This window comes from Parasteatoda tepidariorum, chromosome 6, assembly GCF_982258835.1.
Source record: "Parasteatoda tepidariorum strain Cologne lab strain chromosome 6, Ptep-v5.0, whole genome shotgun sequence".
Taxonomy (NCBI): Eukaryota; Metazoa; Arthropoda; class Arachnida; order Araneae; family Theridiidae; genus Parasteatoda; species Parasteatoda tepidariorum.
In genome coordinates, this window is record NC_141760.1 from 60812707 (window position 1) to 60868010 (window position 55304).

Consider the following 55304-nt stretch of genomic DNA (forward strand, 5'->3'; position numbering starts at 1 on the left):
CCTGCGTTCTTGCATGAAAGTGTATGTTTTGGCGATGGGGGATTGATGATCTATGCTGGCATCTCTATTGATAGGCACGTCGATCTCCATATCAATCGAAATGGAGCTCTGATCGGTCTCCGATAGAGGGATGAGATTCTGTTACCTATTGTAGTCTCTTACGCAGCAGCAATTGGAGATGACTTCATGTTAATGGACGACAATTGTAGGTCCCATCGTGCTTACTTGGTAAATAATTTCCTTTTGGAGGAAAAGCTCTTGCGAATGGATTGGCCAGCGAGCTCTCCAAACATGAATCCGATTGAGAATGTTTATGACATTCTAGGCAGATGAATTGCTGGGCGTCTACTGTCCCCAAACTCTCCAAGAATTGGAACTGTAACTGGACACCTCTACTGCAATGAAGGAATCCTACCCCATGTCGTTTGTTCCGAGGAGCCAATGAACCAGACTTCATTTTTATGGATGACAATGCCCGGCCACACCGTACTGCTAATGTTCAAGAGCTAGTGGAAAGTGAAGATATCACACGAATGGATTGGCCAGTTTACTCTCCAGATCTAAATCCCATAGAGCATGTGTGGGATGCATTGGGGAGACGTCTTGCGACGCGACAGTATCCTCCTGGTAACACCTATCAGCTGAAAGATGCGTTAAAGGAGGATTGGAGACGTTTACCCCAAGAACTCCTAGATAATCTGGTGCTAAGCATGGAGAGACTATGCCAAGTAACAATTACAGTAAGGGGAGGGCATATCCCATACTAGGGAACATCTGCCATTTGTACTTACGCTTCTTCAGGCAATCATGTGTAACGCCACTATATGTCAAATAAAGCCTTTTTTTGTTCCATACCCTACTTTAAGCTTTATATTCATTTCTGTGCCATTATTCTTTTACCATCGTTTAAGTACAAAATAATGTACATAATCAAATTTCATGATTTCTTGTAGAGTTATGACAAAAAGCGCACTTGTTGCTTAAGTTTTGCACACCAGTGTGTGTGTGCATATATATATATATATATATATATATATATATATATATATATATATATATATATATATATATATTACATATATATAAAATTTTGTGTCAATTTCATTAAAATCACTTATTGCGTGCTAGCATCATTCCATTACCTAAAAATAACAGTTTAGATTAACATTTTATTAAAATAATAACAGTTTATAAAAATAATATTTAATTCTAATTGTGTTTTAAGTAAACGATCTTGAATTTTGAAATTTTCAATCAGTTTTTCTCCGAAAAAAATTGCTCCTTTCTTCTTACATTTTTTAATGGATTGTAAATATTTTTAGTAACTAAATATAAATGGTAACAAAAGGACATTAAAACATTCCCGTATTTTTTAAAAGTAAAAGTGGAACGAGGCTTAAAAGTTAGAAATATAATTTTTTGTATCCTGTATTGTAAAATAAAAACAAATCTTTTTGAATCGACTTCTGTAAGTAAGAATTTTCAGTTAAAATTCATTTTAAGTTTGCAGTAGAAAATAAATCTCTCTGGAAAAAAATCAAGGTTTTATTTTAAGGAATAAGTAAAGCTTTTTTGTAAGCAGAAATTTCAACTTCAAAGTTTTTATTTTATTGACGATAGAACAGTAAACAATATAAAAGCTATTTCTTTTGCTTCAAAACAATAGTAGTTCATAAAGTCATTTTTATATTTACATTATTGAAGATAAATAAAACTATTCTATTTTTGTCGATAACTCTGGTTTATAAGCTTGAAATTTTATTTCTTTTTTTTTTCTCAAATATTTTAAATAATACCCTCTTTTATCAAAATGTATACTAAAATGAAAATATAAGTATAATGGTCTTTAAACTTCATTTTACTTCCACTGAACTGAAATAAATATACATTTTATTTATTTAATTAATTGTACCTTAATGATTGTTCAATTTTAGTTTTACGGTTCCAGTTCCGATCTTTGATTTGTACTTAAATGATTACTTAATTTGATTCTTTTTTTCCTTATTTCATTTATACTGTAATGATTCTTCGAGTTAGGTTTGAATCTGAATCGTAATGATTTTCCAATTCCGACTTTTTATTTGTACCCTAATGAATGACCAATTTGGATTGCTTATAAGAATCGTAACGATTGTCCAATTATGTTCTCTTATTCGTTTGTTTCAGTTGTTTAATTTCTGGTTTTTATTTATTTTATAATGATCGCTTGATTTAGATTTTTTTTAGATTCATAATTGTCCTACTTCGGGTTTTTTATTTGTACCGTAATGTCTGTCCAATTTAGGGATTTTCCCTACATTAAGTATCTCTGGTGTACTTATTGTCCTATTTGAGTCATTTGCATTGCAATATTCATCTGCTTAAACGAAATTGTGATTAATTGTAGAAATTGTGATCAATTCTAGATTTGTGATCAATTTTTTGGGATCAATTAAAGAGCAAAAATTTCATAATATCCTTTTTTAGCATTACAGTATGCAAATTAAGTCAATTTAAGAAATTAATGCAATATTTATGAATATTTCTCTTATATATTAATTAACAAAAAATGAAATAGCTATGGAATAGCTATTGTTTTTAATAACTGTTGAAACGATATTCAAAAAAATAAAATAACAAGCATGATCAATTAAAAGTTAAGAATTCTGCTCCCATTCAATATTTAATTACACACCATAAACAATTTACGTTTTGAATAAGTCAAATAAGCAATATAACAAATCTGATCCAAATTGTAAAAAACTGTTGGCATAATTATCGTTTTCAAAAATATCGTTTAAGTTAACTGCAGCCTTAGCACAATGAAGTTGAGTCAGATTATGGAGCAAATTAATTCTTGATCTTAGGTACAAGACACCAATTACCATGGTTCGATCCGAACGGAAAAATGGTTTAATTTTACAGCATAATTTGATTGCCGTGAATTTGATCAATAATATTGTTCAGGGTATTTAGATTGTTTTACATCGTTAAACCAATGATACCAAATTTGTACGAAACTTCCTAAAATCCAAAAATGAATAAATTAATTTAACGGTTAATTAGAGTAACTGAAGTATTTTATATACGTTTAACGTAGTAATTTAAAGCATCTTCAATAAGAAAAATTAAAATAGTAATACCGGATATATTGAAGAAAATTTTATCAAGTTAAATTTATTTTTATCTATCCTGGGCAAATTGATCAAATTGATTTCATAGTAAACTGTAAAAAAAATCTGCTAAATTTACAGAAAAAAAACTGTCAGCTTGTGTGCTAGGATGAAACTGTTTATTTCACACAAAAAATACTGTTATTTTAAATCCGGCTATTGTTTTTTAAGCAGATAAGTACTGTTTTTCTTTTTAAAAAAAAAAGAAAAAACTGGGTTATTTTAACGAAATGAAATCTAAAATTAACTGTGTCAGCATAGTTTATACGATGTTCAGAACCATAAAATAATTTCTAAAAAGTAAAAGCAAGTACAAAAAATAATTGTTAAACGATTTGAAAAAAGAGATAGTCATTTTACGGTTAACAAAACTGCTATTCAAAGCCTAGAATTTGAATTGAAAGTTTTAATCTGCTTATGATTATAAGGAAAAACAGAGAAAAACTGTCTTGTGAAAATTAGCTTTAAACCGTTAAATATACGGGGAAAATCTGTAAGAAAAACTGGACTTTTTTACACAGCTCGGGTAACGATTAAAACCAGAGTCCATATTAATTACCAATTGAACTTTTCAAATACATGAAAAAATTATTTTAACCTTTTAATGCAAGTACACATTTGCTTATTTTGGCTCTCTTTTAGTTCTAGAATAGCGCCATTAAGCTAAATTATTTTTTAATCTGAGCAAATAAGTGCATATTTTATTTTTTACAAAATTGCTAATTGGATTTATTTTTCAGCAAACGCGCAAATGAAATAATTAGCATATTTTTTTTTGTTTTTTGTTACCATATGTTGTATTAAACTTTTTAATAAAAAATTCCCCTCGATACCCAGAATATCTTACGAAAGAGACAAAGATTAAATCCCCCCCTCACTAAAGTAGTATGAGTTTATATTTTAATTATTCTTGATTTTTGGCAGTATGATTTTAAAACTCTAAATATATGAAGTTCTTCTTATTAAAAAAGGCAAAACAGCTGGTAGCAAAGACAGCTAGTATATGATAAAAGCTAATCTATGTTACTCTGTAGAACATCTAAGAGAAAAAAATAGCTTCACTTTTGACTTATTTTAGAAGTTATAAAGAAACAACTTCTCTCATAGAGCATGTGATAAACATGTTTTGAGTCCATGAAATGAGTTTATCATTTGCGAAAATAGAATGCTTGTAAATAAAAAGATTTACTCAAAAGAACGAAAATTCCAGCTTTCAATATAAAACAAAAATAAATAGAAACCTGGATGCAGAAAAAAAATATAAGTTCCTTATTCCTTGTTATTTATAAACAAGTCAAAACGAATTTCATACTTGATTTAAAATAGAAGGCATGTTTTATTTCCTTTTATGAAAGATGTGATTTTATATAGAAAGTAACACTTTTTATTATTTAAAAGTATTGTTAACCTAGATAATTCTTTATGCGTTTTATCAGCAAAAGTATTTTAAGAAGTTTATGACAAAATGCTTTTAGAAATGTTCATAATTTGATTTCAAGAATATTTTATATTATATTCCGTTATGTATAGATTGTGTGTGTGTGTAAATATATATATATATATATATATATATATATATATATATATATATATATATATATATATATATATATATATCTTTTGTATTCTTCCATATTATTTATATTCTATATTCGGAACGATATCTGACCAAGAGGGCTAACGTATCAATCTCAAGAAAGACAGAACAGGGGTTCGTATCCCACTTTCTTTCATTCCTCATGAAGAATTTCCAGTACCCTGCTCTTCCAATTCATTACCCTGGACTATTGGAATACGATACTGTCAATCACGCATAGATGGCAGAACCTTTAAGCTGCTAAACACAAAAAGTCTATCAGTTTCCCTTTCTTACGATAGGTGAAACAACCAGAAAAAGTAATTATACTTAAACAATATTCCATGGTTCATTTGATAAAACACAACTCAAACTCAACCTAATTCTAATGCCCATTACCTAACGAAAAGCCTAGCTTTTATGTCCAGTTGAATTTCTTTATTTATGGTTTTGAAATAGATGCTAATCGTAAATGGTTAAAAAAAAAAGTATAATTTTTTTATTTATGGTTTCTTAACCATACTGGTTGAAAATGGTTTCGAAACTGTAAAGGTAAAAAAATGTTCTTTACCGTAATCTTAGTTGGTTAGTTAGGTTGGACAGTCAGCTGCCGGCTGCTTTACCATAATTTTAGAATGAAAATTTTAGCAATTTATATAAACCAATTCTCGTTTAAAACTGGCTAACTTCAATTCATTTTTGCAAAAGATTGAAAAAAGCAATCTAGGAATTACTTTTTATGGAAGAGGAAAGATGTGAAATTCTTCTTGTCTTTTAAACATTTCGTCACAAGAGTCTTACTGTTAAAAATGGCGCTTTCTTCACAACCTATGATAAAAAAAAGTATATTTCTCTTTCTAAAGAAAACCATCTGCGATAAAAAGAAGAGAAATAAACAAGAAAAGTTCTATTCTACTAGAGAGTGGAAATCAAACAGAAAATCCCGATTAAGTAGCCTATCACCTAGACATCCTTTTACAAAAACCATTCTTCCCTTCGATTCCATTCTATTCTATTCTTCGTGAGGTTTCCCATTCTCCTAAAGAGAAATGGAAGTTGCTGAAACAACTAGTTTTTTTTTCTTCTTCTTTTATTTATTTTTCTACTCGTCGTATTGTCAAATCAAGTAATACTGCTGTGCTATTTACGGCACATCAGTATAAAGACTTAAAAGAAATTATGATTCGTGGTACAGTTGAACTTATTTATTACTAGCTCCGAATTGACGAGATTCTTGTTCTGACAAGGAAATTTACTTATTAGTTTACTTGATAATATAAAAAAAAAACATTAAGATAGTAAAAGTCGACTTGTTCCAAGCACTAAAAAATATGCATCCATTCTTAATATTCATCAGACGAGATTTGAGGAAATGCACGCTATTTTAAACATAGAACATAAACCTGCAAAAAAAAAAAAAAAAAATAGAAAATTAGTAATGAAGGGGGAAAAATCTAAAAAACCCACGGCTGCGGAAAGTTAAACAGAAAATTAAAAGTTGCCAACAAAAAAAATTTAAAGTTTAAATAAAGTTTAGAAAACAAAACTAGGAAAACCGCAGTAGCCGTAAGAAGCAAATCAGGGCAAAGTGCATTTCTACACGCTATGAAGAAATGGGGGTGAATTTATTACTAATTCCAAATTGACGAGATTCCTGTTTCGACAAGGAAATTTAATAATAATTTATTAGTTTACTTGATAATATAAAAATATCAAGATAGTACAAGTCGACTTGTTTCAAGCACTAAAAAATATGCATCCATTCTCAATATTCATCAGATGTGATTTGAGAAAATACAAGTTATTTTAAACATAAAGCATAAACCAGCCAAAAAAAAATTAGTATTGAAGGGGAAAAAATCTAGAAAACCCACGGCTGCGGAAAGTTAAACAGAAAATTAAAAATTGCCAACAAAAAAAAATTAAAGCTTAAATAAAGTTTGGAAAACAAAACTAGAAAAACCGCAGTGGCCTTAAGAAGCAAATCAAGGCAAAGTGCATTTCTACGCGCTATGAAGAAATGGGGATGAAATGTCATTAAATTGAGAATCGCATTCGTTTGCATGAAGAAAGATTCCGAGAAATTAAGATGAGCTGATATGACAGGGGCGAAAAAATATTGAAATAATCAAAATTTAATTAACCCAAGATTCCAAGACTGTGTGGCAACAGGTAGTTTATTGATTAATTTTTAAAAATATATAATAAAAATAAGCCTTTGAAAAACTGTGTTTTCACGAGCATAACTCGAAATTAACAAAAATATTTCCTTAACTCATTCTGTTTTGTTAACTTGTTCTGTTTTGTTAGCTCGACAGCTGTTTTGTCGAAACTGGCAAGAAAAAAATAAATAAGGAATAAATAAATTTTAAAAAAATGTTCGTTAGACTGTTCATCAAAATACCATTTCCTTTAAAAGCATTATTAAAAATACATTAAACGTTCAAATAGTTCAGAAATTATATACAGAATAGCAATAAAATATTACAATAAGGTTTAGTATCTGTCTTGCTGCAATATGTGAATAAAAAATTCTGATTGGTCATAGACATAACAGAAACTGTTGCGATATACAATTCTAACTCTTGTTGCCTCCTGTGCTCATATGCCTGCTTGTATTTTCTTGACCAAATGTGTGTGAAGCAAGTTTTCGAATTTCTCAATATTTTTACCATTACCTATATTTTTAGCGTTATTTTTAGCAATTTCGAAATTTTATAACCGCGTATCTTACTTGATGTATAAGAGCAAGCTTTTTCCATATAAGAAAACAAAAACGTTTTTTTTTTATTTTCAATGAGCTGCACAATCGGTCTTGCCGATAAGCAGACCTAGTGCGTTCTCCCAGAGGTGGTATCCACCCTTTCAGGACGACCACAATTGGTGAGATACCGTTGGTCATGTTAATATGGACGTCTAGTTTCTGCCACGCTAGATGGCAGCACCGAGAATCTATTTGGATGCTAAAGTGCACTAGGAATTTAATTTCGCCGGAAATGCAAAAAAAAATAAATAAATAAATAAATAATGTTTTCTGTTGTATTCAACTAAAACGAATATATTTAAAAATGGATAACAGAAATATTTTTTGCAAAAGAAAAAAAAAAGAAATTTCATGGCACTTAATAGAACATTGTAAATATGTTTACCTTTAGAGATTAATTTTTCGTTGAAATCTCGACTCTGATAAACAATAGAGAAATTTTTCAGATATTAGGGGTATTGATTACAAATATTTGAAATTGAGCTGGAAAAAAGACGTTGGAAGGACTGTAATGAAATGATTTCGTGTTGAAAGTGGTGTTGCTTTTGCCATCGAGCTGTGAATGATAAGGTATTTAGAGTCATGAGTATTTCGCATCGAAAAATTACCGGAAAAAGGCACAAAAGTAAATTAAAAAAAACAATGCTCACTTCCCCTACAATTTGAAAATAATAATAATAATTTATTTAACTTTAAAGTTTATTATTGAATACAAAAATTTGAGAGTATTATTTAATGAAGATTTTTTATTGAAGCTATCTAGACTATTTCAGTATCGCATGAAGTTTTTATTAACAAGATGTGATGCTCCTTTAAAAAAACATTCATTTTTCGTCGAATAATTAAATTAAACTAATTGTTGTTAGAAAATTTTTCTAACCATAGATTAAAATCTAATGTTGGCGTCGCAATTCCCCATATTGTCAACGCATTTTTATTAGCCGGAAAATCACATGGTAGGATTCAATTTTCCATATTATTTTCCTTTTTTTTTCTTCTTTTGGTGGCCATCATCAGCATTAAAATAATGAAAGTCATAAAGGCATTGTTTTGTCGTAAAATACTTCTGTATTCTAAATTTAAATATATTTAACTGTAATATTTGTTTTTCATGTTTTATTTTGCTACTCTTATGTTTTTTATTTAAATTGCTTCCCAAATTAAGATTTTAAAACTAAAAGAGATGCTTCTTTGTTATAACATAATTCTATGATATTTTCTTAATTCAAGATAAACTTATTTGAATCGGTGTCTAAACTTATTTACCGTTTATAATTATTATTTTTTGGTGTAAATTACAATATGCTAGGGTAAACCAGCCAGTGAAGGAACATTTCACATATATTGTTTAAAAATAAGAATTTGAAAGCTTTTCTTTAGATTGATTGGTAACAATAGCTTACTGCCAAACAATAGGAAGTCATCTAGCAACGTTTTGGATTAACTGGTCAAATAGACTTCTCTGGAAAAATTTTTGAATTTGTTATTATCTCTGCAACACCTTGTTTCTTTGAAAAATTATAAGGTGAGTGTTTGTATTTATATGTTTGAAGTGGAATTAATTGCATGTAATAGTTTTATTTTTCTCACTGTGAAAAAGATAATTCAAAATATAGCTATTGAAGTTACGTTTTATTTTTTTTAAGCATCATAGCATAATAAAGTACTGAGACAAGGGGATGTTTATTCACTGGATCACCAAACGATGAAAAACCAGTGAAGGAACAAGTGTCCCTTACCTTATCCAAGTGTTCTTTTCCTTAAGGAACAAGTGTTCCTTTACTGTTTTTTTTCTAAGTTAATGAAAATAAAAGATAAACTTTAATTTTCTTGTATCTTTAGTGATGCTCCGCATCAAAAGTTTGTTAAAAATACGAAAAATAACTTCTAACCAGTGAGGGAACAGGCATGTTCTTTTACTGGGCAGAGATTTCCCAGTGAAGGAACAATATGCGTTAATATGTTGACACTTAAATTCATGATTACAAAAAAAAAGTTAAAATTTTTCAAGTATTTATGTGTTATAATTTCAAGAATGGGCTTGATTTTAAGTATTTGTATGGTTTATAAATTCATAAAGAGCATTAAAAAATAACCAAAATTAAGTGTTCCTTTCCTGGGTGTTCATTCACTGGTAAGAGCTATTCCTTTACTTGGTCTTCTTACTACTTGTTATTTGAACCTCCAAAACTTTAAAACAATATTATGTAAGTTCTCTACAATTTTTTTACATAATTTGGAATTAGTAACAAATATGTTGACACTGTCATTTAACCAGAGGTCTGTCCAGACATTTTGTGAAAGATCCGTTTTTCGTGAAATTGTGAAAAAATTACTCACATTTTTTCAATCAGGGTCCGCTTTTATGAATTTGTGCAAATAGGGTCCGTTATTGCAAAAAAAAACTTTTTCAAGGAATTTTTAAATTGTAAAGACATACATGATAATGCTCAACACTGTAAATTTATAATTAAAAAAATTAAATTTTAAAAAATAAACAACAATTGCTGCTTCTAAATTAGAGATGCAACATACAAATATTTGGTATTTAACCTATACTGCTGAACGCAGAATATTCATTTCGGACGAATAATGGAAGAATCGTCTGCCGAAGACAAAACTTAATTCGTTTACATCCATCTTTCTTGTTTTCTGCCCTGGAAAGGGCTTATTCGATTGACAAAATAATAATGAAGATAAACAAATTTGTGAAGGGTCCGATTAAAAGAAAAATCATTTTGTGAAGGGTCCGTTTTTAAGTTAAAATATTTTGTGAAGGGTCCGTTTTTATGGAAAAATATTTTGTGAAGGGTCCGTTAACGGACCCAAATTTCTTCTAAACAGACCCCTGATTTAACTAAAATTGCGAATTTTGAAATTAATATGATTTTTTAGAAGGCAAAAGGCAAGCGAAGCTTACGTGTTCCTTCACTGGTTAGTTTACCCTATTATAAATTATTGATAAAAAGATCCGTTAAATGTTTTGCAACTTAACGATCACCTTTAGGCCCAATGTAATGCACGCACAATTTATATTTAATTTATTAGTCTGTTTAGTTAGTGAAAAATATTAAATTACGGTTGCGAACTCACCTAAATTTGTTGTAACAATACTTTTATATGTTCTGATTAAATGTAGTAAATGATTATCAACTAAATCATTAAATTGATGTTGGACTAAAAAAGAAAAATAATTTCTTGAGCTCACATATTTAAAAGTTTAGTTTCAAGATTATTGTTAAGAATATATTTTATTTTATAAGCGTCGTTGAACAGCCGACCCATTTTTTTGGGTTTACGACTACTAATGTTCAACTCCGTAGCCTTGTAATTTTGAACCCAATCCAGAAGACAAGGGAACTCCTGGATCAGGCATTTGGAGAAATTTGTTTTGCATGGAGGACTTGATCATAAGACTAACCAGCAATTTGCGTTAGAGGGAGAGGAAAACCATGAAAACTTTCCACAGTTAGCCTGATAGCAAAGGGGTCATACCCATAATCCGTCTACCAATGAGGATATTTTACGTCATGTTAAGATTATCGAATTATGTAATTACGATTAAAAATAACTCTTTCAATTATGATTCCTGGAAGCTAATTTGCAATCTAGTGGCCTTTAAAGACTCGTGCTCATTTTTGGAGACTTTCCTCTTGTCTGAAGGAGCTTCCAATCGGGTACTTTGCAACTCGAGAAAAAGACGATTACTGATACACAGACACGTGACTTATGACCTCAGCTGCAAATGATTGCTTGTAAACAAGATGACGTGTTAACATCGAGTTAAGTCTCTCCACATACTTTCTAATGCTAATTAACGTGAAGTTAATTAAATACAACTCCGTATTTCACATCGATTTTTTTTTCCTTTGTCGTATGCCAGTTTAGGCAATAGGGGGTGCGATTGTTCCTGTTTTTCAGTGGCGCCATCTATGGCCAGGAATTCGACTTCTGCCACGCCATTCACACAATCACAACCCGTTTATAGGGCGGGTCACATTCACACACAAAGGAGAAAGGACATAGAACACACGGAGAGAGAAAGAAACATCCTTGCCTTGCCCGGGATTCGAACCTAGGACCTTTCTGATGCAAGGACAGTTCCCTGCCCCCTACACAGGCCGGTCGGGTGTCGAATTTGTTAAAATATAATTATATCTCTTATACGTCTCTTACTTAACTTGTATTTATTATTTTTTTGTTTTTATATTTTATTGTAACCGTGATATGTTTTGTTTTGTGTACCTGGAAACTTCTATGCATAATTAGTTCGCTTATGTTTTACATTGCTTCGTGACTGCCTTTGGGTTAAGTAAGAAATGTATAATGAAAGAACGAAAATCTTTGTGAAAAAAATAGAATATTTCTCTTAAGAGAATTGATACTTGACGGGCTTTGCTTACTCGAAATAGAATGAAAAGAACAGTTGATAACGTAAATAAATTTCACTTTTCAACAATTAATCAGGATCGACATATCCACTCTCTATCACTTGCAGCACTTTGTAATTCAAGGGCTTTTTTTTTTCTTTTTTTTTTGTTTTTGTTTTCTAAACTTAATTTTGTTACCTAAACTGAAAAGAAAGTCAAGAATCGAGTTTTTTTACTTAAGTAAATGTCAATCCGAAGAGCTGGTCGTATAAAGCCCCTGGATTGGAAAATCGCTAGCGGGAAATCGTTTGTCACTGCCTTGGGCTGCGTATGGCTTAAGTACGGCTTCAGGGTATGGCTTAAATTTTTAAACTGTGCATTACCCTTCCTATTCCATGATCATCATCATATGCCGCAAGGGACGCTTCTTATGAACCGTTTGTTCATGCCCATATGAATATTTTATTTCTCTAATCAATATTTAATTATGTGCAAAAGAATTATTAGAAATTTTTGTAGGAAATTAAGTTCAAATGGGCGGATAAACAGCTTTTTCATCATGGAATAGTAAGCGCGTGAGTCCCCTAATCATTAAACTATGATAAAACAACTCTTTCTGATCTATATAAAAAAATTTCCAACAATAATTATAAGTAAATATTAAATTCGGATAATTTAGACACATAAATGTATTAATTCAACGACGCACAAACACAAAGTTTATAAATGAGGAATGTCCCTAATTGCGTACTACGACACATTACCGGTCATGGATTGCTGAGCATTTTTTAATCTTTATACCATGTCTTCCTCTACAAATTTGTAAACCTTGCATTCAAAAATCACCCTATAGTTATTACTGTTATAGTTAATATTACTATCACCCTAATTTCAGACAAATTGTTATCTCTTCCCCAGTTTTTTATAAGTGTTGCTGTTGCTAGACTGTCAAAAGCAATTTTGATCCAACGTCCATTCCTTTAAAATTTATTTATTTATTCATTATTTTATGCGTTTATTCATTATTTTATTTATTCATTCATAATTTTATTTATTTATTCATTATTTTATTTATTTTTCATTGCGTCTATGAGAAAAACTACTTTTGCAGTAGCCTTAGCTCTAGTCAGTGTCATTTCTTTTATTTTTTATTTTTCCACCATCCACCCTCTTAAAATCGTTTTATTTATTAATTATTTTTTTTAAATTTTCATTACGTTATTTACAAAAACTTCTTACGTAGTTGCTTCAGCCTCAGTCATAGTCATTTATTATATTTAATACATGTTCTTATATATTGAATCTACAAAAAAATATTATATTTTATCATCCATCTTAAGAAATAGTAACATAAAATCTTGACTTTTTTTTAAACTCAGTTGAACGTATCCTTTATAAAGTATAAAAATATCAAGAAATAGTGTAAGTATCGGGCGATATTAAACATTCGTTCCCCAGTGTTTTCAGATTTTTATGTATTTTGAAGAAAATGGTCTTTATTACAGATACTTCATATGAAAAGACAAACATTAACACAACGCAAAATTTACTTTATAAAAAGGTTTTCGTCTGTTTGAATTTGAGTAAATGATAAAAATAAACACGCAAAAAAGATGCATCAAAAAAGATTAGTATTTTATAAAATTTATGCCCCGAGAAAAATTCTGGAAACTTTTTAGTTACATTTAATATTTCTGCAAATTTTAGCATTTTACTTTTGCAGTAAATTATACGTAAAAAGTTTCGAATAAATAAATGACCATTATAGCTTATCATCATTCATTATGTTGACATTACCAGATTAATATTGATTAGAAGAGGGTTACTATTCATTAAAAGTGTTGAATTATAAAAATTGAAGAAAATTTTAAGGTCATTCAACTATTCCACAGTTGCATTAAGATTTTTGAGACTCGGTAAAAGGTGGTTAAATTATAATACTAAAAAATTATTAAATCTCACCTTATACGATTTCGGTTAGCTATATGAAATAAAAATCTCTCCTAAATTGAAATTCTTTGAAATGTACACTTCAAATTTGCATTTTTTCCCCCTACAAAGTTAAGAAATCAGCGTTAGCCTTAAAAACATCAGTCGCGTAGCGTGCAATCTCCTTAAAATATGAATAAAATAATGTTTTCTAATGAAAAAAATTTTATTAACTTTCAAAAAAATTGATAAAGGGTTGTAACATACAGTAAAAATAAAGTTACGTAACATTTTTTTTCTTCTAACGTTTCACTTAAGTGATAATCTATCATTTACTGCATTGATTTCCTGAATAAATGCATTTATCTTCATTAAAGATGCATTGATAAGCCATAAAATATTACTGACAAATAAAGAAATAAAGAAGAAAAGTAAGGTATATATTTTGGTTTTGTATAAATGATATATGACTATATGCCTTTTACTCATGAAGTTTTTACAAATACTGTATTTTTTTTAAGCTTTTTCACCTTTTTACTTTACTTTTCTATTTATTTTAATGTAGCACAGCGAATGCACATAATGGCGCTCAATGAGGATATGAGCGATAGATCTGTAAAGTATCTTTAATGCTTAGAAATGCTCATATATTTCATATACTTAGCATATTAATCCTTTCCACAACAATTTATAAAAATACCAGTTGAAACTAGTTTAAGCTTTCAAACGTAATTTTAAGTTGTTAAGGCTTTTTTATAGTAAAAAATATACACAAAATAAAAATATATAATTTTGCAGTTTAAAATTTTGAGTTATGAAATTTTCAACATAATTTTAATGAATTATGGTGCTTCTTGATATAATTTTAATTATATTGAGAAGCACACCAAAAACCCTAATTTTAAAGTTCTTTTAAAATGAAGTCAAATCACAACTAAGAAAAAGAAAAGGAATAAAGGGAGAACTAAAGAAAAGGAATGAACCTAAGCTTTATCAATATTTGACGAATCATGAATTTATGTAAATACTAATTAAATATAATATAATCTATATATATATATATATATATATATATATTTCTCTTACACGGCGACAAAAAAAGCCTCATTACAACTCCACGAATGGCAACGTTAGAAAATAGACCAATGATTGCCGCTAAAAATGTCACATGCCAAATCTAGCTGAGGTGGCTCAACATATAGCGCTTCTAAAAACGGAAACTGAAATAACCAGAGAGAGTATTCTCACTAAATGTGATCTCTTCTGAAATTCACCCTATCAGCTGCGGCAATCTCATACTATTAAGCTAGGCAGAAGTGAGTAGTCTTTGTCGATAGATTTCTATTTTAGTATTTTGTCGAAAGTGCTTTTTTTCACGAATTTATATATTACGAATTTATTTGGCGATTTTTGATTTATATCACGAATTTATTTGACGATTTTTGATTTATATCACGAATTTATTTGTTTGAATATTGTAATTAGTTATTCATTGAAAAATGAGTCTCAGTCGTGCAGTTACGCTTAAAGATTTTATACTATAGCACATTTCTAATAGGTTTAACGAATTACATGTCATTTATTTGAATTCAAATTTAATTTAATGGCTTAGTATTTACTAAAAAGATGCAATTTTCTTTTTAAAAAAAGTTGTTACATGGATTTGAATGATTGTTTTGAATTCTTAGAATTTTGTGCATTTGCAATGTACCTAAGTTAGTAGCGATCGAAGCGTGCTTGGTTTGCGAAGCAAACCATATCTGATTGCGTAGCAATTTTTGGGTGTTAGCGAGCATTAGCGAGCAGGGGGCGCATCCCACTAGCTTAATTAAAACGAAATAGTCAAAAGCATTTTCCAAAATTAAAACGTTTTTATTTTCTCATTCACTTAATTTACTCATTATATCATCACTCTAAGTGAATTTACAAGCACCCCTTATGAAAAGAAAAACAATATAAAATTATTTATATTTATCATCGAGTGTAGATTACTAAACCATAACTTTTAAAACATAAAGATTCCATACTAGGCTTAATCTATGTACATGTATAATAAAATAAAGAATTTGTGTGTTTGTATACCGTAAGCTACTGTAAACTAAATATAAGTCATTCAACATGAAATTAAATGAGTAAAACTGTCAACAAATTACAGGGCCCGATTTTTGAATTTTTTAATAGTATTTTTAATTCTGAGATACTTATAGAATGAAATTTTCTTATTGGCTCAGCGGAAGCCATTGCATTAAAATAAATTATAGACGATTCAGTTTTGGCAAATATTTTTTTAACACGTTTTTATTAACTTGCCTTCGTGCATGTCTGTCCGGGTGGAATTTCGTAATCGATTTTAAACTAACTTGCCGACTAGCTACAGACTTCAAATTTGGCACATAATTCAGAATTGGATGACATGACAATGAAGAGAAAGAAGACATACAAAGTAAAATAAAATTAAAAGTAAAGAAAAATTAATATTTTCGAGCTTGTCTTTTGTTGTCGATTCGATTATTTCAAATTAGTGTCACATGTCAGTTGAAAAGTTTTGTGAACAGTAAAAAAATTGAGATTTTGGAAGTGAGTACAAAAATAAGGATATGGGACGTATGAGCGCGCTCGTGTGTGAGTTTTAATATATGGGTCATTCTCACAAAAACAGTCATTTTCATGTCCCCAGTATATTTTATGTTTGTTTTACAGCGTACGAAAAATTTTTTTTCAGGGAAAGTGTCCTTCAGAATGCAAGCTAACAAAAGAATAAAAATAAAATTATCAATTTTTTATTTTTTATTTATTTTAGGTAATTAAAATATACCAATATGTCATTCCCTCACTTGTCCCCACTGCTGATTTGAAAAAAGAAAAAAATTGTTTCTGAAATAAAATTTTTTTTTTTTTACAAATTCGTGTTTTTTATTTCAGAATACAGAAATATAGAATTCAGAAAATCAATTTTAAATTTAATTTCTGATAAAATATAACACAGCACTATTTTAAACTTTGTCCCCAGTGTTTCGCGTCATTCCCTCACAACAATGTTCTTATCCCCTGCAATCTTCTTAGAATAAAAATATTTTAATAAAAAATTCAGAAGTTAACAACTGGCATCATAGAACAAAATTGCAGTAAGTTTCCATCTGCAACTTAAAGAATTCTTTAACATTAAGAATTTATTAATTTAAAGAATTTATTAACATTATTGCACAGCAAAGCTTAAGCTTTGCTGTGCAATAAATTTGAATGAATCAAACCAGGTGAAATTTTTTACATTTCTCATTCCCTCATGTCATTTTTCAGAGTAAAATAAAATACAACTTCATCGAGAAAGTGGATAATTATATGTTGCTTTCTTGTATGAATATAATTGTATGTGATTGACTTCAGAAATTAATTAGGCCTAACTGTTATTTTTAAATTTTATTGAATTCGTCATTCCCTCACTAGTGTATAAAGCGAGGGAATGACGCTGAAGTGAGGGAATGATTCAAGATTATAAATTTTGTTTTGTTCAATCGTGAAAGCCAATTTTATTTCCCAAACCTGTAAAAACTATTAAATATATAAGACTAAATTATAATAAATATTAGATATACTTAATATGTTATCATTTTCAAATTTTAGGTAGATGTAACTTAGATAAAAACATGTATTAAAATAAAATATCATTCCCTCACTATTAGTGTCATTCCCTCACTTTTTAAATAGTGAAAATAATTAATTTACTTCTTAATTAATTTAAAAAATAAATTAAAAAATTAATAAATTAATTTATTAATTAATTAATTTATTTATTAAATTAATTAATTATTAATTATTATAAATTAATTATTTAAAAAATAATTATAAATAATTATAAAAATAAAAATAAAAAATAATAGTGAATTGTAGACCAAGCGGTCAGGAGTTCGATCCCGGTCAGGGCTCAAATTTCAAATTTATTTTTATTTATTTATTTTTTTAATATTTTAACGTAAATAAAATATTTTTTTTCCAAAATATATTATTTTTCTTTTTTAAGAGCGAATGATAGCTAAAAAACGGATAAATTTCGGCTCAAACGATATGCATACAAATGACCCCATATCTCTATAATATAATATTATATATATATATATATATATATATATATATATATATATATATATATATATATATATATATATATATATATATATATATATATATATATATATATATATATATATATATATATATATATATATATATATATATATATATGGATTCCCTTAACGAATTACGCCATAAAGGCATTTAACTTGAAATAGCTGATTACAATTTGTGCCTTGTTGGATAGAATAAAAATATTTAATAAATTTTTTCAACGAAAAATTAGTTTGCACTGTATTTACAGAAACATTAAACATCTAGTAAGTCTATTTTTAATAAGGAAATTGATTTCCACAACAAAAACGGGAATGTGGCATACAAGAAACAGATAAAAAGATGAATAATTTTCTATTAATTATCATATTTTTAATACTTTCAAGTGATTATGATTGAGATAATGCAGATAATAATACACAGGTACAGATAATACACAAGCAATGAAATCCCCCGATTGATCTCATTTACCGGAGCAAATACATATACAATTAATAAAAATTTAAAATACTGTGTTTTTACGAAAACTGAAAAAAGAGAAGACATAGAATGAAAAATGCTATTCACCATACTGTCGGTGACGAAAGAAATTTATTAAGGAAACGATTCCCCTTACATTTATCATCTGAGAAAAAAACTAATTTATTTTCTGAAAAATAAATCTTATTACTTAAAAAAAATTTTAAACTATTAGTTTTACTTAGAAAACTTAATTTATTTTTAAAAAAATAAAATTACGTTTGCTAAAAAAATTAAAAAATTAAATTTTCAATTTTTTCAACGTAATTTAATTTTTTAACGTTTTTTAAACGTAATTTTAATAAATTTTATTTTTTTAATCATTTTTAATTTATTATTTTATCTCTTTTAGCTTTATACAAGTCAGTTTTCTTGAAAGAGGTTGAAAATACGATTGAAATTTCAATCACTATAAATGAAATTAGTTTTAGTTACTACAATTAGGGAGAAGTTCGGGCATTCATTTGAAATTCGAGCATTGGAGCTAGTTAGATATTGGTTTTATCAAGAGGGACAATAAATTCTAGTCAGCGTTAATATAGCCATATAAATTTAAATTCGTAAAGGCAGTGGCCCCCATCCCCCCCAAGCTCTTGGGCGCATTCTCGGGCAAATTCTAAATCCCCCCCCCAAACTATTCGTTTTATTTAGTGTAAAAATTCCCCCCCCCCAAGCTTTAAGTGGGCTCATCGTGCGCCCACCTCCCCAACTGGTGGGGGCCCCTGCGTAAAGGCCAGAAAGTGAGGGAAGCAATTTTTGTCACCATGTTTCAAGTGAGATTTGAGCTCTCCAGTTATTAGAAAAAGGGTCGAAATTTCAGTTGACTGTTAGGCGATAAAATGAGATAAATTTTAAATGAAGGAGTCAAAAAATAATTTAAACTCAAGCTACCATTAAACACAGAGCACCAGTAGGGACTTAAGTGTCATTGCTAATCGGAAAGTACTTCGTCATTTAAATTTCAAGGTTCCAGCCACATAAAGCTAAGTGAGTTAATTTTGATTTAGACTAAGATAAAAATTTGCTTCAATTGTTAGAAATTAAAATTATTTATTAGCGATGACTTAAAAAAACTTATATAAACTATGTAAGTTCGCATGCTTTCACCATTAGCGTGTGGAGAGTTATAGAAAGGAGCTACGTTAGTTTCTGTCTTGCACATTCCTATACTACTGAGCAGAGGAGGAGAGGAAAGGGGGAGGGTCAAAACATGGAACTGGTCCTCTCCCCAGATGGCGTATTTGAGAGTTGCGATCCCGAATACAAGGATACTGTAGCAAAACTGTGTCCTCTTTTTATTTTTTTAATGAAGTCGTCAATAATTGCATAATTTTTTAATTGTTAATTAATTGTGCCAGTATCATTAATTTAAAACGTAATGGTTTGTTAATTTAATTTTATTATTTATGCTTTTAATAACGACTTGTTTCATAGATTTTAGACAAATAAATTTGATTTTGCTAGAGTTTAGGAAAATGAGTATTTTATCCCCTTCGGCATGATCCTTTTACATTGAACTATCAGTATCATAATTTATTATTCCCAGTAAGATTTTTAAAAAAAGTTAAAGTTGTTTTTTTTCTTTTCATCTATTATTTAAAACAAATATGCTGATTGGGTAAGTAGGATTAAACTTAAGCAGAAATAGGCAGCCAGAAGTAATCAAAACATAAACAAAATCACAAACATAAAAAGCACAAAACATACCGATCAAAAATATGTATTAATTTAGTTACTTTTCAGCTATTTTTTGTCCCATCATATTTAATATTATTAAAATGTCCTGCTTACGGATGCATAAGGTTTTTATAAAAATTTTATAGAATTTGTCCTAAAATTGATCGATATATTATATTTTTGATGGTATATTTTCTATATATAATAATATATTACCTGTCTTTAATAATACATGATAAGTAAAATAAAGTTCGAAAAAGAGTATTGTCAATTATTTTAAACATGCGCGTTAATTCATTCTCTACTCCTCTCATCAAACTCTTGATTACAGTATATGCTATTCAAATTTGATTGAATAGATTCCCCGAATAAAACGATCCAATTTTTTTTATTAATATGTTTAAAATATTGTAAAAATTAATCTTGTAGTTTTGCGGATGCTATTATTCATGATTAACATTGTTGCTAGCAACAGTTTTAAGTAATTATTTATATTTAAGTAATTATTTATATTTAAGTTATTGTCCCGCAGTGGATTGATCGATAAGACACGGTTCCCAGCAGTTCACCGAAGTCAAGCATCACTGGCTGCGGTCAGTGTGCGGGTGGGTGACCACTTGGATCAGTCTGCGTAGCGACCAAGGGTGTGAGGTATTGGTTCTCGTTAAACTGTGCTACCGTAAAGTGCTCGACTTCGCGCGCAGGTCGCCGGGGCACCGAAGCGGGGGTGCCATCCCCTCCGCAGAGGATCAAAATTGTCGTGGCATGTCTTCGGATCATCCTCCGGGATGTTTCCCAGACCATCGCCAATAGCTCATTGTGCAGCTCTAGTGCGACGTAAATTAACAACAACAATATTTAAGTTATTCTGTGTGATTTACTAATATTATGAATAAGAAGATGTTTATAAAAATGAGATGGTTGATAACTTAAATTAATTGTTTATTAGTTTCTACAAGATATTTTTCTGCTCAGATAACTTCTTAATCTTAGTATAGTTTTCTACAATTTGTGTAAATATAGTTAATATTTGTAATAAATAACGATGTTAATGTTTGCAACATGTATGAAGTTAATATTTGTTTATTTAATGTTTTGTATTTTCTTAAAGCTATGTTATTAAGATGTTAGTTTTTTTTTTGTATTAAATATGATTTGTTTTCCTTTTTGAATGAATATTATTATTAGTAAAATAAATATAAAATCTTATGAAAGGAAAATTTAATTTATTTATATTTTTGGAAAGATGAACTACAAAGTATTTATTATACTAATATTTTACCAACGCTTGTTTTAATAACATTCATACATTATTAAAAAAGAATTTTTTTTATTTTATTTGTAGATTGGTTTCAGATATCTTTCAAGATCATTTTCAAGTGAAGCTAATTTAACTACTGTACTTGAACAAAATGGTGTAAGACGAATCACTCTGAACAATCCTAAAAAAAGGTAAATTTATAACAGTACATTGAATTTTATTTTATTACCATTGTTTTATTTGTAGTCCAGAATACTAATTGCATAAAATGTTAACCCTGAGATTATTTTAAACAACTCTATAAGAAGAAAAATTTGTGATGAAGTTTAAAAATATATTTAATTTTTCATTTGTTTTTAAAGACTAATATTTTTTTATATATATTTTGAGAGTTATGTAATTAAATTTAATGACTGTTAAAGTTTAATCCAGATAGTTCAAATTATTTTAATTCTTTAAATATCTTAATGAGGTAAAAATATTAAGATTTTCAGCAACTGCATTCCATTTCATTTTGCACTCCATTGTAAGTCATTTTATACAAAATAATCAAGTTTCTTCATCTGAAAATTCCCTTTACATTCTAGCATTGGCAAGCGAGATTGTAAATCAATTCAAAGTGTAAAATTCACATCCACCTCTATTAAATTATGCATTTCTAAGATACTATCCCTTATTTCTGAATCAATTATAATCAGAAAAGCAAACGAACTATAAATAAAGGAAATGAAGGCATTTAATTAACCCTTCTTGTATTGAAAAGAATAAACTTTTACCTAAACATGTATCATATCATATTTCTGTAATTTTCTCCTAGGAAATAGGGATACAGTATATTTTCAAATACAGCTTTTGAAAGTTATTTTTGTTGTCCTTAATGAACCACAGATAATATTTTAAAGATAAATTGAATAATTTCAAAATAACAAATTGAATTGCTCGCTAAAAACCATTGCAATTCTTTTAGTATTTAAATGTTGGTTTCTTTTCCCTTTAAACTGACATATTTATTTTAAATTTCATAATTTAATTTTTTTACTGCGACTGCAGTTGCAATATGAATTCTATAACTGAGGAGTCCTTGTATATAATACAGGAGGTCAAACAGAAATTAAATCACATCAATGCAAGCTTTTATTTCTGTGAGATCATGGTAATAGTACTATCAAACGTTCTTTGAAGGTTGCTATTGAATGAAGTAATTTAATAATCATAAACTTTTGTGCAATATAACATGTAGTTAATGTACTTTAAAAACTTTCATAATTACAATACGTATGCGTGTGAAAGTTATTGATAGTATATTTTAGAAAATTACCTAAAAACCTATGAAAAATTTAACTTTTCAATTGAGCAACACTTATTTATGCTCTGTTAATCAATGAAAATGATTAACCTTTCCATGAAAATAATAAATAAAATAGTCATTGCTACTGAATCTACTTTCATCTGGTCTACTAGACTTAAAAAGCAATTTTTAAGTTTCTGTCTCATTACTGTAAATAACAGACAGATAAATGAGAGTGATGATGCAGAGATGTCAACTGCTCGAGATTAATTATTAATCAGAGGGTGAATGAATCTCTTCGAAGTTAAATTAAATTTTTCTCAATAAATTAACTTGACTTTCTATTGTTAAGCCTTGAGATTCTATTTCTATAGATTGTATATTCAATGCTATTTTATTTTTAATTTATTTTCAGGAATGCTTTATCCTTTGCTATGCTACAATCATTACAGAAAAATATATTTGAAAATATTGAGGATATAAATTTACGATGCATTGTTTTACAAAGCCAAGGTCCTGTTTTTTCTTCTGGGCATGATTTAAAAGAACTTGTTAGTATAATTTTAAATTATGTTGTTTTTTCTTTCAGTTTGCTGCTTTTACTTAGTCTGGTGTTCTTATAATATTTATTTTTGTGTAAATGTTTCAAAATTATTTCAGTTTAGTTCTTTTATTCTACCTCTAATTTAAAGTTATCTTATATTCTCTCAATAAAGATAATTTTAAATTATTGGATAAGAGTGTTTTAGGACTCTTTTTGGTTTTTGAAGATTGATTCTTTTTGATATTTGAAATGAAGCTATTTTTAAATATTGCCTTTTTTACAATGTGCTTAGTTAGAGACTTGAAATTTTTTTAAAAATTCTTTAAATTATCAAATAATATAAAGTAAATACATAATAGTATTATTCAGTAAATAGCACAAGTAGTTTTTTTTTTTTTTACTTTTAATTTGTAAAAATATAATAAGCATTACAAATTAAATTTATAATTAATTTGCAATGTTTATCATATTTTTACATACTTTTTAAGATTTAATGTGCCGTTTAATAAGCCATTATAAATTATTAATATGTTATAAATTATTAATAAGCCGTTTAAGTTTATAAGAATGGTATATATCATCACTTTTTACTGGTGCACAAATATAGATGTATTTATGAAACTTGTGGGGTTTAACAATATTATGTAAACTTAAATGCATGTATACAACTTACTGTTTCATTTAAAAATTCCAAAGCGATGCATTGTAGTAATGATACAGGAAATGCAAAAAATACAAAGAAAAAAAATTATTCATTCCCCACGGTAGTCTATTTTCTGACACACAGACACTTTGCAAATATTATTCAGGAACTGCAGATGAAGGTAAAAAAATAAATAATAATAATAATAATGAAAAGTGAGACGGTATAGATAATCTCACACTCCTCAGCATTTGAACCAGTTTAACTTTTTATGCAAGACAGAACATTTAGCCACTCTGGTGCCAGGTTACAACAAACATCTTTTTTAACATAGAATTAAAAACTGAGAGGTCAGATTCTAAAACTTTGTCATATTTCTCTTTATTCAGATTTTAATTATAATAGAAAATGTCTTTTTTTTTTCTTCTTTTTTTTTACGTGTATGTTTTGTTTTACCTTCCAGCATCAATCTGACCAGAAAAAAAGGGAAGAAATTTTTCAACTCTGCTCAAATCTGATGATGGGACTACAGAACATTCCTGTACCAGTTGTTGCTGTGGTTAATGGTACTATTTATGAATTGTTTTTTTAATTCTAAATTTGTTTAGATCTTGGCACATTCCAATTGAAATCAATCTATGGCCATTGCCTTCATGTCACAGATTTTCATGAAAACTTTATGTTGAAAAGTTTGATGAAAGATGGTAAAATTAATTTTGTTGGAAATTTTTGAACCCAAGCTCTGAGGCTATTTCAAAATTTGAATCAATTTAAGAAGGTATAACTACAGATAGTGCCCTATATGTCAAAAATATTTATCTTTTTTTTTATTTTGGAGTTGTTTTTTTTATGTTTTCATTAGAGTGAAAGAAGCCAACACTACATAATTACACTATTAAAATGCTGAATATATATATATACACATGTGGACAAAAAAAATTAGCGCGAGTCGAAATTAGCGCGATTGGAAGGAGTCGTCAAAATGAAATTTTACATACGTAATGACTACTTTGATATAAGTAAATGATTAGAAAATCACAGAAATTCGATAATCTTTGATTTTCTAATCATTTACTCTTTATTATCTTTTTCTAATTATTATCAAAGTAGTCATTACGTATGTAAAATTTCGTTTCATTTTGATGACTCCTTCTTGGTGCACTAATTTTTTTTGTCCATGAGTGTATTTTAAAAATGTATTAAAAAAATTTTTTTTGGAAATTATTTTAGCAAATTTTAAGAATTTTTAAGGAGAATAAACAACTTCCGCCACCTCAATTTTTTTTCATATTGTTAAATATCGTATTTTCAAACTTTAAGAAAAAACAAGAGGGTGTTTTTTGTCTTTAACAAAAGTAAAGTATGGTATTTGAGCAAAATACTTCTATGTCATATTTTTAAATATAAGAAAAATTAAGAGGGTGTTTATTTTTTTTAAATAAAAAAGTCGTTTACATCTAAAAATAATTCTGAATTTTTTATAGCACCAAAACAAACTTTCTTGACTTCAGTTTTTTTTCCTTGTAATGTTAAATATCATATTGTTCAGTATAAAAGGAATCAGAAGGATCTGTTTTTGTTTTCATTGAAATTGGGGCACTTTCACCTAAAAAAAAAAAAAAAAATTTGAAATATTATGACTTAAGTCCACTTTTTATTTTTTGTTGACTTTCAATAAATAAGTAAAGATAAAAAATAACAACACTTTTTGAGTTCTTTTATGCTGAAAAGTATAGCATATAAACTTGTGTAAAAAAAAATTGAGGTCAAGAAACTGTTTTTGTCCATAAAAAAATCTTAAAGTAATTTGGCTGAAAATCACTTTTTATTCTTTAAAAAACCATAACCACCCTCTTAATTTTTTAATAATAAGAAATATAACATAATATATAATTTTTTCACACTATGTTTCATAAAAAAATATAATGTGAAAAAAAATATGATATGTTTGCGTACTATAAAATATCTTGATTTTTTTTTGGCTAAAAATCAATCATTATTATTTTTTTTTTTTGAAAGCAATAAACCAATAAACATTCTCTTAATTTTTTTAGATTAAAAAATGTAACATTCAGCAAAAAAATTTTTGATCAGGAAATTTTGTTTTGGATATCAAAAAAAAAAAAAAAAAATTTTAAGCATTTAGGCTAAAAACCACTTTTTATTTTTTACTGACAAAACAATACTCCATTTATTTTTTTGTATTGAAAAATATGACATTTAACATTACGAAGAAAAAAATTGAGATTAAAGAACAAAATTTCCTTAAATTATAGTTTTGGTCAAAAAATTCTGAAAAAATTATTTTAGCCATTTTTGTCAAGAAATTTGTAACAAAAAATTAGCAAGATGACAACAATATTTTTATTTTGGTCCATTTCACTTAGAATGAGCCATATATAATGCACAGCAAATATGGTTTTTGTTTTTCCTCTCACAATGTATGTACTACTCATATTTCCGCTAATGCTTAGCAATAATAAAAATATAAGTTCAAGTTTTTCACCATTCTTGTTTCATGGTGCATAGCGTTTTTAAAAAGTGCTTATAGGTGCTTATTTTTTTTTTTTCGTTTTTAAAAAGCCCTTAAAGGGGCTTTTTTCATTAGTGTGCTTTCAAAAAGTGGGTAATTTTCCCTTTTCTATAATGAGTTTTTTTTTTTACTTTGTCGAGTTTCGCTGTGTATTATACAAAAGTGTGGTTTTCACATTGTTCTAGTCAACGTTTTCACAATTCATTTAAATATAATCCATGACGGCTTACCGTCGGTCCATAACGTATGGTAGAGCCAATCGTATTACATATGTGATTAAATACTTGGGAGTCCGCATATGCGTCTACTGAGCTGGGTTTGGTGAGAGTCTTGCACTGTCAGTTGCAATTCTGCTGCAAGATATTTTCAATTTCAGACTTCATTTTCTACCCTCTAAAATCGAACTGAAAAATCTCTCGATCTTTTTATGGTGGTTAATACAATCAAGAAAAAGAGTTCTTTTTCAGAAAATAGTTATTTTATCATGATCATGTAAAGTCTTTGAAAATTATTTTGTATTTTGTTAATGTATAAAGTACTTAAAAATATTTTTGAGTGCTTAAAAAATACTTTAAAAGTGCTTATTTTTTGTTGAGAGACTTGGCTACGCACCCTGTGTTTGTTAGCCATAATACAAACTGAGTATAACTTTTATAATGTCATCATTTATTTCAATTCATCTTTTCGAACATTGTGATAAATGAAATTTAAAAAAATATAGTTGAATAAGTTGCTTTATCAACTTAAATTAAAAGAATTTTTTTAAGACTTCAGTTAAATAAATTTCCATATATCTTTAACCTCATATATGTAAAAGCCAGAAGATTAAGTTCAGAAAAAAGTTAGATTTAACACTCAGAGGATTAAAAGTATCAGCTTCTTTTTTTGTACTCAGGAATTAAATATTCATTTTTTCAATCTTAATTGAGATTAAATTTTTTCCAAAGTAATCTGTCCAATTTACCAGGAGGCAGAACAGCCAGTGAATAATGGTTAAAAGTCTTAAATCACGCCATACAAGAAAATTTGAATAAAATATAAATGCACTATTTATTTTTTTAAGAAAAAAGTATTTTTTTACGTATGTGTGTGTGCAATAGTTAAATGATATATTGCATAGTGTACCTTTTTTTAATAATGTGTGCTGATAAGTTATTTAAAATGTTTATTGATATTTTTTCATTACATGTTTGTGTGGGACATACATATTTCTATTTTTAGCATTTATTGAGTTATTTTTTTATTTAAATTGTAAATCTAAAATCAAATTTTAAAATCCTGTATCAATTAAATTGTTCTTATATTTAAATTTAAAAAATACCAGAATAATTTGAAAAGCACAAGACTTTTCACACTTTACGCTTTTTAGGTTTAGACAGATTCCATGGAAGTTTTCAGGTAATTGGGAGGCATTCATTCCTTTCAAAAAGATGTTAAGATACAACAAAAATGTGTACAAGAATCATTTTGAAATGTGAAATTCTAAATGTTTCTAGTTGAGTGCCTCTGCAAATCTTATATCAGTAACAAGAATATAAAAGTAAATATAAAAAAAAAAGAATAACAGTCCTGATGTAAAACTAATTCAATCTTTTGTCTCTCATTTTTTTGAACTTTATTACTTATAAGAGGTGTGTTACTTTATTATCCGCCATAATTGATTAATTTGAGTGTGTAATGACTCATTAATATCTTTTGTACTAATGTGTCTTATAACCTGACAGATCAGAAAGTAATGCAGGTGTTATGTATACTACCTTTGAGTCAATTAAAGGCATACATATCTATGCTCCTTTATGTATGCCAATTATTATTGGACTTAAATTCGGTCCTGTTCAAATGATTAGATTTCTGGAAAAGTTTTATAAAATATATTGACAATGAAGCTTTACATTGACAGAAATTGTATGATTACACAGATTTTGAAAAATACCAGTTCTATATTTTACTATAGCGAATCATCGGTTAAGCAGACACTCTAATAACAAAAAAGATTGTCTTTTTATGGGAAGGATGCTGTAAAGATAAAGGCTAACAACATTGTTTTTAGAATAATTGAAATGATATATAAATGAAATAGTTTATAATAACTGTTTATATTGATATATATTTAAACTTAACAAAATTATAAAATTCAATATACAAAAGGAATAGATGAAGAATTTTTTTATGTACATGCCTTTGTTTTACATTTATCCAGTTAAAAAAAAGTGTGATAGAAATTTGTTTGATGCACTTGTGATTTATGGAACATTTGTAAATTTTTTAGCATTTTTACTCAAATTTTATCGATTTTGGATTGATAAAAATATTTTAATATATCAATATAAGTTTGAGCATCACATAATGTTTTCATTTTTGGTTCAGTCTGTTCTAATCGATAAATTTACAACATTAATATCTCCTCATTGCTTAATAAATAAACCTCCTGTGATGCATAGCAGTAAAGAATGGGGCAATACCTACCTGTCAGACACCAGGCCCTTTGGAGTTGTTACATTCAGAATCGATCATTTGTCAAGATTCTGAATAAATGCTTGATTTATATGAACACCTTAATGACTAGATTTTTTTTTAAATATAGCTGTACTAGAATAGAAGAAAGAAATTTTCAGTTAGACAGGAGAATTCAGAACTTTTTATTTAATAAAAATAGGTAAAAAAAAATTTAATGCATTGATATAAATCAGTAAATTAGGCCAATTATTTGATATTTTGGAGATAATAAGGAAATATAAATGTAATGTAATTAATTTAAAGTTCCAGTTGAAGAAAAGCTTTTATTGTATTTAAAATGTGCAAATATGCCTGCAAGTGAAACTTATCTGTCTTGTGTTATTGTGCATTTCAACCTATGTTACATATCTTTTGTTAAATTTTAATTGTATATTATTATTTCTTTATTAGGTTTAGCTGCAGCTGCTGGTTGTCAGTTGATAGCATCATGTGATATTACTCTTGCCAGTACTAAATCACATTTTTCTACTCCAGGGTAAAATTATTTATGCTAATTTTTTTTTCTTATTTATTTTCTGCTATGTTCTCTATCTTTTTTCTCCAATTTTTTATTGTGTTCAATTTATTTTTATGCTCAAAAAGCATAATTATTTCAAGTATTTTTTGAGAAATGGCAATTATAATGTTAAACAATTTTTTCTTTCTAAATTCCGTAAATGTCCTATTCAAAACATATTCATTCATCATATTCAAGATATCTATTGTCTTATTTAATTATTTTTATCATATTCAAAATTTGTTTTGTTTTAAGTGTTTCTGTGTTTTATTCGACTTAGAATTTTATTAATGGTTTAATAGCTAATGGATTGATACATTAATTGCACTAAGTCCTATGTACTTTATCAATTTATTTTTTCAAATGCAGTAAAATCTAAACTATGCAACATTTGTACATCAAAAATCTACTTTAAAATTCCCATTATTAGCCAATAAATGCCTCCTTAAATTTAAGCAATTATTTAGTATGGACCTCATTTTATTTAGCACTCCTCACATCTTTATCAAGGTCATATTTCAGAGATGGGTGAGCAATGTATAGGGAAAAAAAGGAGCAAGTATGATGCAGAGGATAATGTTGAATTGATAATAACATACAATAAAGAGAGAAATTTAGATTGTGTTTTGCTTTATGTTTACTTGAAGTTTCTTTGTATTAAATTCATTACTAGACAATCACTGATATCGTGCAGAAAAATAAAAGGATAACAGGAATAATGAATGTTAAAGAGATTTGTATCAAATGCAGAATATTTTTCTAACTGCTGTTTTTTTTCCCACCACTATGCAATAACACCAAACATAATACTTTACTGGCATGCTAGAAAACTTTTAAGGCAATGACTTTGTTCATTTCTAATAATTGTACTTCACTTCTATATTCATTATTATTTATATATTCCTTTTTATATTTTTTCCTATCTCACCATTGAAAATAAAAAAATATATCACTTTTTTTATTTAAATTTTTAATTTATTTTATCAGCATTTTTATTATGCCCCAGAATATCTTATCTGATAGACTTTTTTGATCTTTGTTTTTTTTTTAAAAAAGTTTTGTGCTGAAAAATAAGAATAATATTTTTCTGTTTTTCTTTTGCTGTATTTTGCAAACTTTTCTAATTATGACGTAGCATGTATTTAAAAGCGTTTCTGTAAAAAACATATATAGTAGTTTTTTTATCACTTTTCACTGAAAACTATTGTTTTTCTTAATATTTTTTACACATTTTTATCCATCTTTTCATTATGTTTTGATATATTTTAAATTTTAAGAGCATTTCTGATGGATTTTTTTCTTTAATAATTATTTTAAGGGTTTTTTCCTGAAAATATGTAAGATAAAAAAGGTAATTTTTAGCTTTAAATTAATTTTAGTTTAATTTTTTATAGCTGCTAGTCAGTCTTCCATTTTTCTTTAATGTGTTCTATTTTAACCCTTAATTTTTATTATATACCTAAAAGCTGTCATTCTGAAAAACCTTTGTCCATGTATTGGTATTGGTATTGCATTTTTCCATTTTCTACAGTAACCTATCAAACTTTTTTTACCTATAAAACTATTTTTGGCATTAATAAAATAAGAACAAATAATTAAAAACTATATTATTATTTTATGTCCGAGACTTGTTTTTTTTTCACTCTTCAATTTCAGTTTATTTATTTATCTTTGATAACTTTTATTGTCAACTATAACAGTTTTGTCTCCCTTTTCGTTATTGTTTTTTTATTATTGTCAATTGAGAAAATTTTTTTGTTTTTAATTACACACTTTTTATGAAATAAGGTAAAACTAGAAATCCAGCTTTTCTGTTTAAAGCATCCAGAATGTACCTATTTCTGTGAATTATGGATAGTCGAGCTGTAATGTCTATGTCATGTGCATGTAATGCATATGTAATTTGCATAGATGTTGCATACTATTATTTCTTAAATGGTCAAAACTTCTTCAACCAATTTCAATTTTGCTTTCAAGGGCATCTTATTGTTGGATTTTTTATATGTCTTGAAACATTAGGGAATAAAACTAGCAATCGGCATATAATGTGACCTCAAAATGTACTGTTGAACTTAAGTATTTTTATGTATGTAATCACAAGTATATATAACTACTTTGGCATAGTTTTTAATGCGCTAAGTGACATGGATTCTATTTCTAATGCTTTGGAGCAATTATTAAGTGTTTATTTGGGAAGTAAAAGCAATCTGTGCACAAAGCTGATCAAATTGCCATCATCAGTGTTGACTTAAAATTGCAAATCCATGACTTCTTTAACCAACAACTAGCTATTGTGGGAGTGCTTCACTTTTTTTTTTAATTATGTTCAAATATAATGATCAATTACTTTGTATATGATTAATCACTGATGTTTAACGGCAAGACAATTTTTTGAATTAACTATTTCTTTTTGTTTATGATGGATGTGAAATAATTCCTGACAGAGGAAAAGTATCTTTAAATGTTTGTGCATGACTTTAAGATATAATCAAATTAGATTACCTTTTTATGATCATATATCCTCTTTATAATATTTCATTATCACTAAAATGGTATTTGATTCATGTTTGTGTTATTGTTGTAGAATAGAGTAAGGTATTTAAAAGTTATATGTATTCATTTTTATCAAATGACTGATAAAAAATATTTTGGTGCATTTCTTTAAAACTACTTTAAATTGTAGATTGTTAGTAACCCTCTTCTATACCAAATAATTTTGAAGAAGAAATTACTTTTAGATCTATATAAATTTATTAATTTTTATTTTTAGAGCATCTGTTGGATTGTTTTGTTCAACTCCAGGAATTGCAATTTCTAGAAATATACCACTTAAAGCAGCATCATACATGTTATTAACTGGAAATACAATAAATGCCAATGGTATATTCTCTTTATTGAATAAAATATATTTGCATTTTACATCATGCTGATATTTAATCTGAAATATGTCTTCGTGCATTGATTTAAAAAGTAAGAGGAATACTTTTGGCCCATTCAAATTTCTTTTGACCCATATAACTTTCCATAGCTTGTATAATTTAGTGGTTTTACTTATTACTTTTGAATATTAGAATATTCTATTGTCACTGGGAACTGAAACCTGTGTAGTATTTCAGATCTTATAATTAATGGGGAATCTATCACCAGATTACATCTTCAACAAACCCTAATTCAGTAAAATAAAAAAATAAATAAGAGTTTAATGCTATAGAACCCAATAAATTCGAAACCCTGTAACTTAACGTTCTTAATGTAGAATAATATAAAGTTTTAAAAATTGAAATAACAATGATCTTTATACTAATGTGCTTGTTAAATAAATACAAAAAATCTTCCTTAATTATACAACAGAAAAATAAAATATTAATTTTAATTAAGGTGAGGAACATACAAAATCTCACTGTAAAACAAATTTACATAATCTTTAAAAACAGAAGTAGTTTAAAAATATGAAAAATATGTACAGAGTAATATAGCTTATGTAGGAAAATGACACATATTTGTACAACACTGTAATTGATCTACAGCTTTTGCTTTTGGGGGCATTTGATTTTATTAGCTGCTGTTTTAATAAATTATATCTAGACATGACAATAAAAGGTTAATGTATTAAGCTTTACAAATACACCAAAATTAAAAGCTAAATTAATTAACTTAATTTCATTATTGTTGTTTTTATTTATAACCTACATTTTGATGATTAACCATGAGCTATTTTTTTTAATTAACAGAAATATGTTAAAATATTGGCATGTTGTTATTTAGTTGACAAAATATGAAGTTATAGATCCCACATTCTTTGAAGGTTTAAAAAGTTTTTGCTACTTATATAGTGTCAATGGTTAATTCGGGTACATTTCAAACTTATTGTTGAGTCTCAAATTTTGCCACTATGACATATTGTTCAACTAGTAAGTTTTACTAAAAATAAGTTTAAAACAGTACCTTTAGATTTTATTCATCTCTAAGACACAATAGAACACAGGCAAGAATTAATTTTAAACATTTCAATAATATCTTAGCCCCCTTTTATGTACGGTAAAATGTTTAACAGAATTAATTTCCTTAAGTTATAGATTTATCTTATACAATGCCTAAGACTTTCAGTCTCTTCTTTAGTTTATTTATGTTTGAATTCCTTTTCAAACCTGACTTCATTCTCTCTTAACTGTAAGAGATTTATAACTGAGTAATGATCATTGACATTAATTGATTCAATAACTTTATTCAATTAACTACCTATTTTCATAACTCTGAATTCTCATTTTCCACAAGACCTCACTTATAGCTATTTTTCCTTTTGTTAATGGGTTGTAAATCGGATTTAGTTAATAAAGACATATGCCCTTCAAAATCTTCATGCTATAAAACAGCAATAATCTTTTTATTAAAGGATGATTTTATATTGTATTGTTTCTGTTTTTGAGGATTTGATTTTAAAAACCCATTGCTTATTTTATAATAAAGTGATTTAAAATAAAATAAGCAGTGCAGATTTATTAGAGTCAATCACTGTAATGTCAAAACTGTTATCATTCAAATATGAAATTATTACTTCATGTGGATACTAATTACCATTAAATATTATAAAAAGTAAGAGTTGAATGAGTGTTTGTTATTTATTTATCACTTGATTGAGACTCACAATATGGCTTTCAAAACCATCCAATAACGAAATTTTGTTTCAATTGCATAACGATATAGTGTTGTGGTGAGGAAAAAAATGTGCATGTACCAAAGACAATCATAGCTTTATATATTTTGAATTTTGTCGTATCTGACAATGGTGCAAATAAGTTTATAGCCGTGCTCTATTGTAATTCCCCTTTTCTAAAGTTAGAAAGCTGAAAATTTTTGAATGTAAATGTTATGGGTTAGTATAAATAAGTAATCTACTATGGAGATTTTTTTTTTCAATGCCTGCCTGGGGAATGACTTTTCATCATAAAGGCATTTGAAGGGCAGATTTTTTTGGCTACTCTGTCAAGGGCACCATATTAGGTGGACCAACATTGCTCCCACAGTAAGGACAGATACTACAGAGAGTGAAAAAACATCCATGCCTTGCCCTGGATTCAAACCCAGGCCCTTTCTGATGCAACGCCAGTTCCCTGACCCCTACACAGGCCAGTCAGCTCTGCTATGGAGATAATTTTTATGACTTTCAAGGTTGCTTTCTAATTTTCATTCTAGTGTAAAAGAAAGTATGTAGCGCATTGAAAATCACCAGTTTAGCTAGCACAAAATGAAGTTGTATATAATAATTTTGTGCAGTTTTCTTTCCATAATGTTTATATTTTCAAAATTTACCTTTTTCAAATTTATATATTTAAATAATCTTTATTCTGAAATAAAAAATTTCTGTTTCTAATTATTATAGTTCATTTATATTTAAGGGGTATTTTTAAAAAAGCGAAGGTAAAAGTTGTGTCATTTATCGGAAGTATATACCATGTTTAAATTATATTGCTTTATGAAAATTAAATTTTTGGAAATTTTAGAAGCTTTGCAAGTTGGTCTCGTCAGCAAAATTTCTGATGAAGAAAATCTTGAAAGTCTTGTATGTATTGATTCATTGAACTTTTGCTTAAGATATTTGATCTTATGAAATTTTGTTTAAATGTATTTTATTTTATAGGTTGAAAGTGTCTTGCAAAGTATGTTATTAAAAAGCAGGTGTGTTTTAGCAATGGGGAAAAAGTTTTTCTACGAACAATTAAATCAATCTCTTCCTTCTGCTTACAGGTAATTACCAAAAAAGTTATACTGTCTATTATTGTAACTTAGGTTCTTTAAAAAATTATATTTTTTACTGTTTTTTCTCTAATAATCATGAATAGGGAGATCCATTTTAGCTCTAATAACAGGGAGCTCTGTTTCTGTGGTGAAAAAACAGTGATATCTGTTTCCTATTTTCTCTAGTAATCAAAATATTTAGTAATCATAAACAGAGAAATTTTCTATATAGAAATTTTAAAAGATCCTTTGTTATAATTTGTTTAAACCCCTCAAATAATCATTTTACAGTACAGTGAAACCTGGTTTTTGTGCAGTCCTTTTTTATGCGATTGGTTTTGTGGGATTTTTTTTGTGCAATTTATTTTTATGCGGTATATGAATCTTAGCGGCGTTAGCACCAGTTTAATGTTTCCTATCAATGTGCATATACATGTTGTGGGCGAACTCTGATTATGTGGTCTCCTTGACAACAATGCATCTGCACTTCGCGATGCTCTGTTTATTTACTTTCATTAGTTCATTTATTATCGTCCACTCCATTTTCTCTTCTGTTTAAAATTTATTATGCCCTAAACAAGTTGAAGTAAATCAGTAAAAAATCGCCTGCTGTGTTAAAATACTTAGTATTTTAAAATTAAACCGTTATTTTTATTTCTTAAATTCTTGTCTGCGTGTATCTCAAATACTATAAACGCTTCATATTCAGAGTTTTATGCACGATTCATGTGATTAAGGATTCATTTTATAGTGAGATTAAAGGTAAATAAGTTAATTACTTTTCTTTCTATTTATATGTAGTTTTTATGATTTTTATTTTATTTTTTAATCATAAGTACTCCCCTTAAATGGACAAGAAGAACCAGATGTATTTTCAAAGTCCGACTTTTTTTATGCGGTCCCCTATCCACCACATAAAAAAAGTTTTAGGTTGTATATCGTAGAAAGTTGTTATTATATGTAAGAATTTCTAAAATTTTCAAGTATTTTTTTTGTACGATTTCTTTTATGCGGTCCCTATCCACCGCACAAAAACAGGTTTTACTGTATATAAAATCATATTTTGACACTTTATCTTTCTCAATTTTGTCTGGGTAAATTTTGCATGATGTTTAATTATTTTATTAGTGCATTAATTTGCATTGCCTTTATTTTTTTAGATTAGCTGTTTTTTTAATTAATTTTGCATATTAATCTTTTCTATATCCTTTTTCACTTTATCTTAGACCTGTATGGATGATATTTGAATTTGAAATAAGTGACATCAGTTGTGCTACCATTATTCTTAATGTTTAACATTATTTATTACTTAAAAATATTGTTTGTTTTTTCTATTTCTAAAATATTATCTCTACCTTAATCTCATCTAAAGTTGACCTGTTGATATCCTAATAACTTACACCAATAACTGATGTTCTTCAAAATTTCCAAAAAAACATCAAAACAGTTGACCTGTAACTTAAAAGTTGCAGGTCAGATCAAAAATCTTAAAGAACACTTGTAAAATGTTTTTGAAGATGCATTCAAACTCTAGCCCTATCCTCCTTCCTAGGGACAGGGGAAACTTCATAATATCAAACTTGCAGATTTATATTTTCCGAAAAAAAGTACATATATACCTTTGACCTACAGGTTCTTACATTTTGGTGTACACATGGCACTGTATAAAATAAATTACTTTTTTTCTGTTTATTTTATTTTTTTTAATGGAGATATTTCAAAAAATACATATAAGATCAAGAAAACAGAAACGGGGCCTGTTTGATTTTTTGAAAACCCTATTTAAGTACAAAAAACTCAACCTCCTTCCCACCCTCTTAGGCTAGGGTGACTCCCGGATGGAATGGAACTCATGTTTGGTATCATTAAATAGGTTATTAGAAATGTTGAACGCATTTTTTTTGCATCTTTTATATGATATCTAAATTATGAGCATGGTACCTTATTTTCATTTTGCAATTACAGCATTATCTATGAACTAAAAGAAAAATCCTGCTAGTCAAATTGTGGTATTTTTTTCCCTTGAGAATCCAATATGGGTATTTGAAGTTTCCCTTCCTTCTGGAAGGTTGGGTGTCAAGTTTGGTATCATTAAAAGCGTCATTTCACATGTATCTATGCTATTATTTTGTTATATTTCTTTCATTCTTATTATTAATTATTTCTTTAGTTTATTGACATAGTTCTTTATAATCTCATTATAAAAGAATCTCACATTTTGTTTTGATAACGGTTATGTCATAATTAAATCAATAGTTGCGAAATTCCGTAATGATTTTCGGGGGAAATGGTGTTTAAACTATTGAAGACATGTTGGCAACAAGTATTTGCCTTACTCAATAAGTGTAGGCTTAATACTTGTACACTCTCTTCTAATACTTAAGATAGTTTTTTTTTGTTTACATTAAATCTAGATCTTAGATTAATTTTTTTATTAAATACTGGAATGTATTCTGTTCAGGAGATTTTTTTGATTCCCATTGGGTTGTTAATTAAAATCCTCTGTCATTCAAATACCATTAAAGAAAAAGTGAAAACCTAAGCCTCTGCATTTAAATTTCCATAATGCTCTTTATGTATTTTGTGTAAAATTTCTCTTTTGCTCATTTACTCTTGACTCACGGACGTAGATACCAGAAAGATAGAGGGGAAAAATCCCTCTGAACTTTTGGAGATGGGGGATAGTTCTTTCTACAATTTACCACATTTTAACCATTTTTTAAATATATAGTAGTAAAAACATGATATGTGGGTTTTAAAATAAAAACAAAAGTAACAAAGGTTTTTCATAACATACTAAAGAAGTTCCAAAAGGAATGTTTGAATGGAACTTAGCCTAGAAATATTTCCTGCAATTTTAGCAGTCTACGGTAAGAAGAATCATGACAGTAATAATTAATTGCAATAACAGATAATTTATCGCTATATATTCTTTCACTTATTTTAAATAGAAGGTGAATAAAAATTATACTTTCTTACTTTTCCAACAAGAAATATCCTGAATCAGCAGCTTTGCAAGATGTTCAGAATCATATGAATTTTGTGATTTTACTTTTGTCTTAGGACAAAAAGTGCATATCATCTTGCAAAGTTCCTTTACCTTCTTTAATTACCTTTTTACTAATTTTATTTTAAATATTATTCAAATTCCACTAGATAAGTTAGTAAATTTATATTTTTGTACTTAAAGTTAAAATAGTTGCAAAATTTGATTTTTATAAATAATCCTTTTGAAACATTAATATTTTCCTACAGACAGGGTTGCCACTTCACTGAAAGAATAGGGAAAAACTGTAAAATACAGAGAATTCAAAAATCATCTAAAATAACAGAAAATGCAGGGAATTTTGAATTTTTCTTTAGAAATTGGGAATTTTGTTTATTTTCGACTTTAAAAGATGGTGACACTTAAAGTACAATCTATGGGACGATATTTCAGCTGTATTAAACTATTTCATTTATTATTTGTTTTAAGTATGTTCAGCTGTTCCTTTTTGCTCTAAGTTTACCAGAAACCAAAACTAGTATAGTTAGCCAAATACAGTACACCCAAGAGCATAGTGTTTCTGTTTTTCCTCTTCATATACTGTGTATAATATGTGCAGGGAAAAAGAGAATTTTTTTTACAGATTTGAGTGGCAACCGTGACAGAGAAGCAAAGTGTAAAAATTCGTAGAATAATTGGAAAACTTAAAATTTAGGTTAATATTATAACTTGTATTACTTTTGCACACTGTAACAAAGTGCATAAATAAAATCATAAATCCAAGATAGTGATTTTTATCAAAAACTTATAATTTTGATTGATTTTTTTAAAAATTCTTTTTAATTTTCATTTCTTATTAGCTAAATATAAATACTCAAACTTATTAATTTCTTTGCTAATTTCTTACTTCAATGAGCTACTTATACAAAACAGGGTGCATAGCGTTTTTAAAAAGTGCTTAAAGGTGCTTATTTTCGGTTTTCGTTTTTTAAAAAGCCCTTAAAGGTGCTTTTTTCATAGGGTGTTTTGAAAAAGTGCTTAATTTTCCCTTTTTCAAAATGAGATTTTTCCTTTACTATGTTGATTTTCGCTTCGAATTATGCAAAAAGACACAGTTCACATTGTTCTATTCAACTTTTTCTTAATTAATTCAACCCCAATCTATTTCGGCATATTGTCAGTCCGTAGCATATGAAAACACCATCCGTTTTACATGATTCAAAATTTCATGATTTTTGACAATTGTCAAAAACAATGTCTTTTTTTTTTTTTTTTTGACATAACGGTTAAAAGTAGATAAAAGCGTCAATTATCAAAACTTTCCAACTCTGCCTAATTTTGATATTTTTTTTAAAGTGCTTAAAAATATTTTTTGAGTGCTTGAAAAGTGCTTAAAAGGTGCTTATTTTTTGTTGAATTATTTGACTACGAACCCTGAAAAATTTCTTTCAATACCAGTTTAAAAGAGTGAACACTTAATTTCATTTAAAAGACATAATTTATAGATATTAATTTCATTTAAAAGACATAATTTATAGATGTTAATTTCATTTAAACAGCATAATTTATAGATATTAATTTCATTTAAAAGACATAATTTATAGATATTAATTTCCTTGAAGCAACATATTTTATAGATATTAATTTCATTTAAAAGAGACTTTTAATAATCATTTATTGTCTTTTTTAACTTTTTTTAAGTGTAAATTCGTCCACTAGTTCATTGATTATGATATGGGTCATTTTAGATGGAATTTTTTTTTTAGAATTTCTGAATGTAAAGGACCATTTTATTAAGGTGTTACACTAGGATATGTAGATTATATACTTGTAAATAAAGTTTTTCTAATATATAATTTTTTCAAGTATTAATGGGTAGCTCATATTAATTTCAAGGTATTCTGAATAAATACACGCATTAACATTAAATTTTTTAATTTAACATTTTTTAACATCAAAAGTATTGCATAATTATCACTTTAGTTGAGTCTATTCTTTTTTTGAAAATTAATCCTTCACAATAAAAATTGTATATGCCAAATACTAAATTTCATTTTTTAGTTTCTTGGTCACATAATTTTTCACTGATTTCATCTCCTATGTAATGTCTTAAATTTGTTTTTTAGCATTTTTTATGTGTGTTAATAATTTTTGTTCTCATTAAATCTTTTTTCTAGTCATCTTATTTAATATAACCAAGATTTTAAATATATATAAAATTAGGAAATTAAAATTTTAAAGATTTATTAGAGGTTATTTCAATAATTTATCATGAATTTTGATAATTGTCAATTAATTAGGTAAAATATGGTTAAGTTAAACACTTTTATTTCTAAAAATCTTTCTACTGTTTCAACAATTTATGAATATAAATGTAAAACTTAGATTTTTTTTTATTAAATTACAAAATTGTAATTCACATTCTTCCTCTTAACGTAATCAAACTAGGTGTTTCACACAGTTTTTAAATCTTTTTTTTGTATAAACGTTAAAAAATATTATGTATTGTTAGTTAATAACATTTATTTTGTTGAATTAAGGAAAAATGTGAGATGTTATGTAAATTAATTTACAATTCAAGAGTCTATTCTAGCTTATATGTGCTTCTACAGATTATGTTTACTTCCGGAATTAAAGAATTATACTTTTATCAAATCTTGTTACAGTAAGTCTAATAATGAAGATAATTTTTTTAAAAAAATATTATCACTTTTGAATGCTAATGATTTATCATGCAAATACATTATAGTGATATCTTTTTCTGTTGAACTGTTTTGAGTTATAATGAAATTTAATTTTCATGAATTTGATCCTTACCCCCTTCCCCATCTTTAACACCCTATCAACGCCTATGTCTTGACTAAGTCATGTGAAGAAATTTAAAAAAGCTATTGAGTACTTTTCTAAATGCATAATGGTTAAGTTGTACAATTACTGTGGACTCTTGAATAAGCACAGTTATTTTTTGTTCATTTTTTAAATTATATTAGTGTATGTTATTTGCAAAATTTTGCTCAAAGTGATGTACACTAATTTGTTTCTGTTTGTTATTTAATCGATCACAGTCTCAATATTATGATCTTTATTTAAACGAAATGCACAAATCAGGAAATATTTTTTTACAACTACTAAGCTTCTATTTTTATAAAATTCACTGATTCTAGCACAGTGACGATTTTGTAACTTAATTAAAGAATCAATGAAATGTTACAGTAATGTAAACCAATGTGTTTTTTTTAAAAAGTTTGTCACATTGCTTTTTTAAATTCTTCTTATGATTAAATAACTAAATTCAACTTCATTAGTAGGGAAATGAACTTCATTTAAATTATTGAATCTGTAAACTACTTATTTAATTACCAAAAGTGCCACTGAATATAGTTGTATGCTTTCCATTAAGAGTAAGGCGTAAATTAATTTATTTTAAATTAATTTTTGTAAGGTATAATTTGTCGTCATTTCTTAATTATATACATATTTATTGAAAATTATTGTACGTGCATCAAAAGAAAAGCACAGTAGGTGAAGAATTATAAAAGAGTTTTTTTTAAACGTTTTTCAGTTATAATTATTTGAATTAAAGTTGTTGTTTTTTTTAAAATCATAATTATATGATTAAATTATTATTTTTAGGCACGGAAATGAAATAATGATTAAGAATTTAGCCCACAGAGAAGCAGAAGAAGGAATTAATGCATTTTTTTCTAAGAAGCCTCCTAAATGGCAACATGAATAAAATGTATGAAAAGAAGTCAAAGAGAGCATTCTTGGTTATGTAAATTTGAAATTTTAATATAATTGTTAAATTTATATAGTATGTTATTTTACATTGTTAAACTTACGTATACACATTATATATATCTGATATAATATATTTTGCATAATAAAATTGGAATAAATTTGAGCAATAGTATTTCAAATTAATAAAAAAAAATACTCTATACACCATTGATAATTTTATTTTCAGCTAATTGTCAGGTTTTTAAAATCATTTAATTCTAACCTCTAATTCTTTTTTTCAATAAAGGTATTCATTAATCTTTTTGCAGAAAAGCACATGAAACCTAAACTGTTTTCATAAGGTATGTTCCAACAGACTAATAAGTATTAAATAATGAGGAAATACATAGAAGATTTAGTTTACCACAAAATATTGACTTTTGAAATTATTGGTTAAATTTTGTCTTCTGTCAAATCATTTAAATTCAATTATCTTTTTGCTGTCTCAATTTTAGTTAAATAACCACTGCAAGTTGTTGTATGTGGAATTATTTATCATAGAGGGACTGTTGAGTATTTATTGTTTTGTGAGTTAAGATAAAAATAATCTTAACCTATGAAACAAATTGTGATGGCAAGTCTTTGGATTGGAACGACCTGCATGCAATGTGTGTTTAGAATGTCTTTTTGTAAAAAAAAGTCTATTGTTTGGATCATTTACTAAGATGTTTGGTTTCGGCCTTTCAATGGCAAATTGGATTTTGTTGTAAAAAATAGTAATGTGCCTTCAAAATTATTTATTGCGATACAATGATTGTTTTTTAAATAGAACCACATTTGTTTCAGACTCTTTTTATTACGTTAAAATGATTTCATTGGTTTTATTATTAAGTTAGAAAAGTAAAGATGTATAAGTGAATGCTAAGAATGTCTCTAAATTTTAATCGTTTCTTAAATTCTCCTGGGGTTTTTCAAAGCTAAATTGAGTGACGTTTAAAAGTTTTGAACTTGATAAATAATAATTCATATTTTAGAGCAATTATCTCATTGCATAAATTCCCTTTCACTAAGACATGAAAAAATCAGAACTGAAGAAAAGTTATTTTTATTTTATTTTATATCCATCGTTGAACAGCCGACCCAATTTTTGGGTTTATGACTATTAATGTTCAACTCCGTAGCCTAGTAATTTTGAACCAAACCAGACGACAAGGAAACTCCTGGATCAGTAACCCCCAGAGGTATTGATTTGTTATGGGGACATGGAGGACTTAGCGACTTGACAGATTTAGCGTGCATCAGTCACCATTTACTACACGGAGAGTCTTCGGCCGACGGGGATCGAACCCATGACTCTTGGACACGGGCCCAGTGCTCTACCAGCCAGGCTATCCCGGCCTAAAACAGACAGCTTCAACCGTAGTTTCCATAGACAACATTACTTACCATACTTTGCTTTTATGGCAGTCACTCTAGCATATGAAAACCCAGTCTTAAATGTGCTAGTTAGGCTAATCATCCAGTTCATATATTGTATTTTTACGCAGTTTTCTTTAAATTTTTAATTCATTTTATTGCATTTAAATTAATAATGTAATTCCTTTTCTCTAATTATTTATTTAATTAACAATCATCTAAATTTAGTAAAAACATTTTACTCCTCTAGATTTTTCAGTTAGCTTTTTCTTCTTCTAGGCAACTGTTTTCTCAGTCTCTAGGAAATCCTTGTTACTTATATTCACTATATTGTTTTTCTTTATTATTATTATTTTATTTATTTATCTATTCTTACATACTGTGTGTTCCACCATAACAGCTCCACATTTTTTTAGCATTTTTGTCAAAATTATGGAACATACACATTAGAGTTTTTTTTCATGAAAATTATATTTATTGCACACAAAATATCAGAATTTGAAGAGCATTATCAAGATTAATCTTAAAGGTTAAATTGAAATTAAAAAGCACCATTTAATTTGTTGAATTATTCGTAAAGACATTCTAATAATTAATTTACTCAGTAAAAATTTTGAGAACACCATTTGTATTCACCTGACACAGCAAATTGGTAATTATTAAAACTATTTGCTACAATAATTATCTGAACGCTTTTTAGTTTTTTCCAACAAGTTAGCTGGGTTTTAGTGATTTCAGTTCCAAATTCATTAACAAAGCAAAATATTACTGCAATTAACTGTCTTGTTTAATTTGCCTATTTAACACTTCTTGTCTTTACGGATAATCGTTACTTTACAGTAACATAAAATATTTAAACAAAACTTGAAGTTAAAAAATTAGACTGCTCGTGTATATAATATTAGCATATTTTTAATTTAAGAAATTTTATAGTTTCTGTGCAAATGGTAAAGCTTTGTTTTTATGGGGGGGGGGAATATTGCCTTGTTGTCCCTTTGTTTTTATATCTTATCTCATGAAATAGGTGCCCAAGTCCTCCAAAAAATTATTAATTTCCCTAATAATATGTAGTATTTATTTATTAGTATTTATTGGTATTTAGACTTCACGAAAAGCTATGCTTGACAGTAGGAAGAAAAAACATGTATTGTTCTAATTGCTTTTTCTCCTATGACCTATTGCAACAAATTAATCCTAACTACAAAAATGCAGCAATACTTTTTACAAAATTTATTATTTTCTATGCTCATTAAATATTGAACATAAATTTTGTTTAAGTTAACTATTCCAATTCATTTTCTTCATTTTATATGTTGATACGTACTTTTATTATGCAGAATCTATTATATTTCTACAAATATTGATGTTACATTTTTAAAAATAATAATTTATTTTTACTGACAAATCTAATTTTAGCCATATATTTCTTATATGCTTAGCTATCTAAGCCTTAGTTTAAAAAAGAAATATTTTTTTAAGATTAATTGACAAAAAAAAATTTGAAACAAAAAAGAAAACCGTTTTCTTTGTACTATTTTCTTTTAATTTGAAGCAGTTTAAAAACAAGGTGATACGTTTTTCATTGCTATTTTGATAGCTACAAGATAATGATTCTTTATGTAATGCAAGTTTTTACTTCTATTAAACAAAAGCACTTCTTTTTCTCTGAAAATCAGGCAATGTTAAATAAATTATCTCAGGAAGTTGAAGCAAAAAGATATTACCTAATTGTTGTTTAACTTGATGCCCTGGAATCTTGTTTTATTCATACAAATGCTGATTTGCGTGTTAATGATATTAACTACTCGCCACCTCTTCATAGCACATGGAAATGCATTTTACCCTGATTTGCCTCCATAAACCATTTTGTTTTTTTGTTTTTTTCCTGTTTCTCACCTTTATTTTTTCTTTTAACAACTTTGCGTTTGATATTTCAAATCACTTTTGTTTCTTCTCATTCACGTCTGGCAAGTCTTGAAACAGTTAACTAATATTTCCGATTTGTATATTTTTTAAGCGAGGGAATTTACCATTAAAAACCGCTTTTAATTCGGTAAATTTTCTGAAAAATTTTAAGTCCATTCAATTTACAGTTACAGAGACCACCATGTTGAATTATGATATGATAGTACTCTCAATGTCTATCAAATCGTTCTTAAGGGCAACTCGTAATATAGACGTGTTATTTTATTTTTGCACTCGCTTGAAAAGTAAATGAACTGAAAATAATGTACCGGATGTCCTAGAAATAAAAAACGGAAGTAGATAGAAATTTGACGATTCGCTACGTTCAGCTTAGGCAAACAGAAAAATTAGTTTCAAAAGTCGTAACAGATGGTGCAGTCAACTGAATAAATTTTGAAATATTTTTTTTTTAAAAATTTTAAGCCCATTTTACACTGCTTATATTGTCTTCAATCTGCACAATTTTAAAACACTGTAACTTTTTTGCACTTTATTCAGCGCCATCTGTTGGCAAACTTTGTTACCAATTTTGAAACTCAGAAAAAGAAAAAGAAAATAAAAAAAATTTTCAGAGAGTTGCAAACCGTACATTTCTATCTCCTCCGATTTCTCTTCAATTAATTTTCCTAATCGTTCGTCATTTAGGGGTTGTGGCGATTCCCGCTATGAACAAATATATTAATTTGAAAATCAAGAGAATGCAACGCTTTTTTACACGTTTTATTAATAATAAAATCATTTTGTTTTCAAACAAGTTTCATTATTACTATGATATAATCATGCATTTTGTATCCAATACATACTGTCAGACACAAACTTTCAGCCCATCTTATAAATTGCCTCAGGAACTTTCTATGTTCTTGCATGCAAACTCTCATTGAGATTACTTCTAAATGAATAACAGTTAAAATATATATGTATATATATATATATATATATTAGCTGAAGAATGCATGCTTCAAAGTTGAAGAAATGAGATTGAAATGGAACACCACATTTATAGAGATTATTTAAACACAAGAAGCCATTTTATCTCCTATGTAAACCATAAATAATTGATTGTTTATACATTACTCTATTTCATTACTAGTTTTATTTGTTTTTACATTTTTATGAAAAGTGAGCAGCACATTAAATGAGGTGAATATAGTTTCGAAATCTTAAGACACACAATAGTTGCAGCTGCCTTTGACTGTGGCAGGATTGCAGGTAAACATCACATTGTGTTAAAGAATATGGATGTTTTAATTTGATTGTTGAAAATTTAAAAATAAAATATTTAATTTATTATTATAAACATTACATTGGTGTTCAATGAAACTGATGTTATACTATACGCGTTCAAATTTAAAGTAGATTAAAAGCAAATGTTTGATTATATAAAGTGAATTTTATTTACTTCATTAATCAAGGTAAGCATTACATTCGGTTTAGATTAAATGGTAGTTATAAAAGACGTGTTAAAATGTTAGGAAAAATAAAGAGGGTGAAATTAAAAATGTATGATTATGTTAATTGAAATTAATTTAATTAATTATTCTAAACAATACTGTGACGTTCAATGAACTGAAGTTATAGAAATATGGGCTAAAAAAATTTTTTTTTAAATTTAAAACACTGATTTAATGTATTAGGAGAAATTTATTTTTTTCATTAATTAATACTACATTGGATTAAATTAAACGAAAGTTAGAAACGGCATATTAAAATATAAGAAAAAGTAAATAGGGAAATACGAAAAAAACTGATAATGTTAATTGTAATAGTTTTATTTAATTAATCAGCTTAAAAGTTACGTTAGTGTTAAAACAAAGTGGTGTTATAGGATACAAATTTAAATTTAAAAAACCTTAAGATGAAAAAAAAAACTTGGTTTTATTAATTACGATTTTTTATATAGATCGTTTCGAATGAGATGTTCAATACAGGTAAAAGGTTTTAGATCAAAAGTAAAATCTAGTCATAATATTTTTTTGTGCTTGTTTAAAAACTGCTAAGTGCAATCATTTCGTTAACACCATAAACGAATTTTAAGAAAATATCTTCTCGTAAACCCCTTTCCTCTTAATTTGGATTTAAAAAAGAGTGAGGTTATTACATATTTTGTTATTTATTAGGTTCATAAAAAAATTTCTAGATAATTTTGAAACTATTCTATATTTTTTTTAAATATAAGATTTAAACTTTTTTATTCTCGTTAAAGTTATGATTATTATATAATAACTTCATATTAGAAATTTTTATTTTTATCGTACGTACTTAGTTCTAAAGAATCTTAAAAGTTTTGTTCAAATATTTTAATGTAGTTTTATTATCAACTGAGCGACCACTTTGTTTTAAGTTTAAGTTGCATACTCCTGTATACCTGTGTTCAAAAAATGCAACGCATGTCTGAATTTTAATTTATTACAGGTTTCTTAAAAGAAACATTTTTGGAGTATTTTTCTAAAAAAAAAAATCATTTTATTCATATGTTTTTTCGATTTATTTATATTTTTTTAAAAAAATAAATAACTTGTGATTATTTTCAAAATGACTAAAAAATTTTAAAAAACATTTCAAAATAGCGTGTCATTGACTGTGGTGCGATCAATATAAATTATTTTTCAAATAAGTAAATAATTGCTTATGATTAGTGGTGATATTATTAATAGCAATACGGTTGTGCCTTTTCGAAAATAATTTTAAAAAATTGTTTTTATACTCTTCTCAATAAAAAAAAATTATTTTTTTATTTTATACTCTAAAAATCTTTTTATGTAATTGAAAATGGTAAAACTTCTATACTATTCATGTGACAAAAATTTGTACTAATATAAATACGAATATTTATATTACTTATGACTAAAATTTATTATTATAGCCATGTGTATTAACTTGTAACACAATATCTAAAAGTGGAATTCATTGAAAAAATATATGACAATTAAAAAATTTCAACGCAAAAACCACCAGCAGATCTCAAAGAAGGAATCCTGAAATGGTTTTTTAAGACATTCTTTTTTTAAAAAAAAGTTTTCAAATTTGACTTTATTAAACTATGTAATATGCCTGATAAATCCACATGAGACAATTCAATAAGTAAATTACAATTGAGGCAAGAATCTCATTTTGATTGGAAAAATAAAGTTTTTAGAAATATATATTTCATAATCTGCTATTGATGCAATTCATAATTCTAAATCCTTTATTGATAATTCAACAAATTTTTTTAATTTTACTTTACACTTTAAAAACTCCCTGTTACATTTAAAACAAAAGGGACGTACTAAAAAATTAAATATATTTTTAAAACGTTATAATTCTGTTCTGTTTAAATCATTATATCTTAGATTATTCCTGATATTTTTAATATCTAAAAGTTACTTGTAATAAAAAATGCAAAATAATAAGTGCTATTTTATTAATATTATTATATATCTATATTATATATTTTATTAATATTTTATATATCTATAACATTATATCTTAGATTATTCCTGATATTTTTAATATCTAAAAGTTACTTGTAATAAAAAATGCAAAATAATAAGTGCTATTTTATTAATATTTCAGAAGTACTATCAAAATTTATATCGATGTTTAAAGTCTTTCCATTAAAAAGTTTGAACTAACTAAAGTAAATAAAAATAATAAAACAAAACTTTATACATTGATATGCATAAAGCAAAAATAAAAACAGAAATGTCTTTCACACTTTTTCATAAATTCTTCAAACTTAAAAATGAAATTATGCACTATTCATTTTTAATCATTAATAACTTAATCAGTGTAATATATAGTTATTAAAAAATATGTAACAACTAAATGAGTTTTCATAGCTTATCATGAATTCTAAAACAGTTAATAATTAAATGTCCAGTGAACAAAAACCTTACCAAAACTGTTAATTATGAAGTTGATGTTAAAATAGAAGTCATTTAATCTGGTAATATTACTTCTATTTCCATGCACGTTTTGAAGTTGCATTATTTATGCACGTTTTTATCTTTGAAAAAAGTTCGTTTTTTTAAAAATGCTAACTTTTTTTAGAAAACTAATATTTTTTAAAAGACTTAACATTTTTAAAAAGCTAAACTTTATAAGAGCTAACTTTTTTAAGAAAGCTTACATTTTAAGAAACCAAAAATATATATGAATAACTGCAGATGTTTCAAACTAAAAAAAGAAAATGATGGTAATGGACATTTCTTAAAATGTGTTAAAAAGGATTTTTTTTTTCAAGTTCATTTTTTAGTTTTAGTACCACATAAGTGCAAGAGTAACCTGACTAATTATTTATCAATTCAAAAAAAAAATTGTCAATTCAAAAAAAAAAATTTATCAATTCATAATCATGAAAGATAATCTCTATCAAATACTTTATTTTAATCTACAATACTTTTCCTTATTTTAACCAATATTTGTAAAAAAATTATTCTGTTTTAAAATTTAAAAATATGAGCGAATTTTAATAGCAATTTTTAGTTTTTGTTTTTCTTGATTTAATAAATTTTGAAACAAATCCAGATATTTATGGTTTCATAGAAAACACCTGTTTGTTGAAGAAAAAGCCATTTTTAATGTTAATACAATGTTGGTCAATCATCGTAAGAAAAAAAATTTTAAGAAATTTATTTTGTAAGGAATAAATTTTTTAAAATGCTTAGCACAACATGTAAAAAATCCATTTTATTTTTAAGAAATTAAGAAAGATATTGTACCTTATTTTTCGCACAAGTATTTTGTTTTACGAGATCAAATTAAAAAAATTTATCAATTCGTTAGGTGTCCCTAAACAACGTTTTCCAATATTTATTTAATTTTCTTTTTTTATTCAGAAATTGATTGTGTATTTGATGGTTTGAAAAATTTAAGAAATTAATTTAATTGCTTTTATTTTAACAAATTTTAAATTTTTTTACGTTATGTCGAGTTATTGTTTTTTTAATACACAATCATTTTCTTTTCCTTGAACAAAAACTGTGTTTATTTTTTTAAAAAAACAAAATTTTTGTATTCAAAGATAAAGTATTATTTGAAACTTGAAAATTCCAATACAGATATGCACATTAAAATTCATATCATAAGTTATTTCTTAAAATGTAAACAGGGTGCTTGATTTTATTAAAAGTTTCTATTTCCCAAGTTTCATAAGTTGTTTTGTTCATAGAAAATATGTGTGTAGTTATTTTCTAATTTCCAAAATATTATAATAACAAGTTCCCGTGTCCAATCGAGTTAATTTCTTACGGACAAATAGGTTAAAAAATAATGTGTAAAAGCATCTGTAATACTTGTAAGGGATATTTAAAACAATTATATAAAATATTTAATTTAATATACTACTCTTATAAAGCACTTCAGTATCTATTTGTCGCCATTTGGAATAGTGCAATAATACCGGTAACGATTGCTTTTAAACATCTATTTTTTTTTTCTTACGTCCCGGGGAAAAGTTTATTAAAACTCTTATTTTTCACAATAATTGCTATAAAAATTTTTTAATCCCCAAAACTAATGTCATAAATACTCAATATTTTAAAGTTAAAAAAATAAATAACAGCACAAAGGATTCTAAGCTTTTTTTTCTTCTTTTTTTTAGAATTGTTTTTTTTACACAACTATTTTGAAAACTTAACTTATAAAGGATTAAGAGAGATAATCAAGCTTTTAAAATAAATAATTTTGATTAATCGGATATTTCTATTAATTCGTGTATTTCAATTTTAGAAAAAAATCGTATTTTAATTTTTTTTTTTTTACTTTACTGTGAATTTCAGCTTTAAACTCATTAAAGCACATTTGAGTAGGGATGTCAAAAGAACATATTTTTCATGATACAAAATTTAAATTTCAAACTCAAGGACGATACGGATAGGATATATATTATTGTCTTTCAACTCCTTGGTTTATTTTCTTCGTTACAATTTTACAAGTATTTTTTGTTCCTAAGATTTTTCACGAGACTGTAGTAAGTTATTTTAACCTGTTTGGATTTACTTTTGCTATATTTGGATTTTTTTATCTTAAGTTTATCGGTGCTAAACTGAAGTTTTTTTTATACATAGAATATTTAAATTTATATCCTACCCTTTTCAGGCATAAAAATAGGGCCCTGAGGTTCTTAAGGTTTATTTGCAAATAAAAATTTAACTCAATTGGTGGGATACATTTTAGGTACCTTTTTGTATCAATAATCGATTGCAAATTCATTCCATCTTTTTTTTTTTTTTTTAATCTTTGTACGAAATATTTACTCAATTTTTTTCAGAAATCAAAAATTAAAAAAAAAATCAATCCAATCTCGATCTCTTACACAAAAATATAGCCTTGTTTCATTTCTACTGTCTGAATTGTCTAAACAGTAAAACTCTATGAAGTTACAAATATCTACAATTTTTCTTCTTTATTTGATTTTAATAGTTCACAATTCGCTGGATGATTTAGAAATAATTCTAGTTACAAGCCATGGTTTATATTCAATGTACTATTATAATAATTCTATTTTACAAATATGTGCTACTAATCTAATATATTTACAAGAAATATACAATATTACATCAGATACATTTACAGGTAACCATCAATATACAAACATTTAACTACAGTTGCTGTATTTTATTTTTCTATCTGAGATTCAAAGATTAATTTGTTCTGTGAGTCCGTACCTGCAACCCACCACAAAATTGTTACAAACTGAGCTAAATATAACATATGTTATTGTTTATACAGAAAAATCAAAAAAATATTCCCATATTGTGCACTAAAGTTTTGAACTATTGATTTAAATAGCTATAGGATACTGCCAAACTTTAATACTTTGATCTAAATTTTTCTTTTAATTTAGAGACAAAAAGTCTTTGAAAAACTTGCAATAGTATTAATTTAAATTTTATTATTTATTTTGAAAAAGCATATCATTCTAGTTTTCGCAAACATACTTTCATACGTATTTTCAATCCGAAATTTTTGTAAACTATGAGCGATTAAATTTTTTTTTTTAAATAATGCAAATGACTTGATTCATTCTCTTGATACAAGCTGTTAAAAATTTCCAAGGGTGTTGAGCTATACTATCGCCCAACTATGCAACAACTTTAAAATGGTGACAAGTTGAACCATAGTATATCGTAATCTTTCATCTTGATTATACAATATTTCGGTTCAACTTTAATGAGATATGGTTCAATCTTAAACTTTATTAAGACTGCAGCAATATTCCTCAATGTTGCGTCTCAACGCTTTTGTGAGAGCTTAGGTAATTAAGTAACTAAAGTTTAAGAAAGTGAATGTATAATTTAGTGTAACGTATTTTTTCATTCCGAAATTTTATTTAAACTATGAGCAATTCAATTTTAAAAAAATAATGCAAATTACTTAATATATTATCTAGATACACATTGTTCGAAATTTGCAAGCGTGTAATATAACGTCAATATTTAATTTTTGAAAGTAAATTCAATGTGAAAAGCAATGAGTTTCATTCGATTAGTTGCAAGAGCTAAATGCTATATTTTTACAGTATAAATACACCATTGAAATTTTAACGAAATGTTCATACAATTAAAAGTTTCATCGAAACTAGTATTATTTTATTCATGCTATAGCTATTGATAATATGCGCTTTTCTTAAAGTTTGTATTGTGATTTCAAAAATGCATGTCGGTTTTTTAAAAAAATGATTCTTCGAAAAACATTAAAAAAGTAAAATAGTTTTTTTAATGGATTGTAGCTCATTTAAAACTTATTATTTTGAATTTAAAGTATAAAAATCATTTTTTATTCGGATTAAATACAGGTTTTGCATTTTAATTTTCTTTGGTTCATTATCTTTCATTCTTCATAAGTATCTACTGAATTTTTATTATAATTAGTTCTGGAATATGCCTTTACTATTATTTTAAAGTGCAACTTTTATTTTCTTTTTTAAATTAGTTCTTTGTTTTAAACTAGATAAAGCAGCGCGAATAAAAAAATTCTGTTTTTAAACTGTTGTATCTTTTTGCACGATGATTCCAATAAATTCACACGGTGGCTAAAATTTTGTTAGTCTAACATTTTATAATTTATTTTAAAATAAATACAAAGGTATTCTGATGATTCAAGTTTTTATAGATAGAATTTCCATTTTTTGTTTAATACTTTTTATTGGATAGATAAAACGAAGCCAACCATAAGAACTTAAGATTTTAATTCTTATTAGATACATTTTTATATTATATCTATTGCAATACTTGTATATTAAATTAGTCATAACAATTTTTTTTTAATTTATGAGTTTGTAAACATGAAGTTCGAAACATAAAACAATAAAGCAAAAATTATTGGTTACTTTAAAAAAATTAGAGAATAGAACTGGAAATTGCCAAATTTTATAGCATCTCTATAGTCTTATATATGTTTGCGGAAAGCGTTTCGAATTATTTCATTTTTTTTAACTAGTTTTTTCTTTATCTCCATAAATAATTTCTATTATTACGTTTAGCTTTAAAAAGTCAATTATTCCGCTTATTTAAAATATGGAATATTTTTTGGACCAACACCAGCCATTACTTTTATTAGTCAAGAGCCAGCTCTTAGTTAACAAGGCTACGGTATCTGTCCAAAGTTTTAAGTAAGCAAAATATCTCAAAAGATATCGTATTACCTATTCTATAGAAAATCTCTGTAGCAAAGTTATAGAGATTTTGTTTGCGCTGGGCTAATTCTCGAATTAAATGATTAAAAAAAAAACTTTCAGTTATTTGAACAGTTAGAATTACGCTGCAAAGAAAGAATTTTTTGAAAAACGTGAGAAAATTCTTCAGCTGCGACGTTTTGTGGATATCTATCATGTCACGTGATCAATTTATTTATTTATTTACTAAACACATGGAAAAGGAGCTATGAGATGTGAACTGTTATTCTAATATCGAGTTTTAATTTGTGTTTTGAGTGGTTTGATTATTTTGCTATAATAATTCAGTAATTTTTCTGAAATAAATTTTAAAATTGTTGAACAAATCAAAAAACATTTTTAATAAAAAGACAAAATCGAACAAATGAAAATTTAAATTAGTTATAACAAAAAAAGACATAAAAATCGACACTTGTGTTCCATTTTCTACAGAGATAGCATTCACAGAAAAAAGCAGAATGAACAGCATTTTTCTGCTTTAAATTTAAATAAAAATTACAGGGAATTTAAAAATATTGCATGAGGTGATTGCGTAAGTTCATACTTCAACTGAATTACGATAAATAAATAAAAGTTTGTTATGAGTGTTGGTGAAATTGTGGATAAATATGATCAGCAAATAAGTACGGAGAAGTACTTCGAGCTCTTGATGTTGAAATTGAATTTAATGTTGAAATCCAGGAAAAACGTCCACATTTGATCAATGAGAATAATATCATTTCACCAATTAATCAATTGACACTGCGGTAAAAAATGGACGTTAGAAAAATGAACCTCCAAATTAACTTAAACTTTCCGATGAAGAATTTCATATATTCTGTTCTACAAAAGATAATTTTAATGCCAAAAAGAAAAGAAGTAGAATGTTGGAAGAAAAACTCCTCCGAATTCAGTTAACTTTGTCGAATCAGATTTTTATATATTCTTTTTAAAGAAACATAATTTAATAGCAAAAATAAAAAACGAATGGAATGTTTAATGAAAAACTCGCCCAAATTCACTTAACGTTGTCGATTTATATATTCAGTTCTCAGAAAAATTATTTTATTTATTGGCCAAAGGAAAACAAATAGAATGTTTAAAGAGAACTCTGTCGATTCAGATGTTTATATATTCTGTTCTGAGAATAATTATTTTATTTGTTGACCAAAAGAAAAGAAATCGAATGTTTAAAAGAAAAACTCGACCGAATTCACTTAACATTGTCTACTCAGAATTTCATTTATCTGTTCTCCAAAAAATACTTTTATTTGTAAAAAGAAACAAAATAGAATATCTGAAGAAAAAGTCGTTCGAATTCACTTAAACCTTGTTAATACAGATTTTTATATATTGTGTTCGCCTAAAAATAATTTTAATTGTAGGAAAAGACTCATGAAATCAAAACTATTTCTGTGGTTACCTTTCATAAAGAAGCATGCAATTTCTGTA

At 26.9% G+C, this 55304-nt stretch overlaps 1 protein-coding gene across 2 annotated transcripts; it reads left to right on the plus strand.

The window, feature by feature from the left end:
• Window positions 1–20073: 20073 nt before the first annotated feature.
• Window positions 20074–42017, plus strand: LOC107452313 (enoyl-CoA hydratase domain-containing protein 3, mitochondrial). Of its 2 annotated transcripts, none has more exons than XM_043043100.3 (9): window positions 20074–20234; window positions 21455–21561; window positions 23074–23209; window positions 24309–24411; window positions 29286–29370; window positions 32162–32271; window positions 34893–34951; window positions 35030–35136; window positions 41747–42017. In XM_043043100.3, exons 1-9 carry the CDS (start codon window positions 20211–20213, stop codon window positions 41847–41849), a joined length of 834 nt encoding a protein of 277 aa, XP_042899034.2. In that variant the 5' UTR covers window positions 20074–20210; the 3' UTR covers window positions 41850–42017. The 2 variants fall into 2 exon arrangements, with proteins under 2 accessions (XP_042899034.2, XP_071034715.2); XM_071178614.2 differs by having other exon boundaries at window positions 20087–20295.
• The last annotated feature ends 13287 nt before the right edge of the window (window positions 42018–55304 follow it).

What these genes read in the sequence shown, in the direction of transcription:
- LOC107452313 (XM_043043100.3), top strand. Translation starts at nt 20,211, where the DNA reads ATGTCCTGCTTACGGATGCATAAG. An exon ending in TCACATTTTTCTACTCCAGG is followed by an intron (nt 29,371 to 32,161) that starts GTAAAATTATTT and finishes TTTTATTTTTAG; the next exon opens with AGCATCTGTTGGATTGTTTT. An exon ending in TCTCTTCCTTCTGCTTACAG is followed by an intron (nt 35,137 to 41,746) that starts GTAATTACCAAA and finishes TATTATTTTTAG; the next exon opens with GCACGGAAATGAAATAATGA.